Source organism: Chiloscyllium punctatum, chromosome 33 (genome assembly GCF_047496795.1).
Source record: "Chiloscyllium punctatum isolate Juve2018m chromosome 33, sChiPun1.3, whole genome shotgun sequence".
In the NCBI taxonomy this organism is placed as follows: Eukaryota; Metazoa; Chordata; class Chondrichthyes; order Orectolobiformes; family Hemiscylliidae; genus Chiloscyllium; species Chiloscyllium punctatum.
The window spans coordinates 39204754-39276842 of NC_092771.1; positions in this window are offsets into that span (position 1 = coordinate 39204754).

Below are 72089 nucleotides of genomic sequence, written 5' to 3' on the forward strand. Positions count from 1 at the left end.
GCTCCATCCCAGGGAACATCCTGGTGAATCTGCTCTGCACCCCCTCCACTACAATCACATCCTTCCATTAATATGGCTCACAGAACTACATACAATATTGCATCTTTCCCTAATCAATGCTCTGTATAGCTCTTATAATCTCCGCCCTGGTTAATAAACGCTACACTCAAGGTCCAATTCTTAACTCGTTAATTCATTACCCTGACCAGTCACATTCAGGAATTTGTGAATAATCACCCTCTGAGCTTCCTAGGGTGCTCCCATTCATTGACTCCTCCTCTGTCTGTTTCCTTCTTCCAAAGTGCACCACCTCATATTTCTTAGGGTTACTTTCCATCTGCCTTTGATCCACCCATCTTACCATTCTATCTGCATCTTCCTGTAACATAAAACCTTCCTCCTCACTGCCAACCACCAGGACCATCTTTGTATCAAACACAAACTTACTTATCACAACTCCCACCTCTTCGACCTACCCCCTCCAGATTCACATCTACACCATGTATGAATACCAGAAACAATCAGGGATACCGCTCTGATGACTATGGTACATCAGGGGCACAGGTCTCCAGTCACACAAACAGCTCTCTCCCACCACTGTCTCCTGCCACTAAGACAACTTCGTTGCAACTTGTCAAGTTATCCATGATACTGAGATTTAATTTATGTTCCTGATTCCCATGTGGAACTTTGTCAAAGGCCTTGCTGCAAAACTAAATAAACGACATCCTCAAACTAATTCAATCAAATTAATTAGATCTGACTTCACTCTGATGAAGTCATGATGATAATCCCTGATCAAACCTTGCGAATCTGCTTGGAATTCAATTTTCTCCTTTCCTATTTTCTCCAGTAGTTTCCCTAACAGTGATCTAATACTGACTCATTAGTCGTTCCTTAGTCTATCTCTACCTCTGGTACTGTGAAGTGGAACCGCATTCGTTGTTCTCTAGTACTCTGGCACCTCCCTATGGTAAAATTCTAATTAAAAATTTCAGTCAGAGTCTTTCCTGCCTTGACTCCGACAGCAGCCTGTGATACAACTCATCCAGACCTGGGGATTGGTCCAATTTCATAACGGACAAAGTCTCAGATCCCTGCTCGTATTTTACATCAATCTGTTCACGAGCTTTCCAGTCGCTATTCTCGAATTCTGTACCTGCCTCCTCCTTCTCCCAAGTAAAAGAGATGTGAATGTCTCATATAACAATCTATCAGTGTTAACCAGCTTCATACACAGATCGTCCCCTTTGTCTCTAATGGACAGTAACGATTGGCTGATTATTCTGTTCTAATTTTTCCGCATAGAATATCGTGGGAATTCTCCCTAATCTCGCCTGTTTGCACTTATCTATGTCCCTCTGTTATTCAGTGCCCTCAATGTTTCTAAGTTTCTCTCCAATCACCTCTCATCTTTTGAAACTCGAAATCACAGGCTGAGCTTCCCCATTAGAACATCTTGCGATCTTCGGGATTAATCTGGATAATACCTTTTGCAGTTCCTCTGTAATCAGTATATTCTACCAGTATATACTCCAAATGGTATGCAATACTCTAAGTTTAGTCTCGACAAAAGTCTATGCAACTGGTGCACAAAATCTTCTGTTTTTCCAATTATATTCACATGAATGTAAACCTAATTTTACTGTCCCATTTGCATATGTTCTTCCCAATATCTTTCGTTTTAACTTATTCGAGCTTAATGTGTGAGTCCTTTAAAAAATGCTCCTGAAAATCCAACTATACGTTATCCATTTGTTCTTCATTGCCTGTGTCCACAAGATTCATCTTCAATCCATTCCAAAAAGTTTTGCGACATATGGTTTTCTTTTCATCGATGCATTATTATACTCCCCACTTTTGCCATTATCTTCTATATATCTAGTAACACGCTCTTTGCAATTGAGTCCAATAGACACTTAAGCGAGCCTGACAAGTTATCGAGTCTGTAGTTCACCGCTCTCCATCTTCATCCTTTCTTCAACTGTTGGATAATATTTATAACTTGCACCATATCCAGATCGGCTAAATGAATTTCAGTAATGTCCAGGAAAATAGCATGAAAATCCGCAATGCAATCAATATGTCTATTGCTGCTTCATTCGGAAATTCTTGTATGTAGTTCATCTAGTCTGTCAGATTTATCAATTATAAATCCAGCTATCTTTTCAAAGACGACCTCATCACTAAGAATGATCTTAGACTTTACTGACACAATTCCCATGGTCTCTTGGTATTTGTGGGAGAACTTCTGGATATTCTTCCTTGAAGATGGACACAAAATAATGTTTCTTTTCCCTGTGATTTCTCTGTTCTCTACAATAAATGATCCTGTCTGCACATTCACTGTCCCACTTTGACCTTGTTTTTGTTTTTGTTTCATACATTGATAGAAGCTTTTTCGCAGTCTTTATGTTTTACTTCTGTTTGCATGCTTTACTTTTTCTGTTTTTCTTCTTTTTCTTGGCCATCATTTGCTGGGCTTTACATTTTTCTGAATCCCCTGGCTTACTGCAACACTTGGCATTTTTCTAAGCTGCGTCCTTTGATGTAATAGGTAGATAAAGGTGGGGCTGATGGGATGGAAGGTGAACACATAGGAACGTTCATAAGGGCGGTGCTGAGTTGGAAGGTTGGACTGGAATAAGGTGGGTTTTAAGGAAAAGGGGTTAACCGGTGAAATCCACTTTGACCCCTGTGGTTGGACGGTTCCAAGGCACAAGGTATGGCTTTCTGCCGCCGGGCGTCTGGTGGTTAAGGAGTGGCGGTGGAGCAGGCCCAGAAACCTCATGTCCTTGGCAGAGTGGGAACGGTAGTTAAAGTGATCAGCCACAAGACAGTGGAATTGGTCAATGTGGCTGTTTCAGCGATATTCTCTGAAATGATCCGCAAGTTGGCGTCCTGTCTCGCCAATATAGAGAAGACCACACTGGGTATAATGGATGAGGTAGATGAGGCGTCCTGTCTCCCTTCATCACCAATCACTTTTAACCCCACCTTCATCTACCTGTCGCATTCCCAGCTGCCTCGCAACTGCGACACCCTCTTCTCATTTATCTCTCAGCCCACGCTTGGCCCACAAGCCACATTCCGAAGGGCTTATGCCCAAAACATCGATTCTCCTGCTCCTGGTATGCTGCCTGACTGTGCTTTTACAGCACCGCACACTTCGACTCTGATCTCCAGCATCTGTAGTCCACACTTTCTCCCCACACCTTCATGGCTTGTATGACACAGATTTATAACGATTACTTCAAATAAAACAAAAATTGTCATGTACTCAAACAGCATAAAAGAAAACCAATACATTGTGGTCACTGTTCCCAAAAGGTCCTTTACAGCAAAGTTTTCAATTAGCTCTTCGGATCACCCGACACCAATTCCTAAATAACCTGATCTCGAGCTCACTGCTCAACATAATGTTAATGTAAACCATCTCACACATGCTCATAAAATCCATTTTTTCCAGCATTAACATTCAGTTGGGTTAACACAGCTTAGATATAATGTCAACAGTACATTATTACTGCGGTACCCACAAACGTGCATGCCTCATTTCCTGTTTTATAACATGCTCAACATTTGTATTGCAGCTTTCACTTTGATATATAACTCCCATCAATGTTTCCTTTTCCTTGTTATTTCTGAGCTCCACCTTATTAGATTCCGTAGAATCTGAGCGACGTGGGCTCAGGATAAATTAATGTTAGAAATCATCTCACCACATCACCCATTCTGAAGCGTCATTGTGATATTTTCTCCAGATCTCCTGTTATGCTGGTGGAGTAGAGAGGGACAATGTTCTTTCAAGAATGCTGTGTATTGCTCTAACCTAGGTGGGAACCTTACAGCAGGCTGGTAAAGTGCTGCTGCTTCTTTACAGTATCTTAGTGAGATCGCATCTGGAGTTGTGTGTATGTATTTAATCTCGTCACTGAGGAAAGGATATTGTTACTTTGGAAGCAGCTCAGAGATGGTTCCCACAACTGATTCCTGTAATGTATGCACTAACCGAGAAGGAAAGGATGATCAGGTTGAGTTTAGAAGAATGTAAGATGACCATATTTTTACATCGAACACCAGATGGAGTCAGCAATACAAGCCAATTACACAATAAATGGAGTAATCCATTCCACTTCTCCAGCTTGATACACAGGAACAGCAGAAGGATATTCATGCGTTTGACCCTTTTACACCAGAACAGGACAAGGGTATTCAGCCCTGGAGCCTGATGTAAGGTTACAGGAGGAGGCCAATCAGCCCCTCGAGTCAAAACTCTGGACCCAGGATCAGTCCATTCAGCCTCCTTAAGTCTGTAACACAGGAACTGGAAGGGGCCACATAGTGACTGGAGATTTGTTATATTGGGATAACAGGAGGTCATTCACCCCCTCCGATACTTTGTTGGGGAATTGGATAAGGATACAAAATATCGGAGACATTTTTAAAAATAAAATAGTTGGAGGTAATTCAGACACGTGTCTGTTGTGTGAGAACAGGAGAAGACCAATCACTCCCTCAGTCCCATCTCAGGGATGCATAAGGAAACCGTTCAATATCTCCAGCCTGTTATGGAAGAACATGAGAAGACCCATCATCCCTTCAAAATGTTACACAGCAACAAAAAGATTCCATAATCCCCCAACTCTCTAACACATCAACAGGAGGAGGTCATTCTAGCCATAGAAATGAGACTATTGGAACACCAGAAAGACGTCAGCCCATCGGGTTTGTACACCAGCAGGATGATGAGTCCATTCAGCCACACATGGCTCATACATAGCAATTGGAACAGATCCCTTAAAAACGTGCGCCGTTTAAACAGGAATTCAAAGAAAACGTAATTTCTTTCAAAACGGAAGAACTTATAATAGCTGTATACATTAGGGAGTTAAACGTAACGATAAAACTATTGCAATTTAAGGTAAATTGTTAGAATCCGTTGTTGAGGGCATTTGCAAAGTTAAACCACAATCTATCAGAGTCAACACGGTTTTCCGAAGGATAAACCGAGTATGAATTGTTTGCTTGAGTTATTTTAGGATGTGACAAACAAGGTGGACAATAGGATTCGTGGAGATGGAATATATCTAGTCTTCCTGAAGGCATTGGATATGTCGCTTATCCAGAGTAAGTGGTAAGATCAGTCAACATTGGCTTAGGAGTAATTTATTAGCTTGAATGGATGATTGGTTAATCAACAAAATGCAGTCAGATGGAATAAATGTGTCATTTCCTTTGGCAAATGCAAGTTGTTAGTTGCCATCGATTTCAGTACTCATGCCTCAACTATTTTCGTTTGATATTATTACTCGGTTGACGGGATAGAAAATACTATTTTCAGAGGACTCTAACATTGGTGGGAAATTACTTCGGAATGAAGATGGAAGAGATATAAAAATAAATATGGATAAGTTGGTTGAATGGGCCAAAATTTGGCAATGAACCTTAAATCGGATAAACATGACTTATTCAAGCTGGCCAGCGTAATAGAAAGGAAAACTATTATCTAAATGGAGAGAAACTTTAAAGTGCTTTCGAGAGGAATATGGGTGTCCACATGCATATCACAGAAAACCTGCATGCGGGTACTGCAAGTAATGAGAAATGCAAGCATAATTTCAGTGTTTATTTGGAAAATGACAGAGTAGAAAGTAGGGTGTGTTGCTGTACCTATGCAAGGCATTCACAAGGCTGCAACTGGAGTGCAGTTTGGGTGCGCTGACTTGTGTAAGGATGCATTTGCATTGGTGGCAATTCAGAAGAGGTTCATTAGATTGATTCCAGAGATGAAATGTTTGTCTAATGAAGAGAAATTGAGCAATTCAGGCCTGTCTTCTCAGGTTTATAAGAATGAAAGGCGATCTCATTGAATTCTGCAAAATGTTAAGAGTAATTGAAAGTGTAGATGTGGAGTGGATATTTTTTTCATGTGGCGCAATCTACAGCAAGAGACCAGAGTTTTAGAAATGAGAGATGGCAGGAAAGTGGAACAGAGGTTGCAGTAACATCAGCCATGCTTGTATTCAGTAGTGGAGCAGAGATGACATCAGCCATGATTGTATTGAATGGTAGAGCAGAGATGACATCAGCCATGATTGCATTGATTGGTGGAGCAGAGATGTCATCAGCCATGAGCGTATTCAATGGCAGAGCAGAGACGACATCAGCCATGATTTTATTCAAAAGCAGAGCAGAGATGACATCAACCAAGATTGTATTCAATAGTGGAGCAAGCTCTAGGGGCTGAATAGCCGACTGATGCTCCTCGGTCTTATTCAGCCCTTTGACTGTGTTACAGAGGAATGGGGGAGGACTGGTTGTCAAACAGGAAGCAGCCATTAAGGATAAATCAGTCTTATTCAGGTTGGACAGGTCGTAAACTGTTGAGACATATAGTGACCACCGCTGGGTATACGTAATGTTGCGGGTAATTTAGAATGGCCAATCTACCGAACCTGCACATTTTTAGATTGTGGGAGGGAACAGGAGCATCCACAGAAAGCCCACGGAGACACGGGGAGAATGCAATAACTTCACAATGAGAGTGGCCTGAGGTGGGAATTGAACCTGGGTCTATAGTGCTTTGAATGAGCAGGGCTAACCACTCTGCCACCGCCCCGCCAGCACTGCTCCTTCCCTATGTCAGAAAACCTTAGTTTCACAGGTATATATTTTAAGAAAATCTCGCACATTCTTCTCAATCTCTCACAGAAACCAAACTTTGATTTCTGAACCCAATCAGCAACAGCAGCCATTTCAGTTTCTCAGCTTGTCATTTTAACGATCTGCTCTTCCACACGAGTTCTCACGACTGCAGGAAGTGAATTGTTGAACTTCTCCAAAATACGTATCTCTCTAAGAGTGCCATAGGTTTACTCTGTTTTAAATACCCTTACCCACCTTTCAAAATAACTTTATTTGATCTTTTCAAACTCAATGTGCGTTTAATCAGGGACCTTTTTTTAGATTCCTGAAATGCTGTCTGTTGGTTGTGTCACAAGCTCCTACACCCTTCAGATGGCTTTCTACACCCTCTCATACTGGCCAGATACTGCTTCTGATAGGGATGCAAATACCTATCAGCTTTGTTTGAATAAACTAAATCCACATGGTCACTGGCCACTGCATTTGGTTAGCCATTTCTCAAATGAAATTCAAAATGCTTCGCCAACCTTCTAATCAAATTTAGATAATGCCTGGATGTATTTAAACAGAACGCCATCAGGCCATTGGCGACTATAGGTTTGCTCAACCTCACTGTCCTCCTCATCCAGCCTACCGTCTACCTTCGTCTCCACATTCTCTGTCAACTGTCCTCTCTAACAGCTAACTTTTGAAGTTGAAGCTCTCTACTTTTCTTGTCTCTTTCTTCTTCATTTCCTTTTCTTTTATTTCTATTTTTCATCATAATTCAAACTGTTTCAATTCTTCCTCATGTTCAAAGTGCCTCATTTGAAATTGAATTCTAGCCATTTCCAAAGATTCTGATGGCGTTTCCACAAAATTTAATTACCGAGCTACAGTTGTAAGTATCTCTCATTTTCTCACAAACGCAACCCCAACTCCAGCTTGTCTCCCAATTTCCGCAGCTTTGCCTTCATTACCTTTTGTAAAACCCCCAACTTCACTTTTTCCACACCTAGAGAACTCTTCGTGACTGAAAAAATCTTCATTCACAAAACACTGATTAAACCAACCGAGTTCAACATCTGGAACAAAAGACACTGACAACTACCATACACGACCTTTGAAACCAATAGCCTCCTGGTGCATACTCTCCAGTGTCTGCACGAAAGTATGCACCAGTATTCTGGATGCTCTGGTTTCCTCTCACAATCCAAAGATGCGCATGTCAGGTGAATTTTCCATACTAAACTGTTTCTAGTTTTCAGGGATGTGTGGGTTAGGCCGGGGTAAATGTGAAATAATAGGGTAGAGAATGGGTCCTGGATAGGTTACTCCTCGGAGGGTCAGTGTGGACTTGTTAGGTTGAGTGGTTGTTTTCAAACTGTAGGGACTGTAATTCTAAATCCAATTTGGTATTATCGATTTAGAACCAGAGAAGAGTCCCTAATTAGCTATAGACCAACTAGACTGCCTCAAACTATTTTAAGAAGGTAGCGTGGATGCCAACCTTTCCTTATTTTAAAGGTAGATGTGAAGTGGGTGTTCCAGATGTGATGCTACTAGTCAAACCACTCACCATTAATTAAAACACAATATACTTAAGCACTCTAATGAAAATCCATACAAAATGAAGAGGAATTTAGAATAATTCAACGATTGGAAACCTGAACCGAATAATGGATACAATACCTTCTACAAATGAACTGTTCTAATTTACTAACATCCCATAAACACACCCCTTGGCAAAAAAGGAACATTCAGACGTACATTATTACATACAGTTCTCCAATCCAGGAGGAAACAGCATCAAGTCAGGTTTCAGAGAGAGTCGCAGCTCGGGATATGTTACTAGGTCGTTGTTAATATTATTTATTAAAAACCTTAAATGCGGCGTAAGTTATTTACTTGAGCCGCTTTCAGTCGGCAGTTTGGCCTCTAAGATTTCATATTTTAAAAAAAAGGAGAAGATAATCTTTTTGTTAAAAGTGACAGCACTGTCACACAATTTAGATGACTGGTCCTTTACTTTAGGGGCTTCCTAATGTTACTGGTCGCAAGGTCATTGAGAGGGACAAATCCGGGTACAGACCAAGTTACAAGGATGTGTCTCATAACTTCTGAATCACCCCTATCCATGGACCATCACATGAGACACACAGGGAAGTGAACAACAGCCTGATACACACGATTTCATTATTTCTGAGCTACACAACGCCAGCACTCGATACACTAGGGAGCCAAAACCCAAGATCAGGGAAAGATACAGAGTACAGAGAAATTCACATTAAAGACACAAAAAGACAGTTAATTAACTGAAAAGATGTTGTGGAAATATGAGGAAAAAGACAGGGCAGTGGCACTAACTGGAGAAGTGAGATCTTCGAGAGTAAGATTACAAGAATGAGAACATTGAATACAGGCATTGTCAGATCAGCTGAAAAGGTTTGTTACATCAAATTCTGAATCTGCTTCACAGAACACCACAAACAACATTAACTGGGACAAAATGACAGCCCAGCATGGAGAGCTGTGCAGACCATGCTCGTGTGTTGCTCAGTAAACTGCAATAATTGCCCAGCACAGAGAGTATTGCAAACTTTACTCGCATCAGATTACCGTGTGTGTGTGTTTGTGTGTTTATGTGTGTGTGTGTTCATCAGAGACTGAGGGAGAATGTGTGTGTGTGTGTGTGTGTGTGTGTGCGCGCGCGCGTGGTTGAATGCGAAACTCATTGTTTGAGAAGGAACGCGCATGGAGGAATCTATTTTAAATACGAACAACTGGCAGGCTTTGTGTTAATCGACAGAAAAAGAACGAGAGAGGATTTTTTTTGAACAGATGAGATAAAGTGTTTGAGAATGTCAAAATAAACGCATTGCCAGACAGAACAGCAATATACATCGGCGTGCACCTGAACGAAAGATGGATGGGAGTTTGGTGTGAGTTCGAAGCAGATTTGCTTCGGCAGACTTGAAGCAAGGAGCGTCAGCAGCAGATTATTGGCTTCCCTAAGACTGTATTTCATAGCTCAAGGTTCGAACAGTAGGTGTTAATGCCACAAATTTCTAATTTCAAGTTAGAAATAGTCAGGGCATGGTGTCAGCAATCAGAATATGGTCAAAGGGATCTCCCACAGTTGTGACTTGTCTGCTTCAGCCGCAGTTATTGGTCAGGGATGTGATGGAAACAGTGGAAGGAAGTGGAGTTTCTAACCAGAACAATAGAGAGTGACCGCCATGCTCTTAATATTTAAATAACAAAGGCAATGAAAAAATACATTGTGGTTCTCCGCTGGAACTGAGTAGGTCAACATAGAGACCCATGAGTAACAATGTCAGAGCAGAGAGGGAGACAGTAATTGAACACGTTCATTGATGTACTTAGTAATGGTCTGTAGAGTGAATATATGGATCGAGAGTTTCAAAAGCAACAATAATAGTGACAAGAATTGTAGACTATATGAAAGAACAGTAACATAGTCATAACTGGTTGAGAGAAAATAGAATCTGGAGAATAACATTTACCAGGAACACCAACGATAGCCAGGAAAGGATAATAAAAATATTGAATAATGAGAAGAGCGTAATAGATCCGCAATGATAATGACAACCAATAAAATACAGAAATACGCCAAACATAATTGGATGAACTCCTGTCAATTGTTGGAACATGCCAGTCTAATGTTCCCAGATTCTGATACATTTTTGGAACATTCCACTCTAATGTTCTCGGATTCTGATCCATTGTTGGAACATTCCATTCTAATGTTCTCAGATTCTGATCTCTCCTCCCCCCTCTCTAAATCTGCTGATCCCTGTCAGTGCTATCGGTGATGCTCCCGCTCATGCTATGGCATAACACATTGAACGGCGCCCATTTATAATTAAAAGATGGAAACCCTCCACTGGGATATTTACCATCCATGGAGATTGGCATTAAGCACAGTCACTGAACAAACACTGGGAAACTGAGCAAAGGGTATGACAACAGATGAATGGGCACCGCACAACAATCAACAGACAGGAGTGTTCCCTCCCAGTTGGGGAACACTTCAGTGGTCCAGGACATTCAACCTCGGACCTTCTGGCGACCATCTTTCAAGGTGAATTTCAGGACAGGCAGCAGTGAAAAGTGGCTGAGCAGAGGCTGATAACTAATTTCGGGACTGATAGGGAGAGCCTCAACCGGGACCTTGGGTACATGTCACATTACAGGTGACTACCATTGCACTATACACACACAGACAGGCAGCCCTATACACACATACATATGGACACACATGTACACACATACACACAGACACTCACACACACCCTTACAGACACCCACTCTCACACAGGCATCCACACAGTGACTGAGACCACTCTACACTCATGCACTCACATATACACTCTCTCTCATTGATACACAAACCCTCCCGCGCCAGACACGCACACACACTCCCACACTCACACATGCACCCCGTATAGACTTAAGATACTCTACATCACTGCACACACCGATACACTCCCTCTCACACTCACAACCTCCAACCCAGACAACACACACACAAACAAAGATCCACATGCACACATATAATTTGTGGGGTGAATATACTTGCAGAGTTACATTGTACTTTGCTCAAAAACTGCATGAATTCATGTAAAACTCTGTTATCTCACTTTTCTGATTAGAATCAACCTAAACATTATGGTATAGACAGAGAACACAGGGGGCTAACACCTTCAACATATTGTCTAACTAACACTCATTGTTACAGCTAACCTGCGAATGCAACTTCAAAAGAAAAAGGTGTTGTGATTTACACATGAAAGAAATGAAACTATCATGGTATTCAAACAGATGAACGACTCAAAAGACAATCAAGGTATTTTTTCAATTTATAATTTCCGTTACATCACGCTGGTTAATTTTTGCTATAAATTCTGTGCCTTAGAAGTATGTCCTCCCATATCACCTGATGAGGGAGGGTGCTCTGAAAGCTAATGTGCTTCCAATTAAACCTATTGGACTATAACCTGGTGTTGTGTGATTTTTAAAAGATTTGTACACCCCCAGTCCAACACCAGCATCTCCAAATCATGACTGAGCAAACAGGCTCAGTTAATCAGTTCCACACATCACTTTTCATGTCACTATAAAAAGGAACATTTCCTGGGTTTGGATGAAATGGATGAGGGTTGCTGAGGGATGGACCATAAACCTTTAAATCTTTTAAATCTGGTTTCTAAACTTGTATATGAGATTATTAACAGGACACTGCAGGGCTCAATATATGTTCCACTCTGTTTATGAAAGGAGGCAGTCATAAAATAACAGATTGGTTGCATAAAAAAATGTCGGGTGGGCAAGTTTCTAGATACCTTAACCCAAAGTATAATACTTATTGCCCTGTATGAAGCTACTCCTGGTTTTAAGTGTCCTGTTATCAAATCCTTTCATAACCTTGAGACAGATCACTGCTGGTCAGCAACTGGCCGAAGCAATTCTCTCCCTCTGGGCCTCTTACATTGGGATAAGAGTAGGCTATTTAGCCCATATTAGCCTGTTGCTGCTTTAAAAGGTGGAAATCGAGAAGATTGGCACATTATGGCGACAGAATCAATCAAAACAAAGAGATGTGTCGGTGCAGTTGTATGAAGTGTTACTGAGAGGGCACCAGGAGTACATTGTGTTGTTTGTGTTTCTGTAACTGAGAAGGGATGGACCTCCATCAGATACAAGTTAAAAACAATAACTGCAGATGCTGGAACCAAATACTGGATGAGTGGTTTTGGAAGAGCACAGCAGTTCAGGCAGCATCTAACGAGCAGCGAAATCGACATTTCGGGCAAAAGCCCTTCATCAGGAATAAAGCATCATGGCCCCCATTATGGCCACTACCACAGCCACTTCCAGCCCTCACATCATCGCTGATGCCACACACTCAGTGACTTCCGCCACCCCTACTGCCATGATCACCACCACTTACGCCCCCGCCAGCGCCACTCACCTGCATTCTGCTGACACGCCCCCCACAGATCCCACTGTGACTATCCCCACCCCCCAGAAACCCGACGGGAACAGTACCCCTGCTCATGCCTCCACCCCCATTCCCCTCACCATCACACCCACTCCAGGTACTGGCTCCGACCCCACTCCCAGCTCCACACCCACACCAGATCCCAGCTCCCGGCCCTGCCGAGTTTTCACCATCCCTCCAGACCTCCCACTCACTGAGGACAAACGATCAGTCCTCAGCAAAGGACTCACCTTCATCCCCCTCCGTCCACGCATTAATGAATTTAATATACGCCGTGACATCGAACAATTCTTCCGTCACCTCCGCCTCTGAGCTTACTTTCGCAATCAGGACTCCCGCCCACCTTCCGAGGACCCCTTCGCCCACCTCCAACACACTGCATCCACCTGGACACCCCGCGCTTGCCTATTACCTGCCCTCGACCTCTTCATTTCCAACTGCCGCTGGGACATTAACCGCCTCAACCTGTCGACCCCCCTCCCCCACTCTAACCTCTCACCCTCACAATGCGCAGCCCTCCAATCCCTCTGCACTAATCCCAACCTCACCATTAAGCCAGCGGATAAAGGGGGCGCAGTGGTCGTCTGGCGCACTGACCTCTGCACCGCTGAAGCCAAACGCCAACTCGAGAACATCTCTTCCTACTGTCCCCTTGACCATGACCCCACCCCCCATCACCAAACCATCATCTCCCAGACCATACAGAACCTCATCACCTCAGGAGATCTCCCACCCACAGTTACCCACCTCATAGTCCAGGAACCCTGCACTGCCCGGTTCTACCTCCTTCCCAAGATCCACAAGCCTGACCACCCTGGCCGACCCATTGTCTCAGCATGCTCCTCCATCAGATACAGTTTAATGGCTGCTCGTAATCCACGGGTTGCTGTTATTTAATGTCTCGCATCTGTTATACAAGGACAGCAGGAAGCGATGCAATCTTTCCACTCTATTTCAGAGGGCCACGAGGAGCCCATTCAGCCTCTCGAGACTGTTACAGAGGTCCAGGAAGTGTTTGTTTCACTTTCAAGTCTGTTATGTATAAATATTAGTTTTAAATTTGTTTTGGGTTGGGAAAGACCTGATGTAAACACTAAAGTTCTAAATTTGAACAAGGTCAATTTTAAAAGTGTTAGGCGACCCCTGTGAAAGGATGTTTGGATTACCCTATTGACAGGTAAAGGGGTGGTTGGTAAATGCAAGGCCATCAAAATTTGGTTTCAGAGAGTCCACAGACAACGTGTTTCTATTAGTGAGAGGGGCAAGGCTGGTGGGTGCAGGGAGAGCTGGGTGGCTGGATATATATATATGTTCTGGTCAAGGTAAGGAAGGAGGCATATGTCAGTTAAACAGAGATGTGATCAAGTGAATCCCGAGAGGAGTATAAGGGCAGTACGTGGATAGTCAACGGGGAAATCGAGCCAGAAAAATGTGGACATGAGATGGCTTTGGAAATAGGGTTAACGAGGCATTGAAGAAATTTTACTAATCCTTTAATGGCAAAAGATTAACTGGGGAGAGAATAGGGCCTCTTAAATGTGAGTCAGGCTACCTACGTGTGGAACCACATGAGGAATACGGAACAAGTATTTCTCCTCAGTATTTAATGTGGAGGAGGTTACAAGAGCGAGAGAATGAAAAAAATATACAGTGATAGCTTAAAAAGTGTATATATTACAAGGAGGTATTGGTCATTTAAAAACACATAAAGGCGAACAAATCCCCGGGACATGATCAGTTGTATCCCAGACGTTTGTAGGAAGCTAGGAAAAAGATTGCTCAGCATTTGCTGATATACTTGTATCATTGATTCCCACAGGTGAGGTGCCCAAAGACTTGGAGACTGCTAACATAGTGTCATTATTTAATAAAGTACGGAAAAACCAGGTAAGTATAGACTGGTGAGCCTGTCATCAATGGTGACTTAATTGTTGGAGGGGAGCTGGAGGGAAAGGATAGAACATAGAACATAGAAGATAGAAGATAGAAAATTACAGCTCAGCGCAGCCCCTTGGCCCTCGATGTTGCGCCGATCCAAGCCCACCTAACCTACACTAGCCCACTATCCTCCATATGCCTATCCAATGCCCGTTTGAATGCCCATAAAGAGGGAGAGTCCATCACTTCTACTGACAGGGCATTCCATGAACTCACGACTCGCTGAGTAAAGAATCTACCCCTAACATCTGTCCTATATCTAACACCCCTTAACTTTAAGCTATGCCCCCTCGTAATAGCTGACTCCATATGTGGAAAAAGGTTCTCATGGTCAACCCTATCTAAACCCCTAATCATCTTGTACACCTCTATCAAGTCGCCCCTAAACCTTCTTCTCTAAAATGAAAACAGGCCCAAGTGCCTCAGCCTTTCCTCATACGATCTTCCTACCATACCAGGCAATATCCTGGTAAACTTCCTCTGCACCTGTTACAGTGCCTCCACTTCCTTCCTATAGTATGGCGACCAAAACTGCACACAATACTCCAGGTGCGGCCGCACCAGAGTCTTATACAACTGCAACATGACCGCAGGACTCCAGAACTCAATTCCTCTACCAATAAAAGCCAGTACGCCATATGCCTTCTTCACCACACTATTTACTTGGGTGGCAACTTTCAGAGATCTGTTTACATGGACACCTGGATGCCTTTGCTCATCCACATAACCAAGTATCCGACCATTAGCCCAGTACCCCATCTTTTTGTGACACTTACCAGGATGAATCACCTCACACTTACCTCTATTGAACTCCATGCATATGCATTTGGAAAGACAAGGACTGAAGAGGGGTTTGTACATTGGAGATCACGTCTTACTGACTCGGTGTACTTTTTTTGAGGAAGTGACGAAGTTGATTGATGAAGGCAGAACAGTGGATGCTGTCTTTATGGAATTCAGTAAGAAAACGAAAATGATCTACATGGTAGACTGGTTAGCAATGTTAGATTACCTGGAATCCAGGGAGAACTCGCCATTTAGATCCAACATTTTCCTGAATATTGGAGACAGGACATGACAGTGGACATTTGTTCATTGAACTTGGAGACCTGTGACCAGTGGCATGTCGCAAAATCAATAGTGGGTCCACTGTCTTTTGTCACTTATACAAATCATTTACATTTGAGTATATGATGTACGGTCAGTAAATTTGTAGAAAATTCCAAATTTGTTGGTGTAGTCAATAGTGAAGAATGATATCTCAGAATATAATTGGACGTTGATTAGGTGAACTGAGGAATGGCGATGGAGTTTATTTTAGATAAATGATAGGTGTTGCATTTTGTCAAGACAAATCAAGGCAAGACATATACATAGTGACCTGTCGAAAGTTACCAATCAACGAGAACGCTAGAGAAATTATGGAATCCCTACAGTGAGGAAACAGGGTATTCGGCCCATGAGGCCCCACTGATCATCTAAACAGTATCCCATTGGACAAGCCCCAACCCAATCTCTCTTAGCCTGCATTTTCCATGGCTAATCCGCCTCCCCTACACATCCCTATCTACCCTTATCTGTATATGTTTATACTGCCGGAGGAAAAAATAACACCCAGAGGAAACTCACGCAGACATGGAGAAAATGTACAAACACCATCCAGCCAGTCATTAGAGAATGGAATTAAACCCAGGTCACTGCCCTGTGAGGCAGCAAATCTCGCCTTGTGGTGCAGGTTCTCCGTTCCTTGAAAGTGCCTTCACAGGTAGACAGCGCAGTGAAGAAGGCATTTGGTGATCTTCCCTTTATTGGTGCTTGCTTTGAGTCTGAGCATTTGCATGAAATGTTGCTTTTGTACAGGACATTGGTTTGGCCACTTTTGTAATACTGCCTTTAATTCTGGTTTCCCTGCTGTCGGAAAGATGTTGTCAAACTTGAAAGGGTGCAGAGGAGATTTAAAAGAATGTTGCATGTGTTGGAGAGTTAGAGTTTCAGGGAAAGTTTGAATAGGCTGGGACTATTTCCAAGTGTTGAGGCTGAGGGGATGACCTTAAAGACGTTCATAAAATCATGAGGGGCATAGATAAGGTAAACAATCAATGTCTTTTCCCCAGGATCGACGAGTCCAAAATTAGAAGTCAAAGGTTTAAGGTGAGAGGAGAATGATTTAAAAAGGGAAATGAGGGACAACATTTTCACACATAGACCGCTGTGTGTATGGATTGAACAGACAAAAGAGATGGTGGAGGCAGGTACAGTTACACCATTTAAAAGGCATCTGGATGGATACATGCATGGGATGGGTTTAGAGAGAGATGGACCAAGTGCAGACAAGGGGGAAGAGATTTATTTAGCATATTTGATCGGTATGGACATTCGGACCGAAGGGTGTTTTTCTGTGCTGTACATCTCTGAGACTGTATGGACACTTGAGTGTATAACACAGGAACAGGAGGCGGCTATACAGCATCTGAATTCTGTCAGGCAGATTGTTTGCTCAATTACTGAGAGACAAATACAAAAAAAAATCATTCAGATTTTGGTAGCGTTTCAGAGAAACAGGAGAAAGGCTTTTCGTCAACAGAAGCTGTAAAGAATGTGAAGAGGCCATTCAGTCCTTCAATTCCATTCCACAGGAGCAGCAGGTGAGCACAGAGCTATTGGAGACTGCGACTCAGGAACAGGAGTAGGACATCTATTTTCAAAAAACTTGGATTAGGAGGCAGTCATTCAACTTCTCGAGACTGGGACACAGGAAAGGAGGCAGTCATTCAACTGCGCGAAACTGGGACACAGGAACAGGAGAGAGTCATTCACCTGTTCGAAACTAGGGTACAGGGAAAACTGGAGGCTAGTGAGGCCCCAGGATCCTGTTACGCAGGAACAGGAGGAGGTGACTCACTCCCAAACATTATGGGACACAGGGAGAGAAGGGGAGTTTGCTTGGACCGAACAGAAATAGATGAATAAGTTGCATTCGTGGTCCATTCGATCCTGCCACACTATTCACTAAGACCACGTCTGATCTGATTGTGATTCTCTCATTCCATTTTACGGAGACTTTCCTCTCTGCAGCCTCTGCTCCATTTGTTGGTCATGTTGCACACCCAGATGCTGTAACAAAAGTCACCATGTCTCATCTAGAGGGTCGGGTCGAAGGATGCGTCAGGATTTGAAGGCTCCAATCACAAGAATCAAAACACAAAATAAAGGTATTGCCAGATGTTTAGTTCTCTCACTTTCGCAATCAAACTCACAAGACTAGCCCATCCATTATACACTCAGAATGGAGTACTGCGTAGATCCGGTCCAGAGTGGATGTCTGTGCATCCCGCACCAATGCTTGATCGATAAACCTGCGCATAATGTCCAGCGTGGGGTGCTGCGCAGACCGCACTGGTTCATTGATATATAAACCCAGGCTGTTGCATTGTTCGGTAACATTGTGTCAGATCGCAGGTCAGTGTGGGGAAATTTGCAGCCAATGCTGGAAGTGACGGGATGTGCAGCTCCCATCCATTTACAGTTCCATATCACGACTGTGTATTGAAAAGGGGTGCTGCAGTTGTGAAAATCAATACAAGGGAGAGATGTAAATGGAAACAGTTCGAATACCAATAGTTCTGATTAAGGCGAGTATCACGCAAGTATTTAAAGATGAAATAACTGAGATAAAATCCAATGAGATTTTGTGAATGTTGCAAGATAGTAAAAGGGGGTTGGTGAAGTTATCGTGGATTAACAATAAGCCACCAAATCATCAATGGGAATTGCAAGAACAAATATGCAGTGAGACTGGTGAGAGTAGCAGGAGCAATAGGATTGTCATAATAGGTGGTTTGAACTTTCCTAACATAAACGGGGGCATCCAGATGTTAAGAACTTAGATGGAATGTAACTTCTTAAATGTGTTCACGAAAGTTTCCACAAGCAGTACGTAGAGGGTCCTACTCGGGAAGGGACAAACTCGACCTACTGTTGAGAAATAGGGCTGGATAGGTGACGGATGTAAAGCGGGGAGCATTTTGGGACAAGTGACTAGCGTTTATTAATTTTAAAGTAGCTATGGGAGGGACAAAATTGGTCCACAGCTTCAAGTTCTAAATTGTGGGAAGGCGTATGTTGTTGGAATTAGGCAGGGGATTGCAGGGGTTGATTGGAGTAGTTTGTTTCCAGGTAAAAGGATCCAGGTCAAGTGGGAGGGCTTCAAAAGTGAGATAGCTCGAGGTCAAGATTTATATGTTCCTGTGAGGGTGAAGGGAAAGTGAGGCTGGAAGAAAAAAACCTTGGATGGCAAGAGATATTGAGGATTTGACCAGCAAAAAGGAGGTGTGGCTCAAGTACAGGCAGCTGGAATCAAGGGAATCCCGGGAGGTACACAGGGGATACAGGAGTTTACTTAAGAAGGAAATCAGGAAGCCGAAAAGGGAGCATGCGATAGCCTTGGCTGAGAAGATTAGGGTGAATCAGTATAGTAAAGAAAAAGAACAACTAGAGAGAGAATAGGACGCCTTAAAACCCAAAATGGGCATACCTGTGTAAAACCTGAAGAAATGGGTGAGGTATGGAGTCAGCTGTTACTAGGGGACACAGCTTTAAATTAAGGGGAGGTTGATATAGGACAGATGTTCAGGGTAAATTCTTTACTCAGCGGGTTGTGAGTTCATGGATTGCCCTGTCAGTATCAGTGGTGGACTCTCCCCCTTTATGGTCATGCAAGCGGGCATAGGATAAGCATATGGAGGTTATTGGGCTAGTGTACGTTAGGTAGGCTTCTGTCGGCGCAACATCGAGGGCCGAAGGGCCTGTACTGCGCTGTATTTTTCTATGTTCTATGTTCTATGTCTTCAATTCCTCCTCTGTGTTTATCATGAAGAAAAACATGAAGACCTGTGACCTTTGGAAGGTTAGTTGTAATATCTTGGTACATTCCATATCACAGTAGAGTTGCTGTTGGTTATATTAGAATGCACAAAGTCGTTTTGTCTTGACCAGATACAGATACTGATACAAGATCACTGCAAGAGGGGAGAGAAACAGTTTAGGCGCCAAGGTCCCAGAAGTTTGGGAGGTAGCAAATGTAATGCCCTTCTTCAAGAAGGGTTGCAAAGAAATGCATGGGAAATATAGACCAGTAAGCTTCACATCTGTTTTCGGTAAATCACTAGAGAAGGTTCTGAGATATAAGATATGCGTGCATTTGGAAAGACAGAGTTTGACTTGGAACAGTCAGCATAGCTTTGTGCGTGTCAGATCATGGCTTACAAATTTTGTTCGAGTTTTTTAAAGGAGGTGACCAGGAATGTTGACGAGGGCAGGGTGGCGGACATAGCCTATATGGATTTCGTTAAGGCCTTTGATAAGTTTCCACATGTAAGGCCGCTCGAGAAGATTAGATCGCATGGACTCCAAGCTAAACTGGCAAATTGGTGAAACAATTGGTTTGACGTTATGAAGCAAATGGCTATGGTGGAGGCATGCTTGTCGGACTGGAGGCCTGTGAAAAGTGGAGTGCCTCAGGGGTCGGTAATGGGCCCATTGCTGTTTGTTTTCTATATCAATGATTTGGACGAGAGTGCACAACGCAAGGTTAGTAAGTTTTCAGATGAAAATAAATTAGGAGACATTGTTAACAGTGAGGAACATTATCAGAAATTGCAGCAGTACCTTGATCAGCTGGGGAAGTTGGCTGAGAAATAGCAAATGGAGTTTAATATTGATCAGCGTGACATTTTTCGTTTTGGAAAGTCAAATCCAGGTAGGAGTTGAATGATGAATGAGAGGTCCTGAAGAACGTTGGAGATCAGGTGCACGGTTCACTGAAATGTGAGTCACAGATACACAGGACAGTGAAGAAGTCTGATGGCACACTGGCCTTCATCAGGGCATTGAGTACAGAAGTTGGGACGTTATGTTGCAGTTGTACAGGATGTTGGTAAGGCTGCAGTTGGAGTATTGTGTTCAGCTTTGTTCACCTTGCTCTAGAAATGATATTTTTGAACTAGAAAGAATGTAGAAGAAATTTACAAAGATGTTTCCTGCGCTAAAGTGTATAAGTTGTCGGGAGAAATTGGACAGGTCATTACTTTACAGCGTAGGAAACTGAGCAAGTTCTTATAGAAGTGTACATCTTATCAAATCATGAGAGGTGTGGATAAGGGGTGAATATTTCAAATGATTTTGCAAGTTTGTGGGAATCGTTGACTTGAGGACATCCGTTAATGTTTGGAGAGGAAAAAATAAAAAGGAACCTGAAGGTCAACTTTTTTACACAGAGTGTGGTGCGCGTATGAACTGCCTGTGGAAGTGCTTGAGTAGGATATATTAACAACATTGATAAGGCATTTGGACAAATACACAGATTGGAAAGGATTAGAGGGATACACAGCAAGGGCATGGAAATAGGGTGAGCGTGAATGGATATTATGGTCGGCATGGACCAGCTGGGCCGAAGGGGCCTGTTTCCGTGCAGTAGAACCGTATGACTGTAAATCCGTGTGTTTTGGGATAGAGACAGAGAGGGAGATACTGAAAGAAAATGTCATGGAAAGATATGTTCACATATTTCAGAATGCTGAAATGAGGGCATTTCGATAATATCATGCAACACGGATCAGTATTATGAAGAATTATAAGAGAATGGGAATTTGCTGTGAGTTTAGTAAATGGAGAGTTTTGAATGATCATTTGTTTCTGCAGCTTTGTCACTGGGAGTGAGGACAGCAGAGTCTTCGACTCATTGAGCTGTATAAAACAGTAATTTGTCTCTGTGTCATTTTCATTGATTGTGACAGAGAGCTTAGCGGTACGAAGCTGAGCTACTTTCCTGGTGTTATCATATCGAACTCACCTCATTAACTACACACCCCGTCCCATGATGTCCCTCTCATTGAATGCCAGCCCGAGTCACCCATCCAAAGTTTTTGCTTTGTCTGGAGTCTCAGATGAGTGTATGGATCCATTGAAAGCAATACGGAGCATCGCTGGGTACCGTAAGGAATACTGAATCCCGAGTTCACGTACTCTTCTCTTGATTAACAGATTTGCTTTCCTGAATCACCACCGCTGAAAAGTCCGGAAAGAACGTAATCCTGGAGCCCTCGTGAATTAAAGCCATCAGACCTTTCCCCTGGGTTCTGGATACTTCCATCAGTCTTTGTTTATCCCCATAACTATGTAACTGCACAAGGACAGAGCGAAGGCGCTGGTCTGAATCCGATCTCCGCGGCATAACCGGATGAACTGTCTCACTCTTCACTCGTCCCTCTTCAGTTTCGAAGTGAAGGAAGTGCTGTGGCCAGTTCTCGAAAATACTCACTGGCTGACCACCTGCCGTCTGGTCCAGCAGACCGTCGATGTCAACATTCCTCGTCCCACCCCTGTTCTCGAGGTGGTCATCTTGTTCAGGTAAGGTGTTAACCTGTTTTTCAAGGGCAGGGACCCTCTCCTGAGAGGAATCAATCACGGTCTCTGCCACTGCAGTGCGGCGGTTGACATAATTTTCTGTTTCCAAGGCTGTCAAGTTGCTGCTCATGTTTTTGGAGCACGGCTGAGAGCGGCTCTAGCCTATTGCGAAACGTTTTTTCAATCATGGCTTCAATCGTTTCATGTAATTTGGTGAACTCAGTGACCAAGGCCTGGTGAGTAACTTTGTCCATAGAACGAGCAGAGTGGGTTGCAGCTACAGCCTAAGGCATGCTCCATGCTTCTGACGGGTGAACCGTGTGTTGGAACTTACTCGATCCTTTCCCATGTTTTGTCATTTCCACTTGACAAAACGGGATTAGGAAAAATTCCATCGCTCTTTTAGTGTTGACCTTCACGTAAATTGCTGGGATGGAGCGGGTTAGAGCACCACTTTGTCTGTGCTGTGATGGAGAGCCCAGCAAAGCAGACCTTCCAGATCCCCGCCATCTTGTATTCCCCCTTAATGTTTTATCGATATTATCATTTCATTTTGCATTATATTCCTGGATGTTCTGGACCCGTGTAATTTGACACCACTGTCTACATTTTCCCCTACCCTGAAAATTGCTGCCATTCCTCGATAATCCTTGACAATGTTGACATTTATACTCCTTCTGTCTGTGTCTCAACAATATTCAATATCTCTGCCTCCACTGTTCTGTTGGGAAGAGTGTTCCAAAGACTCACATCACTTTGAGAAAACAACTATAAACCGCGTTATCTGAGTATGAGGTTTTTTTTTGTGTGTGTCCCCTTATCTGAGAAAGGATATAATTACATTGGAAGCAGTTCAGTGATGTTTCATTTCACGTATTCCTCGGGGGAAGGGCTTATATTATGAAGACTTTAACAGGTTAATCTTGGAATGAGAATAAAACATAGAAGACCTTGAGGAGAGTGGATCAGGTATATACCCACTGGGTGTTTGGATAGTCCAAATTTGTTGTCATTGTCATAGAACCTCTACAGTGAGGAAGCAGGAAATTCCGTCCATTAAGTCCGCCCTGATACACCAAACAGCATCCCAACTGATCGTGCCACTCTAGCGTATCCATGCAACCATGCATTTCCTATAACTAACCCACCTAACCTGCACATCCTTGAACACTACGGGGAATTTAGCATGGCCAATTCACTTTAAACCTCACATCGTTGGACTCTGCCAGGAAACTGAAGCACTGGGGGAAACCCACACAGACACGGGGAGAATGTTCAAACTCCACATTGAGAGTTGCCCAAGGATGGAATTGAGCTCAGCTCCTTAGTGATATGAGGCAGCATTGCAAACCACAGATCCACCATGCTCTTCCGTTAGTTCAAATAATATGTGGTGGCTGAATAAAGAAATCTGCCTGACTTGTTCTTATCACTGAATACAGCCTCCTGCCCCACCCAGGATTAACTCAAACAAGTCCTCTGCTCATCCAAATGTAGCATTGCACAACACAACTTGCAGGAAAATAACCAGTTACTTTCCAAAAGCATAACATGTGAAATTAATAAATAGGAACAAGAGTAGGCCAATCAGCCCCTCAAGCCTAAATTGGTTTTCAATAATAACATGGCTGATCTACACCAGGGCTCAAATCCACTTTCTTGCCGATCCTTCTCTGGATTAGGGAATTCCAGACATTCACTACCTGCTGAGACAAGAAAACACTTTGCATCTCAGATTTAAGTAGACGTTCCATATTCTGTGTCTATGTCATCCAGTTCGAGACTCCACCCAGAAGTGAAACAATTTCTCAACATCTCTCTTCTCAAGCCCCTTCTGTGTCTTTTATTTTTCAGCAGTATCACTCCGCATTCATTTAAACCCCAATGAATGAGCAGCTCACCATTTCAGAGATTCTCAATTACATAACTCTTTCATCCCAGGAACCCGCCTAATGAACAACCTCGTTACTTGCTGCATCAGCATGCTGACTTTATGTTTCACACACTGGACCACGCCAATCCCTTTGTACTGCTCCTTTTCTGGAAGTCCTCTCCATTGAATAACAGCCTGCCCTTTGGTCCTCAGTGTCATCCAGAAACTCGGATATATATTGAACTTAGCTCCCTTCAGGCTATCAGTACAGAATATAAATAAATGATGCCATCAGACTGATATTTGTGCTACTCCAGCAGATACACCTTTATCATAAGGATACATTTATCCTGACTCTCTGATTTCTACGTGTTAACCAATCATCATACCATGCAAATATATTATCCATCATCCTACAAGCTTCTATCTTGTGTAAGAACTTTTATTTTGTAATACCTTGTGGAAAATCTCTGGAAAGCCTTGTGTCTACAGTCCCCTTTATCACGCCCGTGTGTTGCATTCTCAGGGATCTCCAGAAATATTTTACATGATTCGTCAGATTTAGAAATGCTCAATGCAACTACATGTTCAAGTATTACCTTGTTACTGATATGAGTTGATGTTGCGTATTTAGCGCTAGAAGTCCGATATGATCACTTGGTATTATTGGGTGTTTTTCTGTATCTTCCTCCATGAAGACAGATTCAAAAAATGGTAAGTTTCTTGGCCATTTCCTTGTACCCCACAATACGCAATTCTCTCCCGATTACAAATTTCCAGATTTGACCATGCTTTTATTTTGTTTCCTTTGAAACATAGATCGTAGATTTCTGCATCATTTGTGTTCCTGCTTGTTAGCATGTACGTTCTCTTTTTGATTTCCTTATCAGTTTGATGGCCTTTCTTTTCTGGATCGTTATTTTCTGAGAATTCTCAGGTTTCCACAATATCTGGAATTCTTCTGAAGTCACTTCCTATGATTAATATATTTTCTAATTTGTTATGTTAAATATCATTGAGTCACTTTCTCTTTCTTTGCTGTTTGTATCTAAAGTAAATAGATGTATTTTTCAGACTTTGCAATATTTCTGAAAATCTCTTTTCCTGACCAGATATATTTCGGAACACTGCAGTAAGATAGAGCAGAATTTGTGAGAGCCTGGATTTGTTATTTTCCATTATCTCTGGCAAGAGTGCGGTCCCAAACGACTGCAGGAGAGTGAATGCTGAGCCCGTATTCAAGGAAGGCTATAAAGAAAAGAAAAACCTGAGAACTAAAGACCGGTAAACCTAAAATCTAGTAGGTACGTTACTCGAAAAGATTCTGAGAAATAAAATATACATGCATTTGGAATGACAGTGCGAGATTCGGAGAAAGATTAGAAAGGTGCTGGACATGCAGAGCAGGTCAGGCAGCATCCGAGGAGCAGGAAAATCGATGTTTCGGGCAAAGGCCCTTTATCAAAGTCAGCACGGTTTTGTGCATGGTAAATTTGTTGGTGCTCTTTGATGAAGACCAGCAACGTTGAGGAGGGCAAGGTGGTATACATAGTTTATATGGATTCCAGTAAAGCCTTCAACAAGGTTCCACATGGTACACTGCTCTGGAGCATCAGACCACATGGAATTGAATGGGGATTTTGATACAAAATTGCCTTGATGGTAGGTAGCAGAGTGAATTACTGGAAGAATGCTTGTCAGACTGGAGGCCTGTGGCTATTGGAATGCCTCACAGATTGTTGGTGGGACCACTACATATTACATGTATCTATGATTTAGATGAGAATGTAAGGCATGACTTGTAAGTTTGAAAACGGCACCAAAATGGGCAGCATTATGGAGAGTGAGGAAGGTTATCAGAAATTTCAGAAATTACAGCAGTACCTTGATCAGCTGCGGAAATGGGCTGAGAAATGGCGAATGGATTTTAATGTAGATCAGAGTAAGTTGTAGCATTTTAGAAAGTCAAATCAATGTTGGAGTTTCATGCTGAATGGTTGGGTCCTCAGGAGTGTTGTGGAACAGAGGAACCTTGGAATTCAGGTGCATGGTTCTCTCAAAATTGATTAAGAGGTAGACATGGCAATGAAGAAAGCTTTTGGCACACAGGCTTAATCAGTGTGTTTCACTGATTATCGAAAATAGGGAGTTATTTTGCATTTAGACAGGATGCTGCTGAGGCCACAGTGGTAGAATTATGTTCAATTTTGGTTAGTTTGCTATAGGAAGGGTGTTACTAAACTGGAAAGAGGGCAGAAGAAATTCACAAGGATGTTGCAAACGACTCAATGATCTGCGTTGTAGGGAGAGGTTGGGCAAGCTAAGAGTTATTACTTTTTTGTGTATGAGACTGAGGGAAGATCTGGTAGACGTGTATAAGATCATGGGAAGGATGGACAGAGTGAATGTACTCAGTCTTTTTTTCCTCAGGTTTGGGCAATCACAGATTAGAGTGCATCAGTTTAAGGTCAGAGGGGAAAGAATAAAAGGGAACCTGAGTAGCAACTGTTTTGCACACACTGTTTAACGTATATGGAATGAGGTCTCCGCGAAAGAGGTTGAGGTGGGTACATTCACAACACTTAAAAGGCAATTGGACAAATACACGGACAGGAAAGGATTAGAAGGATACGGGACAATAGCAGGGAAATGGGGTTCGTGTGGCTGGACATTTTAGTCAGAATGGACCAGTTTGGGCTGAAGAGCATGTCTCCGTGCTGTTGGACTGTATGACTCTAACAACCATTGCTTATCTCCCACTGAACGTTATATTGCACTTTCCCAATTCACTGAAGCGAACTTGACCTTCTAGCCTCCACTCTTCCATAATGTTTGACCAGAAAGTTCAAGCACGGTATATAGACACCGTGTAAAATGCACCTTATTAATGTCACTATTCCTTAAATGCTGCTTCAGACCAAGGTTAATAATTCGTCCTTCTGACCACACAACATCAAATCCGAAATAACTTGCTCTCTAGTTTGCGTCACAACATACTCTTCAACCCACCTCATATACATTTACAGAATTTATTTTTCACAGCCTGAGCAGTCACTTAGTTAATGAAGTTTAGATGCAACTTGAGACCATCCAATAAGGCTGCAGTATCCACTATACTTGCCTATCTAATTTCCAGCATATGAATGCTCAGATTTTCTGCTACTGTTTCGGTTTCGATATATATCACACCAATATTTTGCTTCTCCTTGCTATCTGCACGCACTACATAAACTGATTCTGTTGAAGCTGAGGGGCAGGTCTTTGTCGTTATTAGTGATAGACTTGGGCAAGGCATTCGGGGAGGCTCACCTCGACGCTGAGATGATCTGAAGAAATGTACCACACTATAGGAGAAGCAACAATCTGCTACTCGCTCAATCAGGATAAGAGTTACCATATACACCCTGCTCCCTCACTCGTACTGTATGTCTGTTATGGCACCCACCCCCAAACAAGCTTCACACTCTATCTCCAAATATGGCTCAGGCACTACCACGCTCACTATTATATTCAGTAATTTTCTTCCTCAATTTCTCTGTCACCTATGCAATACCCCCTACACTAACCATACTATATAGATTCAAAACTGTGGACTGACTCATTCCAGACACCTCACAACTCCCCCCATCTACACCAGCACTAATAGCTGGGTCACCCATTCCCACTCTCCCTCCCTCTCTTTCTCCCATTCCAGGAGAAACAGCCTGGAATAGGACAGAAAGGGCCAAGCTGCGTGGTGGAATACCCGATATCCGTTCCCTCATCGCCTCTCCCTGCCATGTGGGGAGGACTCTGAAAGGACCGAAGAGGACCAGGACGCCTCGTATGGAGATTCTGAAACATCCATTTCCCACCGACTGATTAAGGAGCAGTGCTCAGTGAAAGACAATGCTCACTTTAAACCCACTGGCAGTTCCAACAACAGTCCTTTCACTTTCAACAAAAAACACAGATATCTCACTGCACAGAGACGCAGACACAGAAATACACAGAGGTATTGCTAAACAACCCAATATACGAACACACACAATACCTACAAGGAGATAGGCATACACACACATCGAAACACACAGAGACATATACAGTCACATACAAATAGACACAAGTACAGATGGATACACAGATTGAGCAGAGACAGACAGATGTAAACACGCAAACACACAGATAACAAACATATGTATACCCACACACGCACACCTATATATAATGTGATCAAGGATAGTCATTTTTTTTTGTGAAGGGCACGTCGTGCCTCACAAACCTTATTGAATTCTTTGAGAAGGTGACGAAGGACGTAGATGAGGGGAAAGCGGTAGATGTGGTATATATGGATTTTAGTAAGGCGTTTGATAAGGTCCCCCATGGTAGGCTACTGCAGAAAATACAGAGATATGGCATTGAGGGTGAGTTGAAGGTTTGGATTAGGAATTGGCTGGCTGGAAGAAGACAGAGGGTAGTAGTTGATGGCAAAGGTTCATCGTGGAGTGCCGTCACTAGTGGTGTTCTGCAAGGATCTGTTTTGGGACCATTGCTGTTTGTCATTTTTATAAATGACCTGGAGGAAGGGTTAGAAGGTTGGGTGAGCAAGTTTGCAGATGATACGAAAGTTGGAGGAGTTGTAGACAGTGAGGAAGGATGTGGCAGATTACAGCGGGATATAGAGAAGCTGCAGAGCTGGGCAGAAAGGTGGCAAATGGAGTTCAATGTAGCTAAGTGTGAGGTGATTCACTTTGGTAAGAGTAACAAAAAGATGGGGTACTGTGCTAATGGTGGGATACTTGGTAGTGTGGAAGAACAGAGGGATCTTGGTGTTCATGTACACAAATCTCTGAAAGTTGCCACCCAGGTAAATAGTGCAGTGAAGAAGGCATATGGCGTACTGGCTTTTATTGGTAGAGGAATTGAGTTCCGGAGTCCTGAGGTCATGCTGCAGATGTATAAGACTCTGGTGCGGCCGCATCTGGAATATTGTGTGCAGTTTTGGTCGCCATACTATAGGAAGGATGTGGAGACACTCGAACGGGTGCAGAGGAAGTTTACCAGGATGTTGCCTGGTATGGTAGGAAGATCCTATGAGGAAAGGCTGAGGCACTTGGGGTTGTTTTCATTGGAGAAAAGAAGGTTTAGGGGTGACTTGATAGAGGTGTACAAGATGATTAGGGGGTTAGATAGGGTTGACAGTGAGAACCTTTTTCCACGTATGGAGTCAGCTATTACAAGGGGGCATAGCTTTAAATTAAGGAGAGGTAGATATAGGAATGATGTTAGGGGTAGGTTCTTCACTCAGCGAGTCGTAAGTTCATGGAATGCCCTGCCAGTAGCAGTGGTGGACTCTCCCTCTTTATGGGTATTTAAGCGGGCATTGGATAGGTATATGGAGGATAGTGGGTTAGTGTAGGTTAGGTGGGCTTTGATCGGCGCAACATCGAGGGCCGAAGGGCCTGTACTGCGCTGTATTCTTCTATGTTCTATGTTCTATATATAATATATACGCACGCATACAGACACACACACATACAGACATATACAGGCACAAACACAAGCACACATATGCATACAGACACACAGAGGCACAGACACTAGTGTTATTCAGAAACAACTACATATGTTTTTGATTTTCAAAGGTATCAAGGATTCTAGGGAGAAGGCAGAAGAATGAGGTCGAGGTACATATAAGAAATTAAAGAGCGGAACTTTAGAGTCGAAAGACTGAATGACCTCAATCTGCTTATTTCCTTAATGCTCCAGCGGTATTATGCTATCAGGCATATCCTGAGACATAACAGAGGCTGGGTGTGACATATATTTGGTTAGAAAAAGTCAGTGAGCATGTGGGACAGGTTTGGTGTCTGCAATAGTTTATCTTTATTCCTTATTATTCTGTCCTTATGTCTGAAAAGTGTTGATGATTTGTTGTTCAGTTAACACTGCTTTAAAATAACAGTCCCACAATAAAATAAGGACGTCCCTTTCACTTTCGTGTTGAGCTACCTGTCGTTTCCTCATCCTCAGGTAGCAGTGAAGATTCAGTTATTGAAGATTTTCAAGGCTCAGCTTAACTGATCTTTTCTGGACAGTGTTTATTGGGAACAGACAGGAAATGGATGGTCTGACACAATCGAATCAGCCATCAGCATTCTGAATGGTGGTGCTGAATGAACAACTTCTGTCCCTACCCCCATGTGTTGTCCCCTCAATCCACCACTCGAGACTGTTACAGAGATATACTGCTGCCCCAACCCATGTGCTGTTCCCTCATTCCAGCCCTCGATATGCTTACAGGGTTAGGGACCCCATTCAGTCAGACAGGATCGTTACAATGAGAAAGGAGGAGACCATTCTGCCCCTCTAAGGAATTACACAGGAATATAGAATGAAGTAATTCAGCTCGTTCAGTACATTAGCCAGCCCAGGAGGAGGCCATTCAACCTGCTTGAATGGCTATGCAGGAAAATGGAAACTGTCGCTATCAGGAAATAGAGAATAAATTCAAAAGTTTATTTCAGTCTGCAAAGCTGTAATTGATGGAGTCCCTCAGAGATCACTGTGTGATCATCAATGACCAATAATCTGTATCAAATATCTGGAGAAAAAGGAAGAAATGGCTTGGAGCTCAATTAACTCGTACACCAAGCTGGTCTGTCAAAATGTCGTCAAATGGAGGTAGTGAGTCTGCATTGTATTATAGACAGGGAATGTTAGTGAGCAAAACCTCAGCAGAAAGAAGAAAAGGTAAGTTCTCTATTATGGCATGAAGGATGAAACAACGGCAATTAATTTAAATGGAGAGAGAGCAGAACTCTGTGATACAGGCGGTTTCCATGTTTTTGGGACATGAATCACATGACGTCAGTCTGCAGATGCAGCAAGTGATTTGGGAGGTAAGTGGAATGATGCTGTTTTTTGCAAAAGGTATCAGGTTTAAACGCAGGAATGTTGAACTGCGTCTGAACAGGGCATTGCTGAAACCATACCTGATGTACTGTGTGCAGCTTTGGTCCCTTAAACTAAAATAAAAGGATATATTTATTTTCGAAGATTTTCAAAGAGGTTTCCCTTAACTCATTCCTGGAATGCCAGCCTTTTGTTATAAGGGAGAATCAGTTTTGATCTTAGCTGAGAAATATTATTGAACCATCCATGACTTTCTGAAAAGTGTATCAACAGGATGCATAAGATCTCTTGTCAGGGAGACTAAAACTAGAGAATAAATTTTATGAGAAAGGTGTAATGATATGAACACACATACTATGAAGACACCTACCAATATTTACAACTTACACAGACACATGTGAGCATGTCATCAAATTAAAAATTGGTGACGTTTTTTTTCGAGTGAAAGGAATGACGCATCTGTAATTAATCTATCATCAAGTTTTCCAGAGAATGTTCCAGGAGAGCACACATGGCCCAGATTGGTGTTCAGTTGACATTATTGTATGTTCCAACACAGAGAGGGAGAAAAATGTTCCCTGCCTGAGAAGAAGCAGCCAATTGATCCCTCTCTCTTACTTTGTTCCACCCAATAGCAAAGCGTGAGACCAGAAAGTCCGTGAGTTATCTTTACCACTTGTGAAGGATTCCTGGTGAGGATTCATTGGAATCTCTCCACTGCATGAAACAATGGGAATTCAGTCAAATCCAACTGTTCCAGAAAGAAATCCAACTACCAGTATATTGTGTGAGCAGAATAACTTCAAAAGCAGAAAAACGTTTGGGCACTGTATCATTATAACATTTTTTATGAGTTCAAATTTCTGAGTCTTATATTCTTCTAGAAAACGACCTACCCTGAGACCTATATCTTGTCAACCTCACTAAACCGGTTGCATTTAAGATTGGTGTAACCAGTGGAGGAGTGGGACTGAAAAAGGAAACAGTGACCCTCCAAAATCGGCTGGAACACAAATGAGAAATTCGCAAAGGTCTGTTCAAGTGGAAATTCTCTTCCCCAGAAGTTTGTGGTGCCTGAATGTTTACATTTATTCAAAGTTGTATTTAGTGACATTTGACAGACAAGTGAATTTAGGAAAATGGTATCGAGACTGAAAAGTGCTGCTGAGACCACAATCACAGCATCCATGATCCTTGCACGTGGTGAAACGGTGACAAAGTGTCTAATGGCCCACTAATGGCTGTTCAGTCCTATGTTCCTATGTTCCATTCAACCCCTCACCTTTCCTGCAAGGAGCAGATGGAAGCCACTTCCTTCATATATCTGGTCCACAATAACACAGGATCTCATGTGGTCCCTCCAGACTGTCACACATGGTTTGGTGTCGGTTGGAAATTGTTTCTGGGAAATCGAGGCTGGGTTCGAAAGAAGCCTCTGGTTTCTTTAAAGAGTGTCTCCTCCTTGCAATTTGTGCTTCATTTGGTGGTCATATTATGTGAATACAGCCCCCATAACTCATCGGGAGATGACTCACAAAATACTTTACTCTCTCTAATTGCAACATTCAATAACAGAACGTTCAGGAAAATTATAAGCATTCACTTCGTAATTACAGAATATGAGGTCATAAGGAACAGGATTGGTAATTCGGACGCTCAAGCCATTGCATACAATCATGGCTAATCTACTGTTGACATTAACTCGTCATTAATGCCCAATTCTTCACACCCCTTAGCTCTCTGACAGGTCAGAAATCCAGATACCTCCTCCTTAAATACTTTCAGTGGTGTAACTCCCATAACTCTCGAGCCCAGATAATTCCTGACAGTGATTACACTCTGAGAGGAAAACACTTCCTACACATACACCGTCACCTATTGATATGTACAAAAGGTGAACACAGTGGCTCAGGAAAGAGTGAATGGCTTTGACATCAAGGTAGTATTTGACTGAGGATGGCATCGGGACCACCTACTTAGATGAGCTAAATGGAAATCATGTTTAACTTGCCACTTGTCTGGGTCTTTCAGAGCACAAAGAAAGATGTTTGTGCTCAGTGGTCAACAATCCCCTCAGTTCCGGGACATCTCTGCAGGAAATCCTTCGGATAACCTCCTCAGCACAAACATCTTCAGCTGCTCTATCAATGTCTTTCCCCACCATAAGATCTGAACTGGGGATAATGAATGAAGATCACACAATTTTCGGAATAATTTGTCCCCCATCAGCTACTGAACCATTGTATGTCCATGTGCAGCAAGACGCAGACAACATTCCAGGTTGTGCTGTTAAAGTGTCGGTAACGCTCATGTAAAAGCACGTCTAGACACTGCACATTTCCACAGTTAAAACATGGACCTCATTAAGCATCTCAAGCTGGTTGCACACAGATATGTGGAAACCATTCAGCCCGGGGAAACTACTGAATAATAAAAGGGACAGCCCATTCAATCCTCCTGCCTGTTCCACAGGAAGAGAAGGGATCTGGTTAGTACATCGAGCTGTTAAACAGGAACAAGCAGAGTCCAATCAGACCCTTAAACCTGTTCCATGAGACCAGGAGGAGGCTATTCAGCCCCACGAGACAGTTATACAGGAATAGGAGGGTGTTATTGATAGTCCAACAAGACAAACCAATGAATCCGAGACTGCAGTGATAGAGGGCTCTATGGTGTTAATCATTTCTCAATCGTTTGTAGAACCTGTGCTACTTTAACATGATTTGCTGGCAGTGAGGAGGGAAGCCAAATGTTTTGTGTCAAGTCTCAAGGAGGCATCTTCCATCTCGGAGAAGACACACCCATGTTATCCATGATGGTGAGAATTTGCTTGGAAGATAATGAAGGTATTGTGGCTTCGGTCGGGATTAGAGATAACATGACGTTCATTGCAGGATCACCCACCAATTGAACTGTATTAATGTTGGGAGAGTTTGTTCAAATGCCTGAACCTTTCTCTCTCTCTCTCCCTCTCTGCCTCAATCGAAATAGGGAGTAGGCGTGGTTGGGTGGAACGTCCTCAGATGCTCTTAAACTATCAAGAATCATGTAACCCGAGTGAAAAAAAAAGCCATTGAATTTATCTCCGTATCAGTGCCTGTTTAGAACATCATGAGAGATTGGCCATCTCCCTTAATTTTCAATGCAATCACCACTTCTCTCACTGAGCTTCACGCAGTGCTCATGTTGCCATTATCCCAGGGATTAGTCTGTTGTAACTTGAGAGAAAGTCTATCCACATTACCACAAATACTGCCTCAACAACACTCTCAGGGATGATCGCAATAATCCTTTTCTCTCACTTAGATTTTGCCATTTTTTCCTGTGCCACAAAAAGCCATTCCTTCACTATGCACTACGGCTGACATGTAATTTATAAGTCCCTTCCATCTGTACGTCAGCATCAATCAAGCCAGCACCAGAGATGCCTATAGAGATGTGCATCACTCTCGGGGAGAATTTCAATGAGATTGAATACACCGAAATTAGGGGATGATCACTTACCTGAATAGAAATGAGCTGTAGAAATATTGGAAGCAAGCAGAGGAAGGGAGCTATCTTTACGTATGTTCTTCTCTCACAGGATGTATGCAGCCCTGATCAGGGCGGCATGTTATATTGAACTGAGTGGCTGATTCAACTGTTCCACAGTCCCGTAAAGAGTAAAACACTTTGCGGTGGGTTTGTAGTGTTACAACAAGATAAATTCTCCTGCTTAATTCAAACCAGCAACAGAGAAAAGATTTATCCTATGCAGTAATATGTAATAATTCTAGAGTCCAAAACTATTAAAAGTAAAAATTAACAACTTTATTTCTTAAAGTATAACAGAGAATAATAAACGAACGACTTCGTTACACCCCTCACAGCGCCAGAGAACTGGGTTTAATTCCCGACTCAGGCGACTGACGGTGTGGAGTTTGCACATTCTCCCTGTGTCTGCGTGGGTTTCCTCCAGGTGCTCCGGTTTCCTCCCACAGTCCAAAGATGTGCAGGTTAGGTGAATTGGTCATGCTAAATTGCCCATAGTGTTAGGTAAAGGGCTGAATGTTGGGGAACGGGTGGGTTGCGCTTTGGCGGGTCGGTGTGGACTTGTTGGGCTGAAGGGCCTGTTTCCACACTATAAGTAATCTAATCTAATTACTGTCACACTTACCAACGTTACACTCCATCTGCCACTTCTTTGCTCACTTCCCCACCCTGAGCAAATCCTTCAGCAGGAGAAAGTGAGGACAGCCGATGCTAGAAATCAGAGTCAAAAGGTGTGGTGGTAGAAATGCACAGCCAGTCAGGCAGCATCCGAGGAGCAGGAGATTCGACGTTTCACGCATAAAGTCGTCATCAGGAATGAGGGGGATGGGTGGAATGGGGCTGAGAGATAAATGGGAGAGGCTGGGGCTGGCAGGAAGTTAGCTATATGAAGGCGATAGCTATATGAAGGTGGGTAGTGATAGTGATAGGCCAGAGTGGAAGATGAGACGGAAGATGGACAGGTAGGACAGTTCACGAGGGTGGTGCTGAGTTGGAGGGTTAGATCTGGGATAAGGTGGTGTGAGGGGACAGAAGGAAACTGGTGAAATTGCCTTTGATACCGTGTGGTAAGAGAGTCCCAAGGCGGAAGATGATGTGTTCTTCCTCCAGTCGACTGCTGGTTACAATTTGGCAGTGGAGGAGCCCAAAAACTTGAATGTCCTTGAGTGTGTGTATCCGAGTGTGTTCCCTGAACTATTCTGCAAGTTGATGTCCTTTCCCCCCAAAATACAGCAGACCAGGAGTAACGGAAAGAGTAGGTGAAGTTTTTGGATGCACGGGATGATCTTTGCCTGATAGAGAAGGATGTTTTGGGGCCTTGGATGGAGGTGATGGCGGAGGTGTTGACACAGGTTTCATACCTCTTGTAGTGGTAAAGATGGTGTCAGTAGTGTAAGGTGGTTTTGTCGGGAGTGGGGTGGGGGATGGGCGTAGACCTAACGAGTGAGTTGTGAGGGGAATGTTCTGTACAGAATGCTGATAGAGGTCGCGAGGGAAGTAAATCTCAGGTGGTGGATTCTGACAGTTGGTGGCAGAATGTCAGAGGATAATGTGTTGTATCCTGAGGTTGGTGGTTTGGAAGACGTGCACCAGACGCGTTCTATCTTTGTTGTAATTGGAAGGGTGGAGTTCAAGGGCAGAGGTGCGAGAATTTGAGGAGATGCACTAGAGCACCCTCCTGCGAACCACCTTGTCAATGCTACCTGTCCCTCGATATATCTTTGCACTATTTGAAAACAGAGCCAGAATGCCCTCAGTTCCGTAATGTAGATCATTAATGCACAAAGTGAAAAGTTGTCCCAATATTGAGTGCTGTGGAACACCTCTTGTCCTGGCTGCCATCCTGAGAAGGACTCGTTTATTCCAACTCTCTACTTTCTGTCAGACAGCAATGCCTCTAACACCATGGGCCCTCATCTTTCTCAATAGATTCCTGTGTGGCACCTTATCAAAGGTTTCTTGAGGAGCAAGTCGATAACATCTATTGTTCTCCTTGGTGTAATCTGCTTATTACTCCCTCAAAGTATTCTAGCAGGTTTGTCAGGCCTGATCTCCCTTTGATGAAACCATGCTGACTCTGTCCTATTTTGCCAATGACCTCCACTTATTCAGAAATCCCATCCTTCAGATGGATTCCAGCTTGTTACCCACAACTAAGGTTATGCTAATCAGTCTGTAATTTTCCATCTTCTACCAAACTCCCTTTTTGAAAGGGGGGTCTTGTTGGCAATTTTCCAGTCTCTTGGCCCTTTCCTGATTTTAGTCATTACTGAAAGATTACCAGTTACGCTTGCACTACCTCTTCACCTATTTCCCTTACAAGGCGAGGGTGTACTCCACATGGTCCAGTTGATTAATCTACATTTAGGCCATTCAGTTTTCTAGCATATTCTTCTTGATGATGGCCACTACAATCTCTGCCCTCTCACTATCTTCAATTTCTGGGAAATTACTCATGTCTTCCACCAGGAAGAATGATGCAAAGTTTCTCATTCATTTCTTTGTTTCCCAATACTGTCTTTCTAGCATCATTTTCCAGCCCATACGACTTTTACCTCTCTTTTGCAATTTATATATCGAAAGAACCTCTTAAAATCTCCTTTAAATTACTGGTTCGCTTATCCCTATATTTAAACTTCTCCCCCTTATGTTTTGTGCCCTCTGTTGGTCCTCGTAAGTTTCCCAATTCTCTAGTTTCCTACTGCCCTTCACCACGTTATATGCTTGCACTTTTGCATGTATGCAATCCCGGACTTCCCTCGTCAGCCCTCGTTGCCTTATCCGTCCTGTATCATGCCACTATTCCTCAGCATGAATCTTTGCAGTGTCTCCTGAATTAATCTTGGAATCTCCTGCCTTTGCTGTTCGCCTGTCTTTCCAGATAGACCGATCAATCCTACCCAGCTTCTCCCTTATGCCTCTGTAGTTGCCTTCATTCAGCTGAAATACTGTTATCTCTGATTCTATCTTATCTCTCTCTCAGAAATTGCAGAATAAATTCAACAATATTCCGATCACTGCTTCCAAAGTTTTCCTTCACCTGAATCTCCCTTATGTTACCTGACTCATTAAATCAAGTATTATCTGGCGCCACCGCAAGCTGTTCAAAAAAAGCTATCTTGTAGACATTCCTTTCCTTGCGAACGACTGTCAACCTGATTTTTCCATTACACCTACATATTGAAATCCTCTATGGTCACTGTAGTTTGCCTTTCCTACCCATCTTTTCTATCTCCTGGTGTATCTTGTCCCCCAGCTCCTGACTACTCTTTGGAGCCCTGTACAAGACTTCAACTGTGGTTGTCATACTGTTGTGGTTTCTCAATTAAAACCCAGGCTGACTCGACACCATCTGACTTTACGTCCTTTCATCTTATTGATTTTATTTCATTTCGTACTAATAATGCAAATCCACTGCATCTGCCCATCCACCTATCTTTTCAATAGGATATATGTTCTTAAATATCCTTATCCCCTTGCAGCCACTTCTCTCTAGTGCCCATCACCTCATATCGGCTAATTTCAATCTGCACCACAAGCTCACTTACCCTAATCCTTTGCTGCTTGCATTCAGTTATAACCCCTTCAATCCTGTGTTCATCATCCCTCTTCTCGTTGTCATTCGTTTGACCATAATGCTTGATGTTTGATTGTTGAACATTTCCAGATGCTCTATCCAATTTTTGTCTGTGCTGGAGATTTTAATGAGTTCTGTACTCTTACCTCCTCTTTTAATTCGGCTTTTCTAATTAAACCTTACAACTGAACCCCTTTAAATCTGGTTAGGATTTACTTGAACTCTGGTCTCAGCAAGGTTCAGACGAAGACTGTCCCATCGGAACAAGTTATGTCTTTCTCCGTAACAAAATGTTTTTATTCAATACAAAATACAGGGACAAAAAAAAAGCTTTTCTGTACAACAAAAATATGAAAACTAAACAGAGACAAGATTGTGAAAACACACTTACTATGTGGAGGCATATAAATTGAAAAGTGAATTACAAAACCATGGAAGTGGTGTGCAAACTTTATCAATCATTAGTTGACCAACAGCTGAGACCCTGGTTACCCCTCTGTCAGTAATCCCCCTCACTGAGATTATCTTGCCTGGTCTCTCACACAGTGTCTACACGGCTACAAATTGATGATGGCCCAGAATATTTAAATTAATCCACCTTCTCCCTGGAACCAATCTATTTGTCTATTGGATTGTGTTTAGCTGTAAGCAACTCAGGTCTGGAATGTTATTGGCGATACATGATCTGGGATATCAGCCAGGTTCAGTATGGTTCTCACAGGGTATGGCACCAGACAAAGGGCTTACAGGCTCTGACAGTTTCTAAATAAAATTTCTGTGTATATCTCCTCATGCTGTCTCCTGATCGAACTTCACACTCATCTGACACCCCTTGCTCTCACTCACTCTGTCGCACCGTTTTCTCTCCACTCTGGTTATCTCACTTCACTTTCTTTCTCTATGTTTATTCCTCTCTCTCCCACTCAGTCTATCTCTGATCATTCTCTTTATTTTTAAGTTCTCACGTTGAAGAGCTCGTGGATGCGGGGTGGGCTGAATAGCCTCCTTCTGTGCTGTATTAATTCTGAATTTCTCTGACCCACAAAAAACACTTCAGGTGCCTGGAGAGACAAGCTGGTCCAATCAAGGACACTGTGGACTATTAACCATTATCTGTTCCTATTTCTGACATGCAGCAGCATCGAAATAACTGTTCAAATAAACAGACTGCTCACATTAAAATCAGTACACTTCAGACTGCCAGGTCCATTGTGTTCAGTACCTTCTGCCTGCTTGCTGTTGGTCTTTGATGTCCTGGAATTAATCTCCAACACCTCCTCAGCCACTGTACCTGTGGACATACTGCTGTGGTATCCCACACCCCTCCCGCCAGTCCCCACCGACCGCTACCACACACGAGTTTAAACCCTCCTAAGGGACAATACCAAACGTGCTATAAGGAGATTGCTGTAAGTTCAGGTCTGTCCTGTCCTTATGTAGGTCCTGCCGAGCCGGGAATCCCAATGATCCACATAAAGGAGTTTGCTGCCAGTTCAGGATCATCCAGTCCTTCTTGTGTATATCCTACCGACTCGGGAATCCCAATGAACCAAACGTCAGAAGTGCTGCCAGCTAACCTAACAGCTCTTTGGCCGTTTATTGAAGTGTGCTACTTTCCTATTTCTAACTTCACTGACACGTGACATATATTAGTGTCTCCAAAATTCAAGTATCCTTACAGCACAACTCCTGCAAGGCCTTTTCTTTGAAGTGGATGGACTTGATATGAAAAAAAACTTAAGTGAGACCTGATGAACGTGGAGTCCACTGAATCAGTGCAATGACCAGATGATCTGATAGCTATTACTGCCACTGAACCTGTTTGACAAGATATACATATGGACCATATATTTGTAGATGGACGAGAATTAACAGCAGACTAGAAAATGTCAGAGCAGATGAATGTCATTGAGCTTGTTCACTCTGATTTGCTATTCAATTGTATTTAGTTATACCTTACAATGGCAGGAATTTTACCCAGCATCCACAGCGGGTCAGAAAGCGTCAAGTGTCGATATGTGCACAGTCCTGCGAAGCGAGTATTCAGTGCTGGGCAATGAGATGTGGGGAGTCCCAGGAGTGGCACAAGGAAAGATTACATGTAGTGACGATGAACTGAGGGACCTGAGGGAGAGGGAATGGATATCCAGGGACACTGCACACACGTACGTGGCCTGGCAAGATTCCTAAACACCCAGAGGAACCCGCGAAGCACGGCTGCTTTTAAAAAAACCTGTCACGTTTGCTGCATTTCTCCATCGAACCAAAGCAAAATTACTGCAGATCGTCGAAATCCGAAGAAAACACAGAGACATAATGTGGAGAGACGATAGAGTTAATGTTCCCAATGCAGACACGGGAAGAATTTACACAGTCCACTAGATAGGGTTCAGAGATAGGAATTGAACTGAATCCCTCGCACTTTGAAGCAGCATTGCTGTGTCAACGTGCCGCCCAATGATGGATAATTGGGGATAGTATAGTTAGAGACATAGCTATTATTCTCGGTTACTGGGATTGAGAGTCCTGAATGATGTGTTGCCTACCTGGTGCTTGGGTTTGGGATATATCATTTGGGCTACAGAAGAACTTGGAGTGGGCGGGGAATGATCCAGTGGTCAGGGTTTGTGTAGGTTCAAAGAGAAGAGCGATGTGTAATACAGACTGAACAATTATATCGGAATGTATGCATCATAAGGAATAAGGTAAACACGCTTGTGACTCATTCACAAATTGGCAAGTACGACATAGTGGGCATTACAGTGATATTGCTGCAAGAAGATCAGAATTAGGAGCTGTATATTAAAGGATATTCATCCTGTCAAAAAGATATGCAGGTGGGCAGAGAGATAGAGTTGTTTCATTATTAAGAAAGGAATTGACTAAATAATCAATAATGAATGAATTAAGGTCAGATCGGGTCGAATCTGTGTTGGTAGAATGGAGGAATCAAAAAGGTGAAAAAATGCAATTGGAGTTATGTACAGGGAGCTGGGGTGCAAGATATACCAGGTGATAGAAAGTTCTGTAGGAAAGACAAAGTGATCATGTGGGATTTCATTATGCAGGTGGACTGGGAATTCAGGTTGGCAGTGGTTCGCAAGAAAAGGAATTCATGGAATGTCTATGAGATGGCTTTTTGGAACAGCTGGTACAGGCAAACTAGTTGAGGGTGTTTAAGATGAAGGAAATCGTAGCAGGCAGTGATCATAATATGATTGAACTTACTCTGCAATTTCAGGTGGAGAAGTAACGGTATTACAGCTGAACAAAAGCAATTACAGAGACATGAGGGAGGAGCTGGGTAGAATGGACTGGGAGACGGGCCCAGCAGGAAAGAGAGTGCAATATCAATGACAGGAGATTTTTGGATTAATTCAGGATACAGCAGAGATTTATGATGAGGAAAAAGAGGCATGGTACAGGGAGGATGAGGCAATCACAGCTGACTAGGGAAGTCAGGTATAGGATAAAAGCAAAAGAGAAAGTGGAAAATGTGGCAAAGTGCAGTGTGAAATCTGAGGATTGGGAAGCTTACAAAGCTAAAACAGAGCGCATACAAAATAAAATAAGGAGGGAGATTATTAAGTCTGGGGTAATATAAAAGAAGAGTGTAACAGTTTCTTTCGATATATAAAGTACTAAAGAGCGGCAAAAGTGAACATTGGATTGCTGGAAAATGATACTGGAGAGATAGTAGTGGGGAACGAGAAAATGGCCAAGGAGCTGAATAATTACTTTGCTCAGCCTTGGCGGTGAAGACACGAGTAAGACCTTAAACATTCAAGACATTGAGGGGCCAGAGCTGGGTATGTTGGACACCACCATGGAGAACATGCAACAAACATTGACTGATCTGAAGGTGTTTAAATAACTTTGACCAGATGGACTAACTCCCAGTGTTATAAGGGAGATAGCTGACGAAAGAATGGAGGCGATCGTGGTGATCTTTCAGGAATAACTACAATAAGGAACAATCTCAGAACAATGGAAACCCACGAACGTGACACCCCTCTTTAACGAGGGAATAAGGACAAAGACAAAAGATCGACAATGAATAGCTGAAACTCGGTCGTGGGTAAGATCCTGGAATCCATTGTGAAGAACGAGATTTCTGAATACTTGGAAGTGTTTGGGAAAATAGGACAAAGTAATGATGGTTTCATCAAGGGAAGGTCATGCTTAATAAATCTGTTGGAATTCTTTGAAGTCGAATTGAGCAGGCTTGACCAAGCACAGCCAATGGATATTGTCCACCTGGACTTTAAGAAGGCCTTTGACAATGTGTCACACAGGAGATGACTGAGTACGACAAGGACCCCTGATGTTAGAGGCAAGGTAGTGGCACTGGTAGAAGCTTGGCTGTCTGGCAGAAAGGAGAAAGTGAGGACTACATATGCTGGAGATTAGAGCTGAAAAATGTGTTGTTGGAAAAGCACAGCAGGTCAGGCAGCATCAAAGGAGCAGGAGAATCGACGTTTCGGGCATAGGTCCTTCTTCAGGAATGAGGAGGGTGTGCCAAGCAGGCTAAGCATCTTAACCTGCTTGGCACACCCTCCTCTTTTCTGAAGAAGGGTTTATGCCCGAAACGTCGATTCTCCTGCTCATTTGATGCTGTCCGACCTGTCTGGCAGAAAGCAGAGAATTGGGATGAAATGATCCTTTTCAGGATGGCAACCGGTGGCAACTGTTGTTCTACAAGGCTCGTGTTCGAATCGTCGCGTTTCACTCGTTACATTCACAATCTAGGTGAGGGAATTGAGGGCACTCTGACTAACTTTACAGACGATAAAATGATAAACAAATGAACAGGTCTTTTTGAGGAGGTTGGGAGGCTGAAGAACGATTTCGACATGTAAAGAGATTGGCAGATGCCTTCCAATGTGGGAAAGTGTGAAGTCATTAACTTTGGCACGAAGAATAGAGGCATGATCTATTTTTTAAATGGGGACAAAATTCAGAAATCAAGAAGGACTTGAGATTTCTAGTGCAGGGTTCTCTGAAGGAAAGCTTGCAGGTTGAGGCAGTAGTTCGGGGTGCAATTGCATTCATGATTGATGGCATTTATTACGAGAGGAATTGAATATAAAACAGCTCTCTATATGGCTCGGGTCAGGCCACATTTGGAGTATTCTGCCTAATTTTGAACGCCATATTTCAGGAAGGATGTACTGGCCCTGGAGCGTGATTCACAAGATCTTCACGAGAATGCTCGTAGGAATGAAAAGCTTATCGTATGAGGCATGAGGCATGTTTGAGGTCTCTGGGTCTATACTCGATAAAGTTTAGATGAATGAGAGGGATTGAAATGGAATCATGTAAAATGCTAAATAACCTGGACAGAATGGATGTTGGTAAGATGATTCCATTGGACGAGGACCCGAGGGCACATACTTAAATGAAAGGGAACATCTTTTAGAACAGTGATAAGGAGAAATGTCTTTAACCAGAGATTGGCGAATCTTTGAAATTTATTGCCACAGAAGGCTGTGAGGGCCAGGTCATTGTGTATATCTGAGACGGAGATAGATAAGCTTTTTATTATCCCGGACATCAAGGGTTACAAGGAGTAGGTCAGAGAATGGCTTCGAGAAAACTGTCATCGATGATTGAATGGTGGTGTAGACTCAATTGGCTAACTGCATTAATTTCTGCTCCTATATCTTATCGTCTTATGATCCAAGTAGCCAGCTTGCGTCTTGGAGAAGAGGAATTCATGTTCTTCATGAAGGTCAGAAGCTGGTGGGAATAGTTCACTGTTTTAGAATGAAGGTATTGTGGCTGCTGTCGGGGTGGTCGATAATATGTTATTCAGTGCAGGATCACACACCAACTGCACTGTATTAATGTGGGGAGAGTTTATTCAAAACGTGGACCTCTGTCTCTGTCAATCACCGTGGGGAGTGGGGGTAGGTTTTGGGGTAGGAGGGCGTAATGTCCTCCCAGTCACGTAAACTATCCAGAAGCATGCATCTTGAGTGAAAGTATGGTCATGGAATTGCAACATTCTCATTGTCTGTTTAGAATATAGTAAGTGATTGCCCATCCCACTCAGTGTTCAATGCAATCACCTCGCATTCTCTCACAGCGCTACAGATCAACCTTCACTCACTCCTCATGGTGCCATCATCCCAGGGATTAATCTGGTGGAACCCCTGTTCACTCTGCCTGTGGTACGGAGATCACTCCTTATAAAGGATAGAAAATCTATCCACAATGCCCCAAATACTGCCTCAACAACACTCTCAGGTTTGATCGCAATAATTCCCATCCCTCACTTAGCTGGCTCAGTTTCATTTGCGTGAAATAGTATCTATTAATTTACGGTGCACTTTCACTGATGTAGAATTTAAACATCTTTACATCTGGAGGTCAGCATCAATGAAGCCAGCACCGGAGGTGCCAATCCAGATGGACATCACTCTAGGGGAGGGAATCAATCACAAAGAAAACATCTAAAACTGTGAATGGCCATATACCTGAATGGAAATGCATGCTGGAATATGGGATACAGGCAGAGGAAGGGCGCTATCTTTCCTTTTGATCTGTCATCACGGGATGTGTGCAGACCTGGTCAGAGCAGCATCTTATGCCGATCTTAAACTGAGTGGTTAGTTAAGCTGTTCCTCAGGACAGGAAAGAGTAAAACACAGTTCTGAGGGTTTGCTGTCGCACAGAGACCTGACCAGGTAAGGATGGCCCACTGCTTTCTCTGAAGAGCATGAGGTAAGCCGATAGCCACAGTTTATTATTCTGTGGCTCTAGATTCTGAGCCAATGATGTGACTACCATACACTACATTTCCATATTTCAGATTCTGTGCAGAGATTAAGTTAAACATCTCATGTGCAATTGTTTCGTAATGGACACCTGATAAGAAGGGAATGAAACGGATGTATCCAGAATTAACAAAGGCACAAACGATGGTTTATTCAGGAGTTGCACTGAGGCTGAGGAAGAGACTGGATGTCGTAATGGTGGTACTGGACAAGATTGGTGAGTGCAGAGGACATGCAGATGTAAACTGTGCAGGAGAAAATGAATCAACATGGTTGAGAACAGTGTGTTTCATCCTCACATTTTGAAGAACAATTTGTATTGAGTAATTTGCGAGTTATAAGTCCGAAGGAATGGAATCTTTGATTGGAAATCTAAACGTTGACTTGCACTTTTCCAAAATTACATATCATGAGCATCAATTCAGTTCAGACCGTTTCACTCGACAGCTCGAGTGACTTGCAAGGCACACCAACCATAGCAATGATAGGATAGTAACCAGCTTGAATAACCATCAGCATATCTTCAATCCGTGATGCTAAAGATATCCAAGGCTGTGAAAGCCAGAACAGACCATCAGATAAACTTCTGTCCATTGCTGGAACATTCCAGTCTAATTCTATCAGTTGTTGATCTCTCCTAACCCTCTCTCTGAAGCTGCGGATGCCTGTTACTGGTGTGGGTGATGGTCACGCTTATACAATGGGATACAACACTGAAAGCATTCCCTTATTCATAGTAGAAAGAAATTCTCTAGGGACGCATAGGTTCCATGGGGACTGACATGATCACAATCGCTGAACAAATAGCTCAGTTAATCCCTTTCAATTCAATAATAATTCATTAAAATTCAAAATAAATTTGAACATTCATGCATTCTGGGTGTGATATGTGAGTGCGACTGAAGGAAGGAATGTCGAAGATGGAAGATTGATTGTATGTAATCATTCATTCTGCCTTGGATATTGAAACAATGCCAGATGTTTAACATAACATAAACATGTTTCTCTGCTCATACATGGAGAAACAAACCCTGTAACTACAGATCAGTCATTGCATTATCAGTAATACAGTGAGAGGACATCTTTCATCCACGCTCTGTTGGCAAAATTTGCCTCGGGAAAATGTGGTTGTATAAAAAGCAAACGGCTTATACAAACGTTAACGGAGATTTGTACATGACAAACACAATTCAGATTGTTATTCCAGATTCAGAGAGGGCAGGTTGGGTCATGTTGATGTTATCGATGCTAAGGAACTGTGACGAAGTATCGCTTACTGGACTTCATTTACATTGTGATTATGACATTGGGGAAAAGAGAGAAGATGGAGAGGACTCGGGGCATGACAGTTCAGTCTGGGCGGAGAGACAGTGATGTTCCCTAATTACGAACATTGGAACGTTACTCTGTACAGCTCATATGACGAACAAATTCAAGGATACATCGACAATGAGGAATTAGCAGAGAACAATATTGCTGGGTCCTCGACTTTTCGTCATTTACATAAATGATTTGGATGGGAGCATAAGATGTACAGTTAGTAAGTTTGCAGATGACACCAAAATTGTAAATGTAGTGGACAGCGAAGAGGGCTACCTCAGATTAAAACAGGATTTGGAACAGATGGGCCAATGGGCTGAGAAGTGGCAGAGGGAGTTTAATTCAGATAAATGCGAGGTGGTGCATTTTGGGAAAGCAAATCTTAGCAGGACTTAGACACTTAATCGTAAGTTCCAAGGGAGTGTTGCTGAACAAAGAGACCTTGGAGTGCAGGTTCATAGCTCCTTGAAAGTGGAGTCAGGGATAGATAAGATAATGAAGAAGGCGTTTGGTATGCTATCCTTTGTTGGTCAGAATATTAAGTACAGGGGTTGGGAGGTCATGAATCGCCTGTACAGGACATTGGTTAGGCCACTGTTGGAATATTGCGTTCAATTCTGGACTTCTTCCTATCGGAAAGATGGTGCGAAACTTGAAAGGGTTCAGAAAAGATTAAAAGGATGTTGCCATGGTTGGAGGATTTGAGCTACAGGGAGAGGCTGAATACACTGGGGTTGTTTTCCCTTGATCGCCGGAGGCTGAAGGGTGACCTTATCGAGGTTTACAAAATTATGAGGGACATGGATAGGGAAAATAGGCAATGTCTTTTTACATGGGTCGGTATATCCAGAAATAGAGGGGATAGGTTTCGGTTGAGAGGGTAAAGATATAAAAGAGACCTTCGGGTCAACGTTTTCACGCAGAGGGTGGCACGTGTATAGAATGAGCTGCCAGAGGATGTGGTGGAGGCGTGTACAATTGCAACATTTAAGAGGCATTTGGGTGCTCATATGAATAGGAATGTTATGGAGGGATATTGTCCGGGTGCTGGCAATGGGACTACATTGGGTTGGGATACCTTGTTGGCATGGACAGGTTGGACCAAAGGGTCTGTTTCCATGCTGTACATCTCTATGACTCTATCACTCTCGTGAAATGCATTTATGCAATATAAAATACAGGGAAAAATAATTTTCTGTACAGACTGAAATATGCAAACTACAAAGAGATAAGGTTGCTAAAATGCACTCCTGATATGGAGCTATATAAATTGAAATGTGGATTAAAAAATATGAAGGTGGTGAGCAATAGTTATCAATCAATATTTGATCCACAGCTGAGATCCTGTTTTCCCCTCTGTCAGTGTAATGGAAAATTTATAAAATTAACATCTTCTGTGCAACCTGAAATAACATGCTATGCAAATTTTAAACCTTTTCTGAACTTTGCAAACATTTTGCTGAATTCTGTTGTCTAGGAGACAGCTTGTCTTTGCTGAAATTTCTAAACTTTCAACCTGGCCTGGCTAGCAGTAGAATTCAGGAGAAAAGCTAAGGAAAACATGAAGAGAGTTATCTCCACGGCAAGGGGATGAGAAAGTAAGAACTCAACTGTTTCCCAGCCCTTGTCCTTGAGCGTGTGATAAGAAGAGTATGAAAGGAATACATTAATTATATATAGGGCCCTTACACAAGGCGGTTTTGCCAAGTGTATCGGCTCCCTGCAGTGGGTAAAAACAGAGCTTTTCCTTTCTCTTGCTAGCATCTGAGTCCAGTCAGTTTAATTTCCACGGCAGTCAGTGATTCGCCTGACTGAGATTATCTGGACCAGTCTCTCACATAGTATCTGGGGAGGGGGCAGGGGCGTTTGCCATTTCTTGCTGTTCTTGGCATAGTCTATTTTTAAAACTCCACCTTCTCCATGCTACTAATCTATTGGCCAAATGGGTTTTGTTTAGCTGTCAGTAACCTAACTCTGTGATAGTATTGGAAATAACTGATCTGGGATGAGGGCCAGTACCAGCACAGTGTATGCTTGCAGTCCAGAGGCAGTTCTGAATAAAGTTTCTAACTTCTGTCTATCCATCTATTCACCCTCATGCTGTCTTCTGATCTATCTAACTTCAACCTAGTCTAACACCTCTTCCTCTCCCACTCTGTTTGTCGCTCCACTTTCTATTCTATCTCAGTTTATCTCTCTTCACCTTCTTTCTCGGTGTTTATTTCTCTCTCACACAATCTATCTCCACACACTTTCTATATCTCCAATTGTGCCGTTGAAGAGCTTGTGACCCCACGATGGGCTGACTGACCTCCATTTGTGCTATAATAATTCGGCGTTTTTCTGGCCCACAATAAACACTTTACGTGCCTGGACAGGCACGCTGGTCCGGTGACAGGTACATTGCACAATCACACAATATCTCTTCCTGTTCTCGGATGTGCAGCTGCGTTGAAATGTCTATTCAAACAAAACACACTGAATGAAATTCGAACAGTCGGGATTACTTTAATCACCGTGTTTTTCAATCAGTATTTAATGAAGGATGAGGTTCCAGAATAACATTACAATGAAAGAAAAACAGGGCAACGCAATGAATAGCAGTTGAATACAACATGTGGTTCCAAGTAGGGCTCATGGCATTACCGCGATATTATCAATCCAGAAAATCAGCTCCTGTTCTGTGGACCTTGGTTCGAGCCCCGCCACTGCAGATGGTCGAAATTCAATTCAATAATTTAAAAATATCTCTGGAATTAAGAATCTACTGATGAGAATGAAATCGTTGCCGATTGTCAGAAAAATCCATCTGGTTCACTGATAACCTTCAATAAAGGAATCTTCCATCCCTCACCTGGTCTGGCCGACCGTTGACTCCAGACCCAAAGCAATGTGATTGGTTCTCAATCGCACTCTGAAATTGTTTAGCGAGTCAGGCAGATGGGCTAAAAAATCTCAATGAAATGAAACCGGATGTATTGACTTGGGCACCGGAAAAGTGAACATTAGAAATATCATTGTCGAACCTGCAATGTCCTCCTTACTAACAAATGCGGGCTCGTACCACAATTGGGACGACTGTTTTAAAGTCTAGTCGAGCAAGAGCCTGACATAGGCATGGTCACGGAATTATACCTTACAGATATAACCCAGACAGCACGATCACCATCCCTGGATATGACCTGTCACAAAGGCAGGAACGCTCCAGCATAGTAGGCAACTCAGTGCGATAGAGTCGGGCGGTAGATGATCTGGGAGTCCCTTTAACCTGTAACCTCATATACCCAGCATATCCCTCACTCAAGCATTACCATCAAGCAAGAGGATTAACCCTGGTTCAATTGAGAATGCAGAAGGGCAAGCCAAGAGCAGAACCAAGCATGCATAAAGATAAAATGTTAATATGCTGAAGCTTCCAAACAGAACTACTTGCATGCCAAATAGAATAAAAAGCAAGGGACAGACTGAGCTAAGTTATTCCAGAACCAACGCATCAGATTTAAGCTATGCAGTCCTGCCAATCTGATCATGAATGGTGGTGAACGATTAAACAACTCACCGGAGTCGGAGGATCCACAAATATCCCCATCCTCAATGATGGAAGAGCCCACCACATCAATGCAAAATATAAGGCTGATGCTTTCGCAGCAATCTTCATTAAGAAGTTTTGAATGGATGATCCATTTCGGCCTCCTCCTGTGTGTCCTCATCATTACAGATAGCATTCTTCAGCAAAATCGATTAACAAATATCAAGAAACGAATGAAGGCACTGGATACTGCAAAGGCTATGGGCCCTGATAACATGCTGACAATAGTTCTGAAGACTTGTGCTCCAGAATTTCCCGCTCCATAGCCGAGCTGTTGAAGTACGGCTACAAACTGACAATTCGGAAAAACTGCTCAAGTGTGTTCTGTACATCAAAAGCAGGACAAAATCAACCCGGCCAAATCTCACATCATCGGTGTACTCTCCATTATCAGTAAAGTGATGGAAGGGGACATCGACAGTGCTTTTAAGCAGCACCTGCTCAGCAATAACCAGCTCAGTGACACCCAGTTTGGGTTCCACCAGGGACACTCAGTTCCTGACCTCATTACAGCCTTTGGTTCAAACATAGAAAAATGAGCTGAATTCCAGCCAGTCACTTCAAGGTTACATTCTTTCAAATGTGGTATCACGGAACCCGAGCAGAAAGGATATTGGGGGCAAATACTCCATTATTGGAGTCATACCTGACAGATAGGAAGATGGTCACTGTTGTTGGAAGTCAGTCATCTCAGCTCCAGAAAGTTTCTGCAGTAGTCTGTCAAGATAATATGGATATAGATTTGCTCGCTGAGCTGGAAGTTTCATTATCAGACGTTTCATCACCATACTAGGTAACATCTTCAGTGACTCTCCGGATGAAGCCTAGATCCAAGCTGCTTCAGCTGCTTCATCAATTACCTTCCCTCCATCATAAGTCAGACGTGGGGATATTCGACAATGACTGCACAATGTTCAGCACCATTCGCAAATGCTCAGATATGGAAGCAGTCCATGCCCAAATGCAACAAGATCTGGACCCTCTACAGGATAGGGCTGACAAATGGCAAGTAGCATTCGCACCACACAGATGCCAGACAATGATCATCACAAATAAGAAACAATGTAAAAACTTGGTATTCAGCAGCATTATCATCACTACATTCTCCACTATCAATATCCTGGGTGTTATCATTGACCAGAAACTCAACTGGACTCGCCACATAAATACAAGAGCAGATCAGAGGTTAGGGATACTGTGTGAGTAACTCACCTCCTGACTTCCCAAAGCCTGTCGATCATCTCTAAGGCACAAGTCAGGAATGAGATGGATTTCTCCCACAACCTGAATTAGTGCAGCCTCAACAACACCAAGAAGCTTGACACCATCCTGGACAAAACAGACCATTTGATTGACATCACATCCACAAGCATTCACTCCCGCCACCACCGTCGGTCAGTAGTGGAAGCGTGTACTATCTACTAGACATACTGCAGAAATTCGCCAAAGATCCTCAGACAGCACCTTCCAATCCCACGAACACTTACATCTAGAATGACAAGGGCAGCAGACTTTTGGGAATACCACCACCTCCAAATTCCCTTCCAATCCAGCCCCCACTGTACTCCCTGTATACCTCCAGCTGTGCCCTCTGCCCCTACTGTACTCCCTGTACACCCACGACTGTGTCCTCAGTTCCCTACTGTACTCCCCATACACCAACGGCTGTACCCTCAGCTTTGTACTGTACTCCCCGTAAACCCACGGCTGTGTCCACAGCCCCCACTGTACTCCCTGTACTCCCATGGCTGTGTCTTCAGCCCCGTACTGTACTCTCTGTGCACACGCTGCTGTGTTGTCAAATTCCAAACAATGCTAGCTACAAGTTCGCTGATGACATCACCAAATCAGGAGGGATATCAACATCAGAATACAGAAAGTAGATCGAGGACTTGATGGCATGGTGTAATGATAATAACCTCTCTCTCAAATTCGGCAATAGTAAGTAACTGATCATTGACTTCAGAAAGAAAGGAGAGAAACACGCCGTCATCTACCTCAATGGTTGAGGAGGTGCAATGCATCAGCTCCCTCAGAGTGACGATAACTGACAGCCTACCCTGGTATTCTTGCAAAGGTGTGACAGTAAAGAAGTTTCAACAACGCCTGTCCTTCCTCAGGTGGCTCTGAAAATTCAGCATGTACAACTTCTACAGATGCACTATTGTGAATGTACTGTCCAGGTGCGTAATGGCCTGGTACGGCAACACTCTGCCTAGGACCATAAGAAACTACAGAAGATTGTGTTCACAGCCCAGACTATGAGGACTCCAATCTCCCAACCATTGACTCTATTTACACGGCTCGTTGCCACAGAAAGGCTGCCAACATCTATCCCAGGTTACTGAGGGAAGTGAGAGAAGGAATAACTGGAGCCTTAACAGATACTGTTGTAGCATCCGAGAACACAACTGAGGTCCCAGAGGACTGGAAAGTTGCTAATCCCCTTGTTTAAGAAGGGTAGCATGAATAGTCCAGTTAATTATGAACCAGTGAGCCTGTCATCAGGTGTAGGGAAGCTGCTAGAGAAGATACTGTGGGATAAGATCTATTCTCATTTGGATGGAAATGGCCTTATCAGTGAGAGGCAACGTGGTTTTGTGCAGGGAAAGTCATGTTTCATCAACTTAATAGAACTCTTTAAGGAAGTAACAAAGTTGATTGATGAGGGAGGGGCTGTAGATGTCATGTACATGGACTTCAGGAAGGCGTTTGATAAGTTTTACCATGATCGGCTGATGGAGAAAGTGAAGTCACATGATGTCCAGGGTGTACTGGCTACATGGATAAAGAACTGGCTGGGCAATAGGGGACAAAGCGTTGTAGGGGAAGGGAATTTCTCAAAATGGAGAACTGTGACCAGTGGTGGTCCATTTAAGATGTTTCTGGAAAGATACATGAATAGGCCTGGAGCAAAGTGATATAGACCCTTAGAAAATCGGCGATGGAATTAGCGAGAGGATCTGGATCGGCGCAAGCTTGGACTGCTGAATGGCCTGTTCCTGTACTGTAATATTCTTAGTTCTAACGTTACCAAAGACCCATCACATGCCTGTAAAGATCTCCCACAACCTTTTCCATCAGGCTAAAAGATACAGAAGTTTGAAAACACAGATCAGCTGGTCCCGTAAAAGCTTTTTCCGGGCTGTAATTAGACTGATGAATGAACTCTCTAATCTCAGATAATGCTGATCTTGTTCATGTTGATCTCGCCCAGCACACGCCCTGTGCAGTGAAACCTAAATGCCTCGAAGACATGTTTTACAGCCATTGTTCTGTAAATCCTTTCTTACTATGATCTGCCTGGACATCTTGGTACAGGACAAAATAAATTCTCACTTCCTTCCTCCCAGCTCCCACTCCCAAGTCTCTCCAGTCCTCACCCAGAGCTCCTCCAATTCCCCACCCCCAGCTCACCGTGACCCCGTTGCCAGCTCCCTGTGTCCTTTGTCTCTCACTGTTTCTCTCACACTGTCCGTTTCTTTTTCTCTGTGTTCTGTTTCTTTCCCTGAACCTATTATCTTCCCTTTTCCTTGCCCATGTGACTGTTTGTTTCCTTGTTTTGTTTCCTTTCTCTCTTTGCCTGACTGTCCATCTGTTTCCCTCGCTGTGTTCTCTCTCTCTTTCCCTTCGTGTCTGTCTCTTTCTCCAGCATTGTCACAGTGATGGCTTCTCTATTCGTTTGACGCAGGTGATGGCTCATTGGTACGATATTGGCAATAGAATTAACTCAACTGGGTTTTGGTATCGTGGGCATAACTTACATTTATCCGTTAAATTTAAATTGTTGTCAAAACAGCAACCAGAACGTGCGTATCCATTTATCAGCCAATAGTTGCATCTAACTATCTTTGAACCGCCCGTCTCCCAGTGCTCTGTATACTGGCAAATCAAAGCATTCTATTCACGTGCATAATGGACTTATATGGTAACTGCTTTGCCCAGGACCATAAGAAACTACAGAAGGTTGTGTGCACAGCCCAGACCATCACAAAAGATAGCCTTCGATCCATTTGCACTTGTTGTTTTGGTTGTGTTCGCCGAGCTGGGAATTTGTGTTGCAGAAGTTTCGTCCACTGTGTAGGTGACATCCTCAGTGCTTGGGAGCCTCCTGTGAAGCAATTCTGTGATCTTTCCTCCGGCATTTATCGTGGTCTGAATCTGCCGCTTCCGGTTCTCAGTTCCAGGTGTCCGTTGCAGTGTTCAGTACATTGGGTCCAGATCGATGTGCTTATTGATTGAATCTGTGGATGAGTGCTATGCCTCTATGAATTACCCGGCTGTTCTCTGTTTCTCTGTTCAAATCTTCTCACGAACTTTCAATTTGTACTTGTCATTGTCGCAGAAAGGCTGGCAACATCAGAGATCTCTCCCAAACCGGTAATTATCTCCTACAAGCTCTTTCAACCGGGAGGAGACACAAAGGCTTGAAAACATGGACCAGCATACTCAGGAACACTTCCTTCCCAACCATTATGAGACTGACTAATTGACATCTCTAACTTTTCATATAATATTAATCTTGCTAAGGTCGATCTTGTTTTGCCTACTTCCTGTGAAGCTGCAAGCTTGTATGTCTCACTCTGTCTCAGTACCCTAAGATCTCTGTTTATTTGTTTACTATCATGTGCCTGCACTACATGCAAAACAAACCTTTCCATTGTACATTTGACTGAATTAAATCAAATCAAATCTGATCAAACACGTGGACTGCAGCGGCTCAAGGTCTTCTCAAGGGCAACTGGGAAAGTGAACTAATGCTGGCTTAGTCAGAGATACCTATATCCCATTAATGAATAAAAGAAGATGACCACACTCAGGGAAGACAGGCAGGGATATCACATCGATTAAAACATAATCTTAGATAAATGCAGGTTTCCCACGGTACCTGTAAGTAGAGTGTTCCTATGATATGGTGTAAAGAGCAGCAGCACTAATTTGTATGGGAAAAATTTCGCCTTTCTTCTGAAAAGTGAAAATCCTCTTCAGATTTCTTTTGGTTTGAGAAACAAGGTCCTAATTTAGGTCATTCGGAAAGGGAAGTGGTGAAAAGTGAAGTTTTGAAAGGGATCGATCTCTGTATCTACGTGAGCATGATATTCAGGAAGACTGGATAAGCAAAAATAAATGAGGTGAATCTCACATTTTATTTCCAGCCAAGCTGATCATCATTCTCTTTGTTTGCTCTTTTTTCTTCTATAGCTTTCTTTCTCTATTGATTTCTTCTCCCCTTCAAAGCAGACGTCCCTGTCAACGGTATTAATCATATTCTTTTCCAGTTGATTTTAGTTCAGAAACGTTCCCCAGCACTTTCTGTTCGTTTCTTTGCATTTCTTTCTCTAATTTCAGATTTGCAGTATCTTCCTTTATTTGAACATAGACAGGAAGTGCGGACTTCTCTGAATGTTCCTCTCCCTGCTCTAATAAGGCAACTTTGGAACTTCCACAGAGAATATGCTTCAGTAATTAATTTATACAAATTGACAAACTTCTAAATGCAGTTTTATTTGCTGTAAAACAGTATTTTTGGACATATTTCGACCTCAGTCCAAAATCAAAAGTGATAATTACAACGAACTTAATCATTAAGACATAAGAATTATGAGTCAGGTTCGAAAGACATGACATTGGCTGTGGGATAAGGCGGAATGTGGCAGAGACTGCATGGGGAGGACAATGATATTCCCCAGTCATCATCACGCTTTCTGACAGACAGAAATAAATCAAATGCACAACAGGGATACAGCCAACATTTGGGAGATGTAATGCTGAATGACAATGTGATCTGAACAGTATACTTTTAAATGTGATAAAATGAGCAATATTTTATATAGACACCATTTAATCTTTGTGTATACAGATTGAGTAGGGTCACTGGACCTGAAATATTAACTGAAACTTTGATTTCTCTTCAAAGATAATGCCAGACCTGCTGAGCTTGCCCTCTAAGTTCAGTTTTTTGTTTGTTTGGGATTGATCATATTGTTCTTATCTGGCATGATACTTACAATTAAAAGCAGACATTAATGACAAAATTGGAAGAGCTATGGGGACAACACAGGAGACTAACAGTAGAGATACAGTCATTCCAAGCTGGAAGAGACAATGGGCTGAGGTTCCCCCACTTTTGCTCTAAATAATTCTGTGATATGTAATCAAAGCCTTTGGAGAGGGGTAGACTAGCTAGTTCAATGAAGTATACAGAGTGTTCCATCATCCATAATCTATTCCTAATATCCCATGAAATTTCAGCTGAGCCTGAAATGTCTTTTCAAACAAAGTGGAGTTCGTGAGATTTACAGGATATTCAGAAAAATATTCTTTTTTTTCTTTTGAATCTTCTCGAAGAAACAGATTTCGGCCGTCACACAGGTGTCCCAGACACACTAACTATAATAGGAACAGAAAAGGACTACATTGTCCATATGTAACCAAATTCAGCATGTAACCCTGTCAAGAAACATGAAATACAGTGATACGGAAACATGAAATACAAACAGAAAATGGCGGAGAAACGCAACAGATGAGGAAGTATCTGCAGGGAGAATCAGAGTTAATATCTCGAATTTGATGTGACACAGTTCTGAAAAAGTTATATTGGAATCATATGTTAATTTTGTGTATCTCTGCTCATGGAGTGCCAGACCTGCTGTGTTTCCCTCATTCGATTTCTGTTTTCTTTCTGAACTGTGATAAATTAACTGATCTAAACGATATGAGCAAAGCTGCCATCTCAGTTGAATCTCGAGTAATTTGTTATGGACATTAAATGAGAAGTTACAAAGTTCCTATGTTTCATAGGGCTCTAAATATCGATGATGTATTGCATTGTGAGACAAAACCATTGTGAGACAGTGTCTTTTGCATAGGTACATCTTGGATATTTTGTGAAGTGATCACCCAGATTACCTTTAGTTTTCACGGGGTAGGGCAGATCACAATGTGAGCAGCAAAAGTAGTATACCCGATTGTGGGAAATGTTTATAGGATGCAGATTCACCTGGGCGGTATGTTTGGTCCTTTGGATAGTGAGGAGGGAGGAGGTAAATGGGAAATGCTACACCTCCGGCAGGGAAAAGTGAAGTGGACCTGAGGTGGGGGTGGGGCTGTTGGCGAGGTGGGGGTAGGTGTTGGAAGTGAATAAAGTGCGGATCAGGGTGTCCTGGAGGAAATGGTCATTCAGAAGGCGGAAAAGGGAGAGGAGGCAACGATGTGTCCAGTGGTGGCATCTCGCTGGAGGTGGGGGAATGCAGACTGATAATTCTCTGCATGTTAATGCCGGTGGGAGGTAGGTAAGGGCAAAGGGAACTCTAACACTTTTGCAGGAGGTAAGAAAGAGGCTGAGGGTAGAAGTGCAGGAGGTGGGTCGGAACTGGTTGAGGGCCCTGTCGATGACAGTGCTGGGGAAATCTGAGGAAGAAGGTGGACATTTCAGAGGCCACATTTTTGTAGTTGACATTATCAAAAGCAATGCGGTGGAGACGAAGGAACTGAGAGAATGGAATAGAGTCTTTGCAGGAAACAGGATGTGAGGATGTGTACTCCAGGTAGCTGTGGGAGTTGGTGGGTTAATACTGGACATCAGTGACCGGTCAATCCCCAGACATAGAAGCAGAGATGTAGAGGAAAGGAAGGGAGGAGTCAGGGGTAGACAAGGTGAAATTGAGGTCGGGGTGCAATTTGGAAACGATGAACTTTTCCAATGCTGGACAAGAGAGAGGAGCAGCAGCGATGATACAATCTACGTATCGGAGAAAGAGTTTGGATGGGGGCTGGAATGGAATTGGAACAAGGAATGGTCTATGTACCCCATGAAAGAACAGGTATAACTTGTGCCCACGTATGTATCCATGCACCTCCTCTGTATGGCAGAAGAAGGCTGAAGCAATGGGTCTTCCCAGACAGTTCTGTTTGTGGATTTTCAGGAGGAGATAAAAGCAAACACTGTTATCAGAGGACCATCAGCTTCGCGACGGTTAGGTGGGGGTGAGTGGATGTTTGTTTTGGGGGAGGGTGGCGAGTGGGTGGGAATCTCCAGATGAAATGTGGTCAAATTTAGTTAATAAAGTAACCTGATGTGCCATGGAAAGGTTATGGACAAGCAAGTGATATGGGAAGATTTGTAAGAGCTGGCACTCAGCCTCTGAAATGTAGAGGTGAGTCCACCAGACTGCAGCAGTACCACCCTTATCGGCACAGGCTGAATAACATAGTCAGTGTTGGATCGAAGCATACAGCGTGCAGTCGGTTCAGAGAGAGACTGGTTGGATAGGGCGAGAGAGTTACAGAAAATTTAAGGCAACCAAACTCACATGGAGCGTTCTCAATGAACAGATTGAGTTCAAGTAAACGCCAGAGGAACGGGTCGAGGTGTAGGGAAAGTGTTGGAGCTGGGCGAAGGGTCTATGGGATGGGGAATGTACTCTTGCACAAAGAAATGGACACTGAGAAGAAGACGGTGGAAGAGGAGTTCAACATTATATTGTGCTTGAAATTCATAAAAGTGAGTCACAGAGGGCGAAGCTTTGTTGAGTATAGAACATACAGCGTTAGAGCGTGGAACGGTAGGAGGGATGGTAAATGCACGACAGGAGGTGGGCTTGGGGTTGGCGATTGACTCAGAGCACAGGGCATAGGTGGGGTGGCAGGTTCCAGAGGCTCATAGGCATCTCTAAGTTATTCCATCTCGTGGGCCTCGTATATCTGGCGAACATGGCAAATGAGCTGGAGAATGAAGTAGAATTGGGGAATGGTGCAGCCTTGAGCCAATGTGATGCGATGCTGTTGAACAACAAAAATGTTGATCTCAGTGGCAACGACACCGCACCACCAGTCCTCAGAAAGTAAATGATTGAAAATAATCGGAATCATTATCTTATTGTAATGCTCTGATTTCATTGGGGTGACAATCAACCAGCAAAGTCTTACTTTTCTGAGATTTTAGCCCAAACTGTGAAAACTGAATGTATCTGGATGTTCTTAATAAGGCAAATCTATCCATGGTTTTGGAAGGCACGAGCAAGGGCAGAGTTTATTTGTCATTCTCAATAGCTCTCGGGAAGGTGTTATTATTCATTGAGGAAATTGCCTGGACAAACTTTCCTCCGATTCCCGTTGACTGCAGTTTCCTGAGGGTGAATGATGCTACATGATTCAAAAACTACTTTGATGGCACCTCAACTGACATTGGAACATCAGTTAAAATACTAAAGAGAAAAAGGGTAGAACACGGCATATTTGAACAATGTGATCACTGTCCTTGCAACGTTTAAAGACAAACAGATGCATGGACTTCTGACTCTAGGGAGAGGTTTGTCGTATTTGGGATGAGGCTGTTTGGTTAAGCACTGTGACAAAAGACACAAAAAAGTTCCACTCTCTATGGGGAAAAAACACCCTATTCACGGTGCATTGGACAATGACAGACAGACACGATTATTTGTTCCTTTTGGGAATTGATCATCTCAATCTCAGCATTCACTGATGACCAATTGCAGCACAGAAGCCAGCAGCTCCCATCACCCCAGGGGAAATAAAAAGGTAAAGGGATGGCCAGTGGAAGTGGGAGTAACTAGGGAACTGGTGTAACTTACAGTGGGAGTGGCAGAAGAAGGGTGTGAAGAGATATCATCAGTGGAAAAGTATGTGGCAGCAGAACGGGTACCGCAAGAGAGGTAGGAGTGTAAAGAAAGAGTAGCAAGGGGAGGAAGAAAGGCTAATAGAGTTTTAGTGACAGGGAAAAGCTTGTTTTTGGAAATGTGAGGTTGGGTGAAAACCACCACTGTTCAGGAAAATTGGGAACTGATTCGATTGAAAATTAAGATTTGATGTACTTCTTTTTCTATCGCTTGATTCTTTATCAGATTGTACATTCACTCTGTAGTTTTGTATCTCCATCAAATGCAGGTGAGGTATTTTTTTCACCCTGGTGTTGTGTCTCAACATTTTTCAATTTTGTAACAGTATGTATTTACTTCCAATTCAAATTAGACATGATTTGATCTCCTGCAGTTTGTCCATAACATAGAGTTTAATTGAATATTTATCCTTATCCCATAACGGATTCAAGCAATGAGTCTGTGTCCATCCTGAAGATGAAAGATTTCTTCAGTTCTGACTATTGTTACAAAGGACAGTGCCACACAAAATGTTCCAGTGCAAGGTGCCAAACCGTAGTTAATCCTAAATTGGTTACAAGCTTTATGAATAAGACATGTTAAGGGACAAAGTGTAAAAGGTGAATTTAACTTTGTGTCGAAAATGGTATTTGCAGCACCCTCATAATAGGTGTTAACTACATCACTCTGTAAATTCCCCAAAATAAGAACAATAAGAGACTGGAATTCTTAATTAGTCCTTTGTGAATAACATGTGGAGAACAGAAAGGAAATCAAGTTTTATTTGTGATATTCATAACTGATGATGGTGAGAATGTGGAAGATGGATGGCAGTAGAATGATTATAATGTTGGGGATGACACAAAGATCAGTTGGGTGCTTCACAGTGAGGAGGAAAGGGTTAGGCTACAGGACGATATAAACAGATGATTTCTATATCCAGAATAATGGCTGATGAAGTTTAATACTGATAAATGTGAGATGATGCACATCTGAATTAACAAGAAAAGTGTGTAATCAAACTTTGAAGGGCGATGGCTAAACTTTCTATTTTTTTCTTTGAAGCAGGGAAGATTGACGAGGGAACATGGTACAGGTATACAAGAGCATCACGGGTATGGAGAAGATGAACAGACAGCAGCTGTTTCCTTTACTCGAAGGGTCAAAAACAAAGGGACACAAACTTAAAGTGAAAGGCAGGGGATTGAGAGAGGATTTGTGGAGTCTGCATTGAACTGAGAGGGTGGTGCAGACATCGAATATAAAGTTTCTATGTTTGGAAACAGGCCTCTCGGCCCAACAAATCTACACTGACCCTCCAAAGAGTAACCCACCCAAACACGTTCCTCCTATTTTTACCCCTGACTAATGCACCTAACCTGAACACTTTGGGCAATTTAGCATGGCCAATTCACTTAGCCTGCACATCTTTGGATTGTGGGAGGAAACTGGAGTACCCAGAGGAAACTGACACGGACACGGGGAGAATATGCAAAATCCATACAGGCAGTCTCCCAAGGCTGGAATCAAACCTGGGTCCCTCGTGCTTTAAGGCATGAGTGCTAACCACTAAGCTGCTGTTCTGCCCCTGGTGAATTCTCTGGAATGCATTTCCTAGGCGGGTGATTGATCAGGTATTCTCACAAACGTTTAAAGAAGCTTTTAGATATGCACGTGGTGGTGCAGGCTCGCATTTTCATTCAATTATTCTATGCGGTCGCAGCCACGAACACTCAGATATATTCTGAAGCAATAGTTAATGCAGTTCCTAGTTCTTTCCATTGACTCTACTCAGTAAGTGAGCCTCCAGTGAAGTACTGGTGTTATCTTCCACTTTCTTTATAAATGTTTCGGTTTACTTGAGTTGGTAATGTAGTTTACTGTGTCAATGATGCCATTTACAGCCCTTTTTCTCAGAGGATGGGAGATGGAGTCAAACTTGATGTGTTTGCTGATGGAGTTCTGGTTGGAATGCCATGTTTCTAGGAATTCTTGTGCTTGTCTCTGTTTGGCCTGTCCAAGAATGGATTTGCAGACCTAGTCAAAGTGGCGTACTTCCTCATCAGTATGTAAGAAATTAATGTGGGGATCATGTATTTTGTGGCTAGTTAATGTTCATATATCCTGCTGACTAGTTTTCTGCTTGTTTTTCCATTGTAGTGTTTCTTACAGTTCTTGCAAGGCTTACTGTTCCAGGAGCAGAACAGACAAAGATGTGAATTTATTGTGGGGCTCAAAAGTATGAAAAAAGTTGCAGAGTAGAAAAAGAATACTCTATTATTTGGTATTACAGAATCAAGGGATTCTAATTTCAAGGTGGTCAGCAAAAGAGTTAGGACTGAAATAAGGAAAAACGTCTTTATTTAGAGAGTTGTTGCGAATTGTAATTGACAGGCTGGGAATGTTGTGGATGAAGATTCAAAAGAGAACTGGATATATGTTTGGAAATTATGGATTTAACGGGCAACAGAGAGAGGGCTGGCAATTGAGCGGTGCTTAGGAAACATTTTTGGAGCTGATTTATGAATAATGGCCAATGGCCTCCTCTGTACTTTAGAGTTTTGTACTCTATCATGTGCCAGCTGTGAATAAAAGTCAGTCTCCAACTATTTCGCAAATATCTGATTATTTGGTGCAGCATAAGCATTTAAAATGCAAGTATTGCAAGGTCAGAATTCATTATGAAGTCTAATTATTACTCAGAACATGAATATTTTACATTTTGTAAATCAATAACTAAAACAAATATATCATTGCATTGTCACAAAGCTCTTTGGAACGCTTTGACTTTTCACTGGCACTTTGTTATGTTTGTTGCTTTTTTTCACTTGCCACGTTTCGTATTAAACATCATTCATTCTAAACATTGGAAGTTTTTAATTAAATATTCACTAAAATTTGATAACACAAATAATTTATTTAGTTTAATATTCACAGTCCATGTTGAATCATTACCATTTTTAAATTGCTGGCAAATAGCTGAAGATCGTACATTTCAGTGAGAATTTAAACTGATTGTTTATATATTAATATATACGAATGCTAATTCTATTTGTATGTTCAATCGTTTGCTCACTCGGAACATATAATCATTCAGAAGCCAACCACGTTAAAAATACTGGAGTGCCAAAATATTGCTTTGAATCCTGTCATTGAATATCTAATTCTGATTACAAGAGTTACGTTCTTTCTTCGATAAAGTAAAATGTACATGCTTCATTTCTGTGTTAGAAAATCTTGACAGGAGTATATATTTTAGTTCCATAAATATAAAATCAACATAATTGATTTAAGAGATTATTGTTCAGTTGAATGATTATCACTCACACCTTATTTTTGCCCAATTCTGAAATATAGCAAACATCCGATTATTGTTCTGGTCAGTAAAGTCAACACCTTGCAATCAGCTACGCTGAAAATTGCTTCCAATAGATCTGAAATCACTTACAGTGTTATTGGACATCACAGCTGCCTGTGACACAGAGAGACTCAGTGGCCTCTTCCAAAATCTGTGCATTGAGCTTCTAACCTGGTTCAGGGCAGTCAGTCAAACATTACTTCAAAACAAGTGATTTGGAATCCAACTTGGGCAGGGGGAGAACCCGCCAACGGACTGTCACTGGTTTCAATACAGGTTCAAATGTTGTGCAGGTTAAATACTAATGGCTGAGCAGCAACCAAGTTTTAAAATTCATCTTCAGTCAGAGCCTGGCCCATAGAGCAACGTGTTGACATGGAGAGCCAGAATCACACCATATAGGTTACCTCTGGTGATAAAATCTGGTCTGCTTCCCAGACTCCATAGATCTGCTCCCCGGATCAGACACGGGTGAAGACGTGAAATAGTTGACAATTTATTGCAGTGCCTTGTGTCTCACAAAGAAACCTCTAAATCCATATCCAATAAATATCACATTCACATTCTCCAGTATCAAAATAAAATTGTACATCTCTGTGAATAGTCAGAGATTACTTCATGGGCCACACAGTAGAATGTATGTGACATAACCAGCAGCAAACGGCAATCCAAAAATCACATTAATAACTGAACTTGGCGGATTCTGCCTGGTCTAAGTAACCACACATATTATACTGGCCTTCAGATGACTGTAACAGTGCACACCATAACTGAAGGTTTTGGCCTTGCACCCCTCCAAAGCTTCCTGATCTCACACACATCACCCCCTCACACATTCAATAATTGATGAGAATCCTCAAGCTTGGTGAAACTAGAAACCTAGAACAGTGAAGAACAGTGCAACACTGTTCAGGCCCTTTGGCATTTGACGTTCTGTCGACCATTCATCCTACTCGAAGATCAGACTAACCTAAATACCTTTCATTATACTATCATTCATATGCCTATCTAATTAAATATCCCTAATATAGCTGACTTTACTACAACTACTGGCTTTTCATAGCACACACCCACCTCTCTCTGTGTAAAGAACTTACCTCTGACATCTCTCCTAATCCTTCCTCCAATTACCTGAAAATCATACCCCCTCGAGAGCCATTTCCTCCCTGGAGAAAGTTTCTGGCTATCCACTCTATCTATGCCTCTCATCATCTTGAATACCCCTGTCACGTCACTTTCCATTCTTCTTCGTTCCAATGAGGAAAACACCCGAGCTCCCTCAAATTATCTTTGTAAGACATGCTCTCCAATCCAGGAAGCATCTTGATAAATATCCTTGCACCCTCACCAAAGCTTCCACATCTTTCCTATAACGAGGCAACCAGAACTGATGACAATATTATAAGTGTGGTCTCACCAGGGCTCCATAGAGTTGCAGCATAACCTCGCAGCTGTTAAACTCGATCCCTCGGCTAATGAAAACATCACACACCTCCTTAACAAACTTATAAACATGGGTAGCAACTTTGTGGGAGCTATTCCATGGAATATATGATCCCCCTGTTCCTCCACAATGTACGAATCCTGCCTTTAACCCTGTATTCTGCATTCAAATACGACCTTCCAAAATGAATCGTATCCCACTTTTCCATACTGAACACCATCTGCCACTTAACAGCTGAGTCCTGCATCCTGTCAATGTTCTGTTGCAAACTACAACAGCCCTCGACACTATCCACAATTCCACCAACCGGTGTTACATCATCAAACTTACGAACCTACCCTTCCACTTCGTCATCCAAGTCATTTATCAAAATCACAAGCAGCAGATGTCTCAGATCTGATCCTTATGGAACACCACTGCTCACCTAGTTCCACACTGAATACTTTCCATTTACCACCACCCTCTCTCTTCCATGGGCGAGCCAATTCTGTATCCAGACAGATAGGTCTCCCTGTATGCCATGCCTCCTTACTTTCTGAATGAAACTACCACGCGGAAGCTAATCAAACACCTTGTTAAAATCCATGCACTCCACATTCACTGGTCTACCTTCTTCAGTGTGCTTAATCCCATCCTCAAATAATCCAATAAGAGTTTTGAGGTATGGCCTGTCCCTCACAAAGCCATGCTGACTATTTCCAATCAAACTATGATTTTTCATAACCCTCTCAAATACTTTGCCCAATACTGATGTAAGACTGACTGGTGTGTCATTTTCAGGAAAATCCCTGTTTCCTTGCCTGATCAAGTCATTAACATTTGCCACCCTCCAATCATCCGACGCTACTCCAATGGAGAGTGAAGACGCAAAGACCATCACCAAAGACACAGAAATCTCTTCCCTCTCTTCCTGTCGTAATCTGGGGTGTTTCCCGTCTGGCCGAGGAATTTATCTATCCCTATTTTTGTACTTCAATCAGTCTGTATTTCACCTCAAATTGTTTACTCCCTGTCCAACCAACTGATCGACTGCTTTCCATTTCAATGCTCTGTACAGTGCTGCCTTCCTGAGCAAGTCTGGTTCCCAATATCCTGTGTATTATGTGATGGAAAACATGGGAAGCTTTGACTTTGCTAGATAGATGCAGCCTGACTGCCTGTGCTTTTCGAGCGCCACACTTTTCGACTCTGATCACCAGGATCTGCAGTACTCACTTTCTCCATTACTGAGGGCTGTCCCCTCTGCACACTGAGCAGGGAACTAATCAGCAGAAACTCGTTGTATCTGGAGCTGACTGTTCAGTTCTGGAAAGTTGCATTTGATGAACTCATTTACTAAAAACGAAATTCAAATTCAACAAATATTCATTCACTCCCAGAGTTACAATTCTGCTTCATGAATTGGACAGGTTGTTAACGAACAGTGAATGACTGAACACCTCCGAGTACTGAGTATTACAGTTGATATATTCCAGGTTGGATGTGCTTTACCTTAATGCTGGTCATATTATCAGACAGACAGATATGACAAGGAAACGAGGTGATAAGTGGAAGTGTGACATTTTTGCCATTACAAAGATGTGTTTGAGGGAGATCGGAGCTGACAACTCAATATTCTGTGGTACCAGAACTATAGTCAGTACATGAGTGAGTGTAAAAGAGGAGGTGGTGTAAATTTATTAATTATGGAGTCAGTTACTGTCTTAAGAAGGGACGATATCTTGAAAGGATGTTCTAATGAGGCATGTTGGTTAGAGCTCAGGATCGAAACCATGACAGAAACACTGCTAGGGATATATTATAGACCCCGATACAAAGGGAATTACGGGAGCAGTTATATAACCAAGTTATTGAGGTGTGTAATAACAAACATATGATCATTGTATTCAGGCATTTCAATTCCAAACATTCATTAGGTCAGTGATAACTTTTTAAGAGGGGTCAGGTGTTTTGACATTTATTCCCGAGAGCTTCTTATATCAACATAGAACAGATACAACAAAGGGCAGTGGGCCTCATTGTGGGGAGCGAAGCCAGTCAGCTGTACCAGGCAGAAGTAGGAGAGCATTATAGGACCAGTGACCTTGATATCACACATTTTGACTTTGCTAAGGAAAAGACACCAAAAATGTTAGAAAAATAAGAGTTTATTCCATTCGGGAGACAGATTTTATGGAAACAAATAACGGATCTGGCCAAAGTGCAGTTGCTTCTGGGTGAACCTGTTGCAGAGCAAGGTGAGGCGGGGGTTGGGGGATCATTTGATCAAAATGGAATTGATGACAGTGACAGTCCAACATGTTACACCGAAGATGAAATTTAGGAAAACAAGCCCAGAGAACCTCAGATGTCGACACAAATTCCGAACAGGATGAAAAAGGAAATACAGGCTTAAATCTGGTACCAAGTGAGCAGGTCAATGAAGGTCCAAAAAGAATATAGAAAGCGGAGGGCTAAGCTTAAAAAAGTCAGGGGAAGAGCAGAAGGAGGGTTGATAAAATTTTAGCGGTTAAGATTGGCAAGAATCCAAAGTCTTTTTTTTTGGTATATTAAGGGGAAAGGGATAATGCGGGAAAGAATGGGAGTATTAGGGACTAAGGGGACAGCCTGTTGACAGAGCCAGAGTATCTGTTAAACACATCCTACGAATCGGTCTTCAGTTTGGAGAAGCAGTTTCTGGATTTAGGGAGAGTGACCGTTGAACCCTTGAGCAAATTGATACAAGACTGAGGAAGAATTGGAATTTTATGTAAGATAGAGTGGGCAAACCACCAAATTAAAGGCTAAGTCTCACAGCAGTGAGATGGAAACAATTGTAGAAAATTCGGAGAGCTGTTGAGGCTGGATCATTAAATATCTTCAAGGCTGAGACAGGCAGATTTTTATGGAAGTGTTACGAGGAAATCACAGGAAAGTGGAACGGGGGATTAACAAAATAAATATAAACTAATCGAAGGAAATGCAGACTCAGTGAACGGATAGACATATTGTTGCCCCTATGTCTAATTGTGTTCTTTTCCAATAGCTCTGTATTCACAAGATCATAAACTTCTCTCACATTCGAGTGAGACACGTTTGCAATGCAATCGAAGGATTCAAAGAATTCATAAACGCGATATTAGTAGACAGAAAGTACGAGAGGACTGCGATAACACGGATTGCCTGTCGGGGTAAGGATTTGCATCGACACAGTCAACACTACCAGAAGGAAGACACCCTCCAAGGCCAAGCAGCGACCTGCACTGGGGAGCAGGCAGTCCGGGGCCAGGTGTCAAGGAGTGCTGAAGGCCTAAACACGACAGCACTGTCGTGTCTTCTTCCTTCCCTGACCAAAATTAAATGTGGAGGGGTAGAGAGACATGCCGTTGGTAGCAGAGCAAGCAGTAAGTCTTTGAAAAGAGAGATTTCGGACAACTCCAGCTTAGCAAAATGTACAGGTAAACTCAAATAAAGTCCTTTTAACTTTATTGTTACAGCAGTGGAGATAACATTTAGGGCAGTTGCACGCTCCTTTTGTGATAATGTGGTAGCTCAGGGAGATTTCCACCGTCCCTGATGGCTACACGTGTGGGCACTACACCCAGCTTCAGCTCCGGGGAGACCGTGTTGGGGAGTGAGGCTGGGTGGCCCGGTGGCTCATGGTTTATCACTGCTGCCTCAGACCACCAGCGACCAGGGTTCAAATCCTGCCTCGGGCAACTGTCTGTGTGGAGTTTGCACATTCTTCCCGTGTTTGCGTGGTTTTCCTCTTGGTGCTGCTGTTTCCTTCCACAGTTCAAAGCTGTGCAAGTTAAGTGAATTGGTAATGCTAAATGACCCGTAGTGTTGCATGTAGGGGAGTGGGTCTGGGTGGGTTGGTGTGGGCTTTGTGGACCGAAGGGCCTGTTTAGACACTGTGGGTAATCTAATCTAGGATGCACTCAGGATAATCCGAGGTACTGACAAGTTCATAGACACGGCCTTAGTTATGTTTCTTTATTGACTCTAATATTCCAGTCCAACGTTCATCGTCTTGAGTTCATTCGCCTTACCTGTCAGCCCTGTTGTATTTAAATCAACACAATTTAATCCAGCAGGCGTTCCTAGCTTGCTGTCAGAGAGAGTGGAAGGAGGGGATGGGGAGTTGCATTTCTGATTAAGGGGAGAACCACAGGCCGAGAGCAGATGGGCGACCACCAGGAATGGCAAAGGGAGTAGACAAGGAGTGCATGAATCCCCTGCGGCCATTCCCCTCGAAAACAAGTAGACCATTTTGGATTGTTGGGGGCGATGACCGTTCAGCGGAAATTAGCAGTAGCCAGGTTGGTGGTACTACCACTGGCTCTGGCTCACAGCGGGAAAGGGGAAAGCTAAACAGGACATTAAGATAGGAGGGTCGATTGTTAGTGGGACAGATCGGAGATTCTGTGGTCGCAAACGGGAATCCAGGATGGTGCGTTATCTCCCAGTGCTGGTGTCCAGGATGTTTCCAAGTGGCTGCAGAACATTCTCAAGGGGGAGGGTGAGAAGCCATAAATAATTATGCACGTTGGCACAAATGATACCCGTAGACATAGGGACGAGGTCCTACAGCGTGATTACAGAGAGCGAGGAGAAATATTTAAAAAGAAAACCTTGACAGTGGTATTCTCCTGAGAGGGACATTACCGTCCGAGACATGCATTGGAGGGGACACCAATATCTTGGCAGCCAGTTTTGTTTGCGTAACAAGGGAGGGTTTAAACTAGGTTGGCAGGTGGTCGTATCCTCAAAAGCAGGGAGGCAAGTGTGAGGGTGGAAGGAGATACAGTAATCGGAAATAGTAAGTTTAGGCTGGAATAGGACAGAGAGAAAGTACTGCAATTTGGATTAAATTGCATCTGTTTCAATGCAAGAGGGCTGACAGGTAAGGTCGCTGAACTCTGGGCGTGGATAGGTAGGTGGGACTGGGATATTATAGTCATTACAGAAATATAGCTAAGTGATGGATAGCACTGACAGCTTAATGTGCTAGGGAACAAGTGCTTTATGTGAGACAGAGATAGTGGAAGGAGGGAATAGGAAGTTGCATTTCTGATTAAGGGGAGAACCACAGCATTAAGCAGAGATAAAATAACTAATGGATCACCCAGTGAGGCTTTGTGGGTGGAGTTAAGAAATAGGAAGGGGATGGTGAGATGATAGGGGTTGTACTATCGGCCCCCAAATAGGCAACAGGAATGAGAGTAACAAATACGCAGGGAGAAAGGGGAGACCTGCAGGAGCAATAGGGTTATCATAATAGGGGATTTTAAGTTTTCTAATACAGACTGGAACGGCCAGACCGTTCAAGGATTTGATGAGATAGAATCTGTTAAATGCGTCAGGATAGTTTCCTCAAGCAGTATATAGAGTGTCCGACTCGGGAAGGGGCAAAACTCGAAATTTTCTTAGGAAATAGGGCAGGTCAGATGACTGTGTTAATAGTGGGGGAGCACTTTGGGACCAGTAAACATGGTTCTATTAGATTTGAAATAGTTATGGAGAGGGAGTAAACTGGTGCACAGGTTCATGTTCGAACGGAGGGCGTGGCTCAGGTACAGGCAGCTCGGATCAAGGGAATCCCTGGAGAAATATAAGAGATAAAAGAGTTTACTGAAGAAGGGAATCAGTAGGGTGAAAAGTGGGCAAGAAAGAGACTTGGCTGAGAAGATTCAGAGGAATACAAAAAGGTATATTAAATATATTAAAAGCAAAAGCAATAACTGGAGAGAAAATAGGACCCTTCGAAGACCAATACGGACAAGTATGTGTGGAACTATAAGAGATGAGTGAAAACCTCAACGAATATTTCTACTCTATGTTTACCGTGGAGAAAGATATGATGACTTGAGAACTTGAGGAAGTTAGTCGTTATATCTTAGGGACTATCCATGTTATAGTTGAGGAGATTTTGGACGTAGTAGAATGTTTGAAAAAGGATAAATATCATTGTCCTTACTCGATATATCCAAAAACATCTCAAGGGGCACCAGAAGAATTTGCGAGGACCCTGGCCTATAATGTTGTTCATCATTGACCACAGTTGACGTCCCGTAAGACTAGAGGATAGTAAATGCTGTGCCCTTATTCAAGGAGAACTGCACAAAAAAGCTTTGGAACCACAGATCAGTATGTTTGACATCCATGGTAGGTAAGTTACTTGAGAATGTTCTGAGGGATAAGTTGTACATGCATTTAGAAAGGCAGGCGTTGATTAGGAATAGTAAGTGTGGCTCTGTTCGAGAAAGTTTGTGCTTGATAATTTTCTTCAAGTAATTGGATGTTGTGACACGGAAGATTGACTTGGGTGGGGCAGTAGACGTTGAAACATGTGGTGTTGGAAAAGCAGGTCAGGCAGCATTCGAGGGGCAGGAGAATCTATGTTTCGGACATAAGCCCTTCATCAAGACGTCGAAAATATCGATTCTTCTGTTCCTCTGATACTGTCTGACCTGCCGTGCTTTTCCAGTGCCACACTTTTCGACACTGATCTCCAGCATCTGCAGAGCTCACATTCTCCTCGGGCGATAGATTTAGTTGATATGGATTTCAGTTACACCAGAACAGGATGAGGCTTTTCAGCCCCTGGAGCCTGATATACAATTACAGGAGGAGACCAATAAGCCCCTCGGGCCTATAAAACTGTAACCAGATCATGCAGCACCAGTATCCAGTTACACAGCAACAGGATCAGTCTATTCAGTTATTTGAAGTCAGTAACACAGGAAATCGAAGAGGCCACAAAGTGGACTATGGGGTATACTGGAATAAAAACAGGCTACATAGCCCCTCAGACCTGACCTTCCATTCAGTAAGTCAGGGCTGATCTGCACTCGGCCGCAATTTCTCTTTTATGCCCAATTCTTTGTCGCCTTCGACTCTCTGACGGGTCCAAATCCAATGACACCCACTCGCACCCCCCAAACATTTCCGTGATTTGGGCTCCCCAAATGTCTGATCCCAACCGTCAGATCCCAACCGTCACTACCGCCTGAGAGAAGGAAACAGTCCCCACACATGTACCTTGGTCTATTGACATGGATAGCAGATATGAGCACAGCGTAAAGTGACTGGCGCTGATATCATGGCAGTATTTGATTGAGCGAGATGTCAAGAGACTGAACAAAATTGAACTTGATGGAAATCAGTTGTAAACTCCCCACTGGTTGAATCATTCAGAACACAATGGGGCTGGTAGACATCAATCCGCCCAGTCCCTGGATATCTCTGTGGCCAATCCTCAGGGTAGCTTCTTCGGCACAAACACCTTCAGCTGCTTCATCAATGTCTTTCCCTCTGTCGTACGATCAGGGGTGGGGATGTTCTGTGAAGATTATACAATATTCAGAACAAAGAGTCACCTCTTAAGGTACGCAAGTATCAAATTTGGACAACATTCAAGCTTGTGGTGTTAATGTAAAGCTAACATGAATCAAAAGCACTTGTGGACACTAAACATTTCCACGTTAAAAAGAAAGAGGAACTCCTTCAGCAACTCTTGCTGGTTTCAAGGTAATATGAGAAAGCCATTCAGCCCATCTGATCTGTTGGATAACCAGAGGCGCAATGCGTTCACTCATTCATGCCTATTACACAAGGAGACAATTTTTTAAAAAGTAGGTGTTGGAATCCAAAAAACACACGCAGGAAGCTGGAAGAACAAAATAAGCAAGGCAGCATCAAGACGTTGAGAAGTGAATGCCTTGGATATAACCCTTCGTCAGGAATTTGGATGGGAGTAAGCGGTTTTATAGATAAAGGTGTGAGTGAGGGAAGAGGAGGCAGAGTGCCGAGGTGAGGATAAGTGAATACAGGTAAATGGTATCAACGGGTTGGAGATGGGAGTGCTGAATCCAGTTGGTAGCTGGACAAAAGCTTGCTCAAAGGAATGGAAGGGAGGGGAGGGCCTGGGAAGGGAGTCGGGAGATTGGAAGGATTGTTAATTGAAATTGGAGAATTCGATGTTGAGTCCCCAGGGTGTAGGCTGCACAGGTGACAGATGAGATCTTGTTCCTCCAACTTATGTTTTGGTTCGTTGTGGCAATGGAGGAGGCTAAGGATGGCCATGTTGGAAAGGGATTGGGAAAGAGAATTAAAATAAGAAGTGACTAAC